The sequence below is a fragment of the Amphiura filiformis genome, chromosome 1, assembly GCF_039555335.1.
Source record: "Amphiura filiformis chromosome 1, Afil_fr2py, whole genome shotgun sequence".
In the NCBI taxonomy this organism is placed as follows: Eukaryota; Metazoa; Echinodermata; class Ophiuroidea; order Amphilepidida; family Amphiuridae; genus Amphiura; species Amphiura filiformis.
Genome location: NC_092628.1, coordinates 36,267,472 through 36,339,560, shown reverse-complemented (window position 1 = coordinate 36,339,560; position 72,089 = coordinate 36,267,472). Strand labels below are relative to the sequence as shown.

General features: G+C 36.9%; 4 protein-coding genes across 4 annotated transcripts in view; 2 read left to right on the top strand and 2 right to left on the bottom strand.

Moving 5' to 3' along the window:
- Positions 1-19,111, top strand: part of LOC140158781 (solute carrier family 49 member 4 homolog) — a 20,171-nt gene extending 1,060 nt beyond the window's left edge. Inside the window, exons 2-13 of the mRNA XM_072181998.1 lie at positions 1-107; positions 2,115-2,225; positions 3,485-3,575; positions 4,940-5,143; positions 7,197-7,276; positions 11,707-11,836; positions 11,982-12,093; positions 12,663-12,730; positions 12,908-13,032; positions 14,237-14,252; positions 14,284-14,417; positions 16,740-19,111. The exon at positions 1-107 is cut by the window's left edge and continues 260 nt beyond it. Of these exons, the coding sequence (XP_072038099.1) occupies positions 1-107; positions 2,115-2,225; positions 3,485-3,575; positions 4,940-5,143; positions 7,197-7,276; positions 11,707-11,836; positions 11,982-12,093; positions 12,663-12,730; positions 12,908-13,032; positions 14,237-14,252; positions 14,284-14,417; positions 16,740-16,858 (1,297 nt within the window). The 3' untranslated portion in view covers positions 16,859-19,111. The remainder of the gene's footprint in view (positions 108-2,114; positions 2,226-3,484; positions 3,576-4,939; positions 5,144-7,196; positions 7,277-11,706; positions 11,837-11,981; positions 12,094-12,662; positions 12,731-12,907; positions 13,033-14,236; positions 14,253-14,283; positions 14,418-16,739) is intronic.
- A 5,841-nt stretch (positions 19,112-24,952) lies between these two features.
- Positions 24,953-56,934, bottom strand: LOC140146318 (TRAF3-interacting protein 1-like). Its single transcript, XM_072168122.1, is given in 17 exon segments — positions 24,953-26,057; positions 26,465-26,688; positions 28,027-28,137; positions 30,971-31,085; positions 32,434-32,517; positions 32,991-33,054; positions 37,253-37,276; positions 39,374-39,455; positions 40,967-40,990; positions 43,624-43,707; positions 43,976-44,089; positions 44,091-44,315; positions 45,043-45,183; positions 50,237-50,349; positions 50,907-50,955; positions 54,184-54,252; positions 56,553-56,934. Coding segments are annotated over 17 exon segments (1,806 nt in total). The 5' UTR covers positions 56,676-56,934; the 3' UTR covers positions 24,953-25,897.
- A 7,303-nt stretch (positions 56,935-64,237) lies between these two features.
- Positions 64,238-65,077, bottom strand: LOC140158770 (craniofacial development protein 2-like). Its single transcript, XM_072181986.1, has one exon. It carries the CDS (start codon positions 65,075-65,077, stop codon positions 64,238-64,240), a length of 840 nt encoding a protein of 279 aa, XP_072038087.1.
- Positions 65,078-65,425: 348 nt separating this feature from the next.
- Positions 65,426-65,893, top strand: LOC140158761 (uncharacterized). The gene has a single exon (XM_072181975.1). It carries the CDS (start codon positions 65,426-65,428, stop codon positions 65,891-65,893), a length of 468 nt encoding a protein of 155 aa, XP_072038076.1.
- The last annotated feature ends 6,196 nt before the right edge of the window (positions 65,894-72,089 follow it).

The window sequence follows — 72,089 nt, the reverse complement described above, 5'->3', positions numbered from 1 at the left end:
AGAATACCGTCTATATACAAGTAGGTGGTATGTGTTGTTTGTATTCGTATTGTTAGCTGCTTCACAACTTTGTTTATGGAACACATTTGGACCAATTGCAGATACAGGTATGTATACTTGAACTTGTGTATTTAGGCCATTTTATAAATAATAATAGTTCGTCTCAAAGCCCCAGCACGCATTAAAATCTATCGCCCACTTTTTGCAAGTTATTCATTTTTTTCCACTGTTTTTTTTCCATATTATTCACAACACAAAAATCTTACAGATTCTGACATCGCGAGACATCAACTTTATAGCCTAAATTGTAAATCTCAATCAAATTCTGCATCTTGACCGGTATCTTCACCACAGTGAAACCGTTGAGAGATGAAAAGGTGGTATGTAATCAAAAAGCTCGTTCCACCACAACAGGCTTTGCGTTTTAAAGAGTGTGAGTGTGATCACACTCCTCCACACAAAATGATCATAAGGAGTGTGATTTATCACACTCCTTAAGCTTACACTCACACTCCGACAATCACACTGATCATTCACAAAATAGCATTCCTCACAAGTGCTTTTTATCACACACCTCAATTTTTTTAAACTCAAAGCCCACAGATAAGATTTAACCACATTCCACAATAGCATGATTACATGTAGGTTTTTAACCTGGGAATTGGGCTTTGAGATGAACTATTAAATTTAACACGGCCTATAATTAATTCAATACAGCAGCAGAATTCTGGGAACAAAAAGGATCAGTGAAGCCCTTGATTTTCAAGCCAGTGACGAATCCAGGCAGGGGTACACAGCCCGTGCCCCTTTCATGTTAAAAAAAAGTAAATCTTCAAGTCGGCCTTATCTTCTGTTTTGGACATCCATACACTTTATAACAACTATAGTGTCAAAATGGTCCATGAAATGGCGTCAATTAGGTCTTTATTTTGATTTGTCCCCTAATGCTGAAAGTGATGACAGTGCACAACCCCCTCAGACCTGCCTGCCCTGCATAAATAGATAAAATAAGTGCCCATTAATTATGCATAAATGATCTGAAGTCATTAGGAACACTTTGACCAAGTGTGAAACCAATATTCTATTAAACAAAAATGTTATAAACATTGCATTGTTTTTAGTAACATTTGCAGTTATTTTTGCACAAATCACAAAAACATTAATGAGCACTTTTAAGTTATATTAGCTTGTTACCTATATTGATTATTGATAAAAACAATACAATACAAAGAAATTTAAAATGTGTGTATTTAAAAACCGTATGTCTGAATAGCTCCAAACAAAAGGTGTTCTTTGCCTAACTCAGGTAGTTTGTTTAAAACATGCATAGAGCACTTCCAAAATGCCTCAAATACTGTTAAGGGGCTGGCATTTTCTTTGGAAAGGGGGCCCCAAAAATACAGGGGGGGTCATAGAATGTTCAGCGCTCCGTGCCTTAGTTCCAGCAGTGAATAATATTTTGTCTTGAGTCTGTGTAGGGGGGGGGGGGGGCCCTAGAAATTTTCGACCCCAGAGGGGGGGGGCATAAAAAAAATTTGCCCATGATGGGGGCAATAAAAATTTGACTACGGTCACCGACATATTTGGGACCCCCCTTCCGAGGAAAATGCCAGCCCCCTAAGCAATGATAACGCAACTATATCGCCAAAAATAATGGTCAATGAAATGGCTTCAGTTGGCCTTCAAGTTAGTTTGATTTATTTCCCAGTACTGTTGGAGGATGCACATCCCACTCAGACACCCCGCCTGTGTGTGGATAAAGAAGTGTCTGTTTTGGCTTCTTAACTTCTAAGTTTTGGACACTCATATACTTTTTGTTTAAGCAATGATAACAGCAATATTAGTGTAATAGTCGGTCCCTGAAATTAGGCCTTTATTTTGAACAAGTTTGCAATTCTGTGGCCTTTCAGCATACATATTCCTGCTGTAACATGTATGCGATTCTGTCCCAATCTCTTCAAAACAGAGATGGGCACTCTGGCCTGGGAACACAGGTTCATCCCTTGACCTTTTTACCACATGGTAACAAGAAGACATCCATGTGTGTATTTTTATTTCATATTCTTTATTGTGTCTTAATTCCCATTTCATTTACTGTATTCCATTGTTTACAGCCAAGATAGTACTAGGATGGACAGACTCAGATATTGCACTGATTACCAGCTGGGGGTGTACCACTTTTGTTCTCAGCGCATTCTTTTATTCATGGCTCATGGATGTAAAAGGTATGGCTCTATATGACAATGTCTAATATCTTCACACCCTAGAAATAAATGAACAAATACATACATGTATGTATTGAATTGTTGGACATACTTCAATGGTTAATGCCTTTTGTGTATTTCTCAATTGCCAAGTTTAATACAAATTGTTTAAACACAAATCATACAAATTGTGAAGGAGTTGATCAAAAACATGCAATAGTCTTGGGCAGCAAAGCCATAATGGCTCAGGAAGATAATTGGTCCCAAAGATTAATAACATAGAAATACTTTGCATATATGGTCACTGCTGCACCAAAATACTCTTGAAATTGCTCAATTGGCCAAGTACAGCATCCAATAACCCTCCCATGCAGGTGTCCACTGCAGATGTCAAGTTTCAAAATTTCTTTAAAAATTCAAAAATTTGAGAACACGCATTTTAAAAATGTCTCAAAACTTCAAGACATTTTTGTTTGAAGCCTATAGACGAATCCAAGGAGCCAAGTCATGGTCAGGATTTGGTCGGCCATCTTTGGTTTCCGCTAGCACCAACCTGGTGTTTTGAGCGCCGAATAAAAGCCGCCTAACCACCTAGAGAAGATGCAAAGACGATCGGGTTAATGAGAATAATATATACAATAGAGGTAATCCTGTCGCATACATAGTCCTTTTGTTCATCCTGTTTGTACATCTATGAATAGATGCGACGGGATTACCTGCGGAATTATCTCTATTGTATTATTCTATTAACCCTCCTCGACCTTCTCTAGGTGTAAGGCGGCTTTTATTTGCACAACTGTTGGAACTGTATTGTGTTGTAAACTTTAATTCATCATTCTTTTGTCTACCTGTGTTTTCGCGGAAGTTGTAAAACAGGTGATGGAATACAGTTTAAAATTTCCGCCAAGGCCGAAACATTTCACATTTTGGATGCATTGTAGCCGACGGGGACCCAACTAAAGGCTGCTAGTCAGGTGTAGGAATGCGTGTATTTGGATTCGTCTATATGCCTTACAAAAAACAAAAGCTAACAAACACTGCTTTAGAGGGTAACCTTTAATGAGAAAACTATATATAACTATTTCTGTTCAGAGGTGCTCTCTGATAACCTACATGGCTGTAGTTTTATACTGTAATTAATAAGCCTGAGAAATGGCCGCACAGAAATAGCCATGTGATGATGGTACCACATGTGCACACGGCATGGAGAAATGTTGCAAGCCTCGATGTATTAGTGCACATATTAATGTTTAGTTTGTATCGTATGCATCATTTTGCAGGTTTAAAGGTAGCTGTCACACTGGGAGCTGCATGCTTATTTGTGGGTACTGGCATTAGATGTTTACCTATTCCTTTAGCATATATAAAATGGTAAGCAACAATGATGCATAGCAACTATTGCAATCAAGATGCATATGATATAGCATGTAGTATGCGTACTCACTGGAAATTTGTGTCTAACGCTCTCATCCATGTTTTTTTTTCTATCACCCTATTCCGATTGTTTTTACTAAAATTATGAGAATTCCATTATTCTCCATTAAAGTTTCTCCTGTGAGACCCCTCAAGGTTCACAGTGTACACACCATGTATGACCAGAGATTTTCAAAACATACCCCTTTTTTGATACCATTAAAGTTTCTCCTGTGAGACCCCTCAAGGTTCACAGTGTACACACCATGTATGACCAGAGATTTTCAAAACATACCCCTTTTTTGATACCATTAAAGTTTCTCCTGTGAGACCCCTCAAGGTTCACAGTGTACACACCATGTATGACCAGAGATTTTCAAAACATACCCCTTTTTTGATACCATTAAAGTTTCTCCTGTGAGACCCCTCAAGGTTCACAGTGTACACACCATGTATGACCAGAGATTTTCAAAACATACCCCTTTTTTGATACCATTAAAGTTTCTCCTGTGAGACCCCTCAAGGTTCACAGTGTACACACCATGTATGACCAGAGATTTTCAAAACATACCCGCTTTTTGATGCCATTAAAGTTTCTCCTGTGAGACCCCTCAAGGTTCACAGTGTACACACCATGTATGACCAGAGATTTTCAAAACATACCCCTTTTTTGATACCATTAAAGTTTCTCATGTGAGACCCCACAAGGTTCACAGTGTACACACCATGTATGACCAGAGATTTTCAAAACATACCCTTTTTTTGATACCATTAAAGTTTCTCCTGTGAGACCCCTCAAGGTTCACAGTGTACACACCATGTATGACCAGAGATTTTCAAAACATACCCCTTTTTGATACCATTAAAGTTTCTCCTGTGAGACCCTCAAGGTTCACAGTGTACACACCATGTATGACCAGAGATTTTCAAAACATACCCCTTTTTGATACCATTAAAGTTTCTCCTGTGAGACCCCTCAAGGTTCACAGTGTACACACCATGTATGACCAGAGATTTTCAAAACATACCCGCTTTTTTGATACCATTAAAGTTTCTCCTGTGAGACCCCTCAAGGTTCACAGTGTACACACCATGTATGACCAGAGATTTTCAAAACATACCCCTTTTTTGATACCCTACATGTAAGTGAGGTACTCATGTATCGTGCCTGGCCATGAAAAAGAGACCCTTTTTACTTGTTTTTTTGTATGTGGGGGAAATACAAGTTGAGTTAGTTGACCCTCCCAGGCTGACAGTAAAAGTACACAGCATGCGTGAAAATATATTCCTTATAATATCACATACACTTTCATGTTATACAGGGTGATGCATTTAGGTCAGATTGTCATTGGTTTTGCTGGTCCAGTTATGATGGCAGCACCAGCTTTACTGTCAGCAACATGGTTTCCTCCTCACCAAAGAATTACATCAACAGCTATTGCAGCATCAGCATCATATCTAGGTCCTGCTGTAGCCTATCTCATATGTCCAGCATTTGTTGGTGAAGTGCATCCCAGTAACAACAGGTAACCAAACTAATGCGTGATACAATCTCCACTCAAACTAACCCTAACCCCCTCAGGGCTTTTTCGTGAAGGGAAGGGAAAGAAGGAAGGAATAAAGAGAGAAAACAAAGCACAAAGTTGTTTGCTCTGGGTGGGATTCGAACCCGAGACCCCTTGCATGCCAAGCACTGGGTCGGCGACACCTTGCCACAGGTCTTGGGCTTCGCTGGCCAGCGAAACCGTGCCTATATATCACTTAGGGTGATTGCGTCATCACACCACGTGGGATGCACGCACGAACAGCGCATATATCAAGTAGTATTTTGTAGTTGGAGGGTTAGGGTTAATTGAGCCTATACTGAGTTTCGATAGTGGTAACCTAACCCTAACCCCTCAGGGCTTTTTTCATGACGGGAAGGGAAGAAGGAGGAATAAAGAGAGAAATCAAAGAAAGAAGTTGTTTGCTCTGGGTGGGATTCGAACCCAAGACCCTCTCGCATGCCAAGCACTGGGTCGGCGACACCTTGCCACAGGTCTTGGGCTTCGCTGGCCAGCTAAACCGTGCACTCTATATATTATTACTTAGAGGCTTATTGCGTCATCACACCATGTGGGATGAACGCACGAACAGCGCATATATCAAGTAGTATTTTGTAGTACTTGGTCCTGTTAGGGTTAAAGTCAAACATTATTACGCTGTACTATAATAACTAATTGCTCAGTACTGATGTTATGTCGTTTGAGCTATAGTTCACAATTGCAATTTATAGAAAATGGAATTTTAAAGGAGCTTTAAAAATGTTATTTATAAAATTATAATCAAAATATTAATAATGGCATTAAAAGGGCATTTCTTGATCCAAAGCCTCATCCCCCACTTTTCTCAAAAAAAGTTGAGATTTTTATACCACTGGATACCTCCAGCTACATAATGAGTATGTACCAAAAATTTCTTGCAGATTAGTTCGTTTAACAAAAATATCGTCACATTTGAATTTCGTTCTGGTAAACATACCAGAACAAAATTACAACAGTGGCCTATGGAGCAGTGTAATACACATAATCATGCATAACTCACAAAGGCAAAATCGGAATCAACTGCAATTTTGGGAATAAGCTTTTTTTGTGGATATCTACTGAACAATGTCATAAAAAGAGGATGCTAGGATCACGAAATCCCCCTTTAATATATAGTGATACTATTCTTAGGTGCAGAGCATGACAAACACAATACATAAATACAAGAAGTTACATAAGCATATTGCATAATAAAAAGATATGAAGCATCAAAGAAAATACTGAAATATACACAAGAATTAAACAATGAATCTCTTAAATATATCTATGCCTTTAAAAGCATGAATTTTTTTATAGCATGATCATGATGTGCAGCATATAATTTCCAGAAGTAGATTATTTTAAATGTGTGCACTGTCATAATAATAAACTCAGTGGGGATTGAACCCTGGGCCTCACAATTACCGTTTCAGAGTTACTCAGCAAACTCAAAGTTGTGTTTAAAATGATAAAAACGTGTTATAAACGCATTTTGGTTTTGGTCAAAACGTTTCAATAACATTTTAGGTTTGGTTATATAAAGGTCATAAAAACATTTTTTCAACTTTAAACAGTTTATATTAAAATCACTACAACAAACATTTTAAAAATGATGTCAGAATGATATTACAAAAATAAGTTTAGGCAAACAATTTTGCAAAATATTTTTTCAACTCTTAATAACAGTATCTTAGAATATTTTGCAGAAAATTGTTTTCTAACTAAATGTTATTAAACATTTTATACCCTTTGTATAACCTGATATTTAAACGTTTTCTGTAAAATGGTTTGTGTTTGCTGGGTATACCGCTGCACTACCTGAGTTCAGTTGGAGAAATTAGATATGCAAGTGTGATTCAATCAAGCAAATCATCAAGCTTAAAATGTTCTTGATAAAATATGTGTATTTTGCATAAATGCACATTTCATGACATTTGAATGGTATCAAACAAAGCCTTCTCCTGACAATGACCTTACTACAATCTTACTTGATAATGTATTTTGATATTGTTTTCAGTACACTTTATGACGTTGATGACATAGATCCAGTTGTGAAACAACATCACGTTGATGAAATAAACACACTTATGTATGTTGGTGAGTATAATGTAAAAAAAAAAACATTTATAACTAAAACAAATCAATGAAAGAAAAACAGAAAGTACATTATACATACATACATACATACATACATATTGAGCATTTATAAAGCGCTGCTACATTAAGAGAATAGCGCTACATACAATATTTAAGGTGGCGAAAGGCCAAAATATATGTATACACAAGCAAAATATATACAGAGCAACAGAACAATTAGAATGAATTATACAAATGTGTCTTAAGAGCCTTCTTAAAAACACTGACAGTATATAAATTAGCTACATGTTCTGTAATGGGGCTTCAACTTCGTCAATACTGCTGTTTTCTTTGTTTTTTGCCAAATATTTCATTTCAAAAATACCAAATGACAATTTAAATGACAATTTGAATGACATATCCTTCACTTTTAAGTAATTTATAAACAATATTATTTTTGTACACTTGCGCTGGGATCACTGAATGGGTCTTTAACCTGACTTTTAAATGTATTCTGTAAAACGTTTTGCGTTTGCTGGGTTTCCCCAGAGAAGTTGGAAAGTTTTTGCATAATGAAGGTCCAATTAAAGTCATTTGGTGGATGAACTTGACCTGGTTATTGTGTGCAATTTTAGTTAGAAAAAGTTCAAAAATGTGTGAAAATGAAAACCCAATTAAAGCATTTGTGGACCATTTTTACTATTAATGTAATTATATTGCTAAACATGAAAAGGGATGTTACCCCTAAGAAGTTGCAGAAAATAAAGGCCCAATTGAAGTCATTTGGTGCACCTTTTTACATTCTTATATATGTTTTAGCTCAACAAAAAGTGTACGGGTGTCCTTCTAACATCCATACGCACTAACACAGCTAGGGTGTATATGAGGAGATGCCCCCACAGAAGTTGGAAATGATTTGAAAATGAAGCCATTTTGCACCATTAATATAATATAATTACTATTGTTTTAATTGCTTAAAACAAAAAAGTGAACTGGTGTCTAAAACAGAAGCCAAAATTGAGGGACAAGGGGTATGTGCCCATTCAAAAGAGGGTGTATATGGTCGAATCCAACCAAAAAGTGTCCACGGGCCAAAAAATAAAAATGTCTCCACAATTTTTTCCTTTTGCCCATTGATTGATGACATATTGGCCTTATAGGAACCAAAAGTGCCATTACTAATCTTGAGAAATAAATCCAGGACGTGTGATAGTAAATGTGATATCAAAACCCAATGTTACCTACTTAATACCACTAGGATGCTTTCACTATCGCAATACTAATCAACCTAAAACAAATGGAATATTCCCATTAACGCTTTTTTTCGTGTAATGTAGACCACAGGGCCCGGGGGCACTTCAATTTGAAATGGATATAGGTGTAGGGCTGGCGCCAAGCACTAAGGGGCATTCGTGAGAGCAACATGTAAAAAATATGGGGTCATTGGGTGAGAGCATGATTTTTGGCATTCGGTGAGAGCAAAATGTAAAAAATATGGGGTCATTGGGTGAGAACATGACCTTTTTTTAAATGGAATCTTTGGGTGAGAACCAAAACAGCGCCACAAAAACCTCGAAAATCGAATTTCTAGTTCTAAATGGCTTCAAATTTCTTTATTTTTTCAAAATAAGTAACAAAATCAGTGATAAATGAAAGTTGCTGTTCAAATTGAACTTGTAAGGGTCTTTGGGTGCCAGATCAAATGGAAAAATAGGGTGTCTTCGGGTGACAGAGCGGAGGGAGCATGTGTTCAGTAAAAAATATGGGGTCTTTGGGTGACAGCGATGCTGAAAAAGGGAGTCTTAACAGCCCTACATACGTGTCACCTCCAAAGTTGAGTGCCCCCGGCCACAGGGTGTCAGGAAAATGCTAGCTCAGCCAGAAAATATTTGTTTTTATTTTTATAACGCGATCAATATGATCTTAGTCAATTTATGCTAGTTTATTTTTGAAAATGAAGTTTAGGTCAGTTTCTGTATTTTATTTATCAAATGAGTATGAATCAATTTACACATTGTATAAGAACGAGTAGGATATATGTTTTCAAGAATATTAGGAATTATACGCATACACCTAACGCTTTATACAATGAAAAGGTGAAGAAACCCGGTATTCAGAGGTAACATGAGCGATTTAACAATATCTATATTGAGTTTAGAGGTTTAAATTTTGCTATTATGGTAATGAATTAATAAAATGGTAGTTTTTAGATCTCTTTCAGATGGTACGTCCAAATGAATAAATGCTATTTTTGATGCTTTTAGCAAGATTTTGACCACTTCATTTTGATATACAAGTAGTTAATCAGCAATTTTACATAATAAATAATTGTTGAATGAATCCGTATATGGGTAATAATAGTGTCCTGGGGTACCGCTTAAAGTTTTTGACAATTAATTTCCATAGGTAGGGACACTTCATTACACATGTCATGTATTATGCTGTATTCGTAAGTAACATTTCAGTATTTGTAGGTAAGAATTAGACTTTTGGTGGATATCGCAATCAAAACTTCATTTTATAAAGCACTTTGAATGTATTATTTTTTTCTTTATGTGCGCTTATTGATACTTTAGACCCTATCATGTATTAATAATGTCGGTTCACAGCGGTTGAAAGAGGATTGAAGTAAGAAACAAAGGCACTAAAGTGACTTTAATTTGCTTAATTGCACACAAATCGCTTAAAACCGTTATTGCAGACTTGTGAAGTCCATCTTGGAGTCAGTTACGCCTTGTGGCCTTTCGCTTGAGGGCAACTACAATTAGCTTTATACCAGGGTCCATCACTGTGTTGTCTAGATCATGAGACAATGAGAACAGTCGTTTTTCCATGGTATTCGTAGGTAACCTTAGCGAAAACGTCAAAAGTTACCTTCGAATAAATCAATTTGGACACAAATTACTCAGAAACCAGAAGGTTGGTAAACATTTAAAATGAAGCACACATGACAGTTGACAAATCCAAGTATTTATCCCCTTCTAATCTTCTTTGAATCTGATTTTTCTTTCAAATGAGCAGACCGTCGTCTATTTCAGTACATATTTTTCAATAATTAAGCCCTATTCAGTTTTGCATGGTGGGCATGTATGTGAATTCGTTTTTCATTGACACATGATTTGATAGCAAACATGCAGGCCTTCGTTATGTCCCAATATGGGCATTGGCATGAATGGCGGTGTTTCACAATACTGTCATGATGTCATATTGTATTCGTAGGTAACATTCGGTTACCGAAATTTACCTACGAATAGTTGCTTTTATTGTTGACATCTCAGAAATATTTAAACGCAGGTTATTGAAACTTGGTAGAAATAAAGAGTGTATTACCCTGCACCTATTGCTTAACTATTGTTTACTATTCTCTCACTTTGTGGAAATGACACAGCTTTTAACATGTATTCGGAGGTAATGCATATTTTTACCAAACCTACCTTTTGTGCCATTTAGAATTTCTGGCAGCTAAACACAATAATAAAGATGTCCGAATGCAATGCATTTCAGTATTGGACATATCAAAGCTTGTATCAATTGCGCATTTATTAGTGATTTCCATTTTTTAAAGATATATCTAGTGCTATGAAAAATTGTATTCGTAGGTAATGTAAAAAAATACCACTCAAAAAATTATCACAAAAAATTCATAATTATGTACAAATATGTGAAAAATTGAACAGGCAATCTTTGAATACACACCTTTCAGGAAATCAATTTAGATTCAATCCAATGACTTCTTTTCATAACTGATTTAGATGTTTTTAAAAATACTTAAAGAAATATGTTGAAAAGATGGGTAAAAATAGCATGTTTTGGGGTCTCTGTGTCTAAGTTTTTCACAGAAGGGGTCTTATTATATATGGCGCCAAGCGTATGATCAAGGCTTAATAAACACAATACAAAAACGAATGCAAATTGATTAATACTTTTAAGTTATGGCTCTGAACATGCCGTGTACACTTTTCGTTGGATTCGACCATATGTATACACCTAAAAGACAAAGCAACAAACAATGAATGAATCAAAAGGAAACTAATTGGGTTTCAAAAAAGGAAGAAAGGAAAAAAGAGAGGGGGAGTGGAGGAGGAAGAGGGGGTTAGAAAGAGAGGGTGAAAGATAGAAGGAAAGGAACAAGATAGAAACAAATTAAAGGGAATGAAACTGCCTTTCAGCAAAGGAAGAAAGAAGGAAAGGGAAAAAAGAAAAGAGGCAAAGAAAGATTGGAAGAAAAGAAAGAAAGAGTGAGTGAGCGAGCAAGCAAGGAAGAGAAGATAAGTGAAGAGAGGAGAGGAAGAGAGGAGAAGAAGAGGCAACAAAATAAACTATGGGCTTATATAACCTGGGCTCTAATCTATGGTGTTACAGTTAATATTTTATTGTATTAACTTCTTTGATGAAGTGTGTACATTTGTATAAGGGCAAATTTTCTGATATTACTGTGTTATTCATTGCAGAATTTGGTGTGATGGCCCTGTTGTTCCTTTGTGTATTAATATATTTTCCTGCTAAGCCACAAACACCACCCAGTCCTTCAGCACACGATGACAGACATGACTTTAAACCTGGTCTTCTTATTCTTGTCAAGTAAGAAGTTTTCTTTCTCTTACAATGTAGTTTCATATTCTATTACCTTTTCTATTATTTGTAATTAATTTTGTTCTTTTTCTTCCTTTGTTCCTTCTTTCATTTTCTTCTCTTTCTTCCTCCTTTTGCTTCGTTCTAAATACAGGAATATTCATTTTTGGCTGCCAGCTTTGTGTTACAGCATCAGCAATGGTGTGTTTTATGCTTGGCAGTCGCAGCTTGTACTCATCTTTAAAGATGCCCAGAGTGTTGGACAGGTACGTGTGCAAGTCAAGTATTCTTAGTATTATTTTAGTGTTATTCTACTAAACATGTATTATAAAGGAGAAAACAATGTTCAATATGAATTGCAATAACAGATCCAACTAAAATTCAGTCATTTAAGTTTTGTCTTAGTTTGAGGGAAACAGGGTTTTAAAAGGGTTGATATAACAATAAATGTCATTCTTTCCCTCATAGTTATACCCAAAGAGCAATCTGCTACATGTCCTGCTTATGGCCAAACTACACAATGTAATTTCAATTGCAAGGTGCATTAATTAGTGGGTGAGTTATGTGCCTAACAGACATAACAACACTTTCACCTGCACTCTTCATTCACATTACATTACTTCAAATAAGATCGCATGCTACATCCTTGAAAGTAGAACATGTCTCAACTTTTTTGCATGTTGCAAATCAGGGTATCAATTTCACCTTGCATATCCAAAATACACCGCACAATCCTGTTGCAAGGTGCTCAGAGATGGTCTGCAACAGGCAGTTGCTTGGGAAATTGCATTTGGCTTTTATAGTCACATATATCTTAATATTGTCTTTCCTATAGGACACATCTGGTTGGATTGGTTTTTATGCAAACATTGCTGGAGTCATTGGAGCTATTACATTTGGAAGGTAAGTGTCACATTCATAGTGTGGCAGCGGGTATGTAGGGTGCATAGTGAGTAGTCTCTGTGTAGGCATGTTCCTGCAAATATATGGAAATAAAGTGCATGATCTTTTGGGACAAATTTTAATTTTGATCATCTTTTTTCTTCAGTCATTCTAATTTTGTTGCTTTTTTGACAACAGATTAATTGACCACATCGGCCCCCATGGTAAGATCAAGTCCATCCTCATAATCTTAGTCATCTGCTGCATTGGCTTGGCTTTGTGGTTTGGCATACTCTGTCTTGGTGCAATCAATTTCAATATTGGTAAGTTGGAATTTGATAAAATAAGTATTAGTAAACTGATTATCACTGATTTCCTATACACCAAAACACTAAAGATTAATCCAAATTCACATAATTGGAACAAGCATAGATGTGCCAATGAGCAGTCAATGCTGTGGAATTAGCTACGCATAATTTAATGAAATAAACGTGAAATATTATTATCAAATTGGCCTACCATATTTCCTCAAATAAACGCCCCCAGGGGCGTTGCATTTTCCCAACGGGGGCGTTTATTAGCGCGACAATTCTCGTTAAAATCATTAGGTAAGCTTAAAAGTCATGCTATAATGACGAACTATGAACTAGAAACACTTGACTTTTGGTTCACTTCCGGTTTCGATGCAGATTTTCGCCAATTATTGCTGCTATTATCAACCATGTGAGCAACTTGGTGAGCTTACTACACAAGATAACATGGAAATATAGGCATTTTGTACATACAATTGTGAATATTTGCCACAAAATTTATGATAATCAGGAATATTAAAACATTCCTTTTTGGTCCATGACAATACTTTTGTAGTTTTAGCCTGAGATCATATATGTTAACAGACTTGCTTCAGCCATGTTCACTGACTTTTGTCAAAGATGCATTGGTGTACGTAACATTTCATGTAGCTATTACATTACAAGCCTCCATTGTCTATTTTCTTCAATATGTGATCACTTGCTTTACTGATCAACAAACATGTTGCTAGCATAACTTGTCAGGGATGTTGCACGATTCCTCACATTGTATGCCCATATTAGTTTAAGCCACCAAAGTCTGGTGTGAGTCCAGAGACCTCAGAGACAAGTTTTGATATCCAAGATGAGGAGAGACGGTTTCACACACATTCACTCACACACATTCACAGAGTACTCATCTTAATACAAGTATAGGTGACTGCGCTGGTGTTCTACTAATAACTTCTCTAAAGTTTGTTTAACAGTACACTGACTGATGTTATGTGAGTCTTATTTCCCCCCATTATAAACCGAACAAACTTTAGTTCTATTTGAATTACCCAAGGTGCATGGTATTGGTTGTCAAAGGTGTAAATAGGACTTGGAGTATGTCTAAAACAAAGCAAATTTACCCCCCAATTATTTTCTGTTTGGCACAATTTATCAAAGGTCCACGTATTACTCATTTTTTTTTGCGGGCTTTCTTTGCAATAAATGTTTTTTTTTTACCTTGCAGCTAGTTTGTATATATCGTATAGCATTTGGGTTTTGCATAAATGCAATGGTTCCTTTGTATTTTGAGATGACAATTGAAGGCATGTATCCTGTTGCTGAAGGGATCATCACAGGTTTCATGACATGGCTTATGAACTTGGTTTGCTTAACAGTTCTTCTAATACTCATGTTTCCAAGCATAGGTGAGTATTGCTAGAAAACAGTTGCCTCAGAGTTTGGGATATATAAAACATGCAAAAGACTTCAGCAGGTGTATGCATACCAGGGATGCCAACATTAACATCCAGAAAATAGGGAGGATTCAAACAAAATAGGGAGGTTTTCAAAATTACATGCAATTTCAATGGCACATAACTTGTCAGAAATAGGAGGTTGCCAAATTTGGGTGTCAAAATGGACAAAAATGTTTCCAAAAATAGGGAGCCTCCCTCTTAAATGGGGAGGGTGGCATCTCTGGTATACCATCATGTGGGGCCAAGCAAAGCAACCACTATAAAGTAAAGGCACTCAACAAATCCTTGAAGAATGCAAAAATGAATACAGCTTAACTTAAGGCAGCTGTGTACTCTCAGACATGCATGTAGTAAAAGTGCCATAACTTTGCAATTATTCACGCAAGACATAAAAGTATACATTTTTATAAAGGCAATACATCAATGAATCTTAATATAAATACAGATTTGGTGTAAAAACAACAATTATGAAGAAAATCACAAAAAGTGAGTTTTTGGCAATTTTGTTCGGTACATCATATTATAAACAAAGAAACACTCTTTCCAAAAATTTTCGCTTTTATTTTTTTCTTAATCTTGAGACACCATTCCAAAAACTTTTTTTAGTTTTTGATATTGGCCATATTTTTGAGATATTGACCATATAAGGCATCAAAATGAACTTTTAAAATTCACAAACGCCTATTTGCACAAAATGATGCCTAAAATCGGAAATAGACCAAAATATAAAAAAATGAGAAAACCGTTTCTTAAGTCGATCATGCTTTTTATGATGAGCATAATTGCTTACCTATAGATGCTGTATATATTGAGTGATCGTGTACCTAAATCGTCATTTTACCGAGAAAATGAACATTGAAATAAAGGCCGCTTTTTAAAGTGGTCACATTTTGCACTTTGATCGAAGCTCACAGGAGAATGCGGCAGTTCTCGCTTTTTCTACCTTACATACGTGAACATCGGGTAAATCCACTGCCCCTTGGAGAAGTTTGGGCGAATCTATTCATATCTTGATGTTTAAATTCGGGGAAAGATCTTGAAAAAATTCACATTTTATCAGCTAAAACGGAGCCATTTGACCGCTAGGTTTTTATGAAATCAGTGCTTCCATGGTGCTTCCATAAGATGCGCTGGCAAGATGCAGATAAGCTGCTATGTATGTGTAGCGTATTCTGTGCGTTAACAAATTGCGCGTCTACAAAACGCGACACGTTGTTGCGCTGCAGATACCCCGATGGTACAACAAAGATTTTCTTTCCTTTTAAATTGCGGAAACAGTGAAATAGTGATATAAAATCCATAAAATAGAGCAGTTGAGGTTAACAAATCTGGATTTTCTTTCCTTGTATTTATAAAAAACATAACAAAGTAAATGCATTTCAAAAAGCTCAATTTCGCGAAAGAAACAATGTCTAGAGTACACAGCGCGTTAAAACCAAATAAAGAGGCATAAACAAAGACAACCAATGGTTCAAGCATTGTTACAATGGGCTATTCCAGTTGAAATCCTTACATGACATTAATCTTCTACAAGGGAGTGTGAATTTCAAATGAGGTTTACCTGAATGGGTGACTCCATCTACACACCCTATGTGGGAGATAAAGGTCATGTCTTGGGGTGGATGGATTTCAACTGGAATAGTCGAATAGAAGCTAAATTTGGTTATGTCTCAAGTTTGATGTCAGTGTTGTATTTGGCTAGTCACAGTATTCAATTATATGCTGTATACATACAAGGGCTGTTTGTCAGTATGCATGCAGCGCAACCAGGAACCACATAAAAGCACTGATGTCCATACCGAACCCAAGGTGAAATGAAGTGTACGTACGAGCGTAGTAAGCACAATATGAAAATTACGAAGCCAAAGAAAGTTGCATCGTTACCTTGCTACTGTATAGGAGTAAATTAGATCTTTTTGTACAGTATCAAATGGTCATGTTGAGTTGTTAAGGAACAAGTTGTTTAACCAGTCGGTCTGGGTGGACATACACTTGAGTCCTAATGGGATCAGGCCCAAACAAAATGATCAAGCCAAGCTTAAAAGCTTATATATTAAGCATGCTTGGCCCTTGGATCTAGAAATAATTGGGAATTCTTATTCTGTGCCCTGATACAACACTCCAACTGTTCATATTCAGTTACAATTTGATTTATTGAAGACTGTTTCAGCATAGTGTAGTTACTTGCAAATTCTAGTGCTTTCATGATTGTGAATGGGCCGTGACAGTTTTCTTGATTACGCCAAATAATCTACTTTGTTATTGTTTCAGGTGTATCTTGGATGAACTGGGCTGCTCTTGGTGGGGTATCTGTTGGCCTACCTCTATTACTGTGCTACAAGGAAGAATATAATAGATTGTCTTTGGATGCATACAACAGATTGGAATGAACAATAACATACATGGAGCTCCTGATCTTCAAACCTAGCCAAGATTTCAACATTGAAATCAATTTTGTTGTTACATGTATACTTTTGTGTGTGCCAGTTGAAGCTTCCTTTTCCATGTCATTGTTCACACATCAAACATGAGAGTGTGATATTATATGCAACACAGTGATCTTTTGAGAGGGGTGCAGCATACATTTTTAAATCCCATTAAATCATGATAAATTTAAAGGAGTGTAGTCTGAATTTTTCATGTTCTATTTTCAATCTTTACATTTGAGGCCTATACCATAAAAATAATGTTTCTAAATTTTGAGTTGTATAATATTGCTCCAGTGGTTTTGATGTGAGAAACAAGAATGTGTATAACAATACTCCATAGGATAGTACATACTTCCGGTTGTGGATACCACAATTCATCACATTTTTTTTTCACACTATCTAAACGAAACATACCTCAGGCATTTTACTGGGTAATGAGAAAAATATGAGCTAGCTTCTGATACTGTTGATCAAATCATAACCTTTACTATCAAATTTGTTTTTGTGAATATACCAAACTATGTGTTAAGGCGGTCAGAAGGGTGGATGACCTAGTAAAGTTTGCACTCAAATATTGAGAAAATAAAGCTGAAACACAAGAAGAATGGTGTGGGTTCTATATAAATGGAGATCCCTGGGCTTAAGGGGTGTCATCTCCATCCCATGCGCATGGTTTTTCTTAGGGAGGGGAAAATGCCCAAAACTTTTATTTTAAAATAGTTTTAGCCTTACCTCAAGAACTGTAAGACCTATGGAAATCTAAATGAGTTTATTGGCATCCTTGACTATAATATTCTATAAGACCAATGTATTAATATTAATAAGAAGTACTGGCATAGTACACTGCATTTGTTTTAAAAATACCTAAAACTGGAAAAATAAGGCTCTTGCCATCCGGCCAACTTTATTGGAGACAGGAAAATCCACATAACTTGTCACCCAATGAGAAGTTGGTCAAAGGTTATTGTCTGCATTTCTTTTACATTTTTCAAACTAATTTGCTGTGACAGGAAGAAAAGTTATGGTAGGCAAAGTGGCGACAAAAAACCCTTGTTCTACTACAGCCCTGGCTGACCTTGAGTTTATTACTGTATCAATACAAAATCAACAATATTGTTGGCGAAAGTAGATTGATTTGGACTGAAAAAGCGCAGTTGCAGCAAGTGACCGTTAGCAAATTTTTACAGATTTTGAAGTCATTTCACACATTGCCAAAAAACCTTCAAAACCTGCACCGAATGGCTGCACTTTAAAGGCACATCCACCCATAGTGTTGTTTTTTTTCATCACCGCCAAACACCGCCAATGCCCATGACTTTGATAACCAATTGTGTTCTTTGTTAACACAGGCTCATTTGTGAAGGTTGTCATTTATCCAGGTATAGGCAAAATATTTAATTCTCGATCATGGGTATGGGTATGCACATATATTGTCTCTTTTGACCAATCAGTCTTTGATCATGCAATCGTGTTCCACGAAAATATGCTCACGCAACAGTACGCAGAAGGTACACCCTGTCATGATTGAGAATTAGGCTCTATATTTTGCCTATAGTAGAAACTATGAATTTTCAACTATAATCTTTGATCGTATTGGACTTACTTAAATGATTGATGAGTGGCAATATAATATTTTACATCCTATCCTGCGACCTGCATGCATCATCAGTTAACTGATTTTTTGGCAGCAAAGGTTTGTTGACCTGTAAAGTGGATGTTGTATCCCAGGTCACAGTTGGACCAAGCTAGCACTGGTTTGCAGAGACTTGGCAGTTTACACACTCTTGGATAGTTTTAATTTTCTTTTGACAACAAGGATGTCAAAATATTAAAGAAAGATCATGATAGTAGATGGTTTGAGAATGAGAGAGGCATCAAAGAAGCATGGGTGGAACCTTCACTCAGTGGGGGAGGTGGTCTTTGTCATAACTTCGCACCTACAGTCCAGTGATGAAGATACCTCCAAGGTTGAACTTGGGTAACCTGTGATACAACATCCTCTATAGAGGTCAACAAACTTTTGCCATCAGAAAAATACTTGATTTGATGATGCATCCAGGATAGGAATACGCAATATTGCTACTCATAAAAGGAAGTCCAGTAGATCATATTAAGTTCAAAATTCATATTTGTATTGAAAGTTGGTAATTTACTTCAAATCCATCACAACATCTTACTAATAGTAATATTCAGTGTATATCTACATTTATTTTTTCACACCAATATAATTCAATATATACAAACATATCAAACAACATAGAATATTTCAATGTAAATTCATACCTGCCATACAGGATCACTTGAGTAGCTATTGATACTAAACATAAAATATATGTGGTTTATAAAGCAAGTGATATTTGCCATGTAAAAGCAAAAACATATCATAATCTCATTTTGTATTCAATTTGGAGTCTCCAGATAGATTTCATTAGGTTTGAACAGTTTTGCCATCATAACAAATTGATAGAGGATGTCGAGTATCAAGACTCGGGTTTGCCACAACTTTACCTTTTAACAACTTAGCCACGGGAGCTTCATGATTAAGCACTTTGTAAATTCAGAAAGATCCACCCTACCTCCTTATAAGGAGGTAGGGTTGAATCACCACTTTTAAAAAAAGCGCAGTGATTTATAGTGCGCTATGCACAGGCACAACGCCTAGACGTTGATCCACAAACCTCAGCACACATGGGCATGTCCCTTTAACTGCAATCCTATTATAATTACAGATATCACAACTTATCATATCATTTTCCCCTGACAATAATTATTCTAAAAATTCAAAAACTTTATTGTACTTGTAGCATGACATGTTCGGCATTAACATGTTTTAAAAGTTGTAGTAAACAATCTTGTACAGGCCTAAAGTCATTCATCTGTGGTCCATCTTTTTGAAGAAATTATTAACTGTTCATGCATATTGCAATGTTGATTTGTACCCATCTCAATATTGCTTATTATGGTACAATGATATATACTGTAAAAGTGGTAATTTTTCGCACTTTGCCGATTTTTAACATTACAGTTACTTGTTTTTAATATCACGATTTTGCGTTTTCTTACATGGACCTATACATTAAAAGAACATATATATTTGTGTTTTTATTTTTGCAGTAGCTGTGTTACACACAAAAAGTGCAAAAATTAATGTGCCACAAAAATGTTCACTTTTACAGTATTCCAAGAATAAATACAATTTGTTGTAGAGACCAAATACACTGTAATCTGTCTGTATAGAACACATATCTGCAGCCAATTTGGTGAAAAGGTATTTCATACATTTTCTACCAATGAATTTTGATTATATTGAAAATAAAATATATGTTATATTACTGCTGTAGTGGTTAAGTTCCATTCATTTTGTGTGTGTGTGACTGTGACACAAGCTCGGGAATCCTTTGACATACCGTAAAAACTCGATAGTTAGCATATGTGCTTATAATATCGAGCGCTTTTGAAAACATGAAATTGTACCAAAGTATGGCGATTTATCAACTGAGCTATGAGGTTGAGACACCCATTTGCAGGTTTACTTGTTCGTATATATAACTATGTGTATCAATTATTTGCTCAAAACCCTTTACACTTTTGTGGATGGGGCTCTTCATGTTTGCATGTTTTAAAGGCTTGATAGTAAGCACATATGCTAACTGTAAGGTTTTTACAGTATTCAAACAATAATATTACTAGTTGGAATGACTGCAACCTGAACAGTGACATCATTCCTTTGTTGAAGTGCAAGTAGATTTAGCTTCATCATAAATGAAATGAAAATTCTTTATTTTTGGTTAAAATTATGGGAAATTTAAACTTCTAGCTCATTGTTAGGCCTTTGGATATGGTTGGATTAAGTATGTTCTTGAAATGGCTTGAATATATTTTCTTACCATTCACCCCCTTTAAGCTATCTTAGAACTGTCCTCCAACATGGCTGCCATTTATTGTTATACCATTCGGGTTGGTTTCTTGCATACATTGTTATTCAAGATATTGTGCATAAACAGTTAACTATCTGAACTTCAAAAACTTGGCCTACCTAAGTGACCCCATTCCAGATAATTGCATGCAAATATTGTGAATATGCCTTAAAATCCTACATCCATAACTGTAGGGTTCAAACTGTGCCTGAATCTATATCCAACGGATTTAAGAAAACTCTGGTGAAAACCTTCTGTTCACAAAAACATGTCAGTCAACTTGGAAAGCAAAATTCTGACTGGAATAAACCAATATATGATAAACTTACTAAGTCATTATGCATATAATAATGTAATCTGATGTACATTATAGTAGTTATCATTCACCATTGAACATGCCTCAATCAAACACCCTGATAATTCCTACAAGGCACATTACTGGACAAGCAAAATTGTATACAAATAGCAAATCTACTGTCATATAAAACTACAATACGACTCTTGATTGGCCATTAAAATCAGATGGATTCACAGTGGCTAATTAGCCTACTATACGAACTGCTTTCTATTTGTACACCTCATGGTGCAGGCACTGGCAGGTGCAATATGTTGGCAACAATGATGAGTAGTCAGCAAATAATGAAAGCATGACAAAGGATATGCTGATACAATGTATAGCTAATTATTACCTTTAAGACATACAATAATGAACCTGCAGTGTGTATGAGCTAATGTGTGGATCATAGTTGTGTCCTGAGAGTTTCATGCACCGTTTACACATGATGCAAACCGCACTGCATGCAGAGTACAGAAACAGACTGTGATCATGAATGAATGCCCCAAGCATGACATACATATTATACATGCACAACATACTGAGCTGTAAATCCCATTGTACATGCAAAAGGTCAACCAGTTGAAAGATGTACAGGGGCATACTGGGACTCCAATGTATACCTCTTTTTTGAGGCAAACTCTACACCCAAGGTACAAGTTTACACCAAATCTGCACATTTGCGGCATGGATTATACAATCTTTAGCTTGTTGTCGTCGTTGAAAGAGATTCAGTCATGTTTCACAGTTGTTCATCACCGTTTAACAACAATGCATCCGCGACATTTTGCGTGGTTTACTTCGCGCAGCTAAAGCTGCCCTCGCGAAGTATCCACGCAGACGCACCAGATGCAATGAAGCGTCCGCATCATCTACTTCGCAACAAAGCAGATGCAAGTTGTTAAATGGTGATGAACAACTGTGTAACATGATTTAATCCCTAAACCACACTGGTCGGCAGGCTGGATCTGACCCTCAGGCTTAGTCACATCATCCCAGCTTTGAAAACATATGGTAGCAAAAGTATAATATGTCACCTCTCTACCGAGCATCTTACTTTCACACCATATTCTGTTAAATCTTTTCATAAATTTATGTACATTTATATTTCTATAACTTGCATAGTCTACACATATTTGATCCTATCAGTATATGTTAAAGGTGATTGGGAACTTCAGACAAAAATTATGATTTTATGAAATCTTGCGCTTCTAAAACGGACCAAGCATATAACCAGAAATGGGAAAATTTATAGTAATAAACACAAGAAACACACTTTGTATTACAACTGGAGATTCTTAGTCCATTACAACACGTACCTTTACAACATAAATAACCACTTTCGGGATTCTATTTTGCCATCATTTTTATCAATATATGTACAGCAGTATTGTAAAGATGCAATTCCTTATATCAAGGGCATGTGACAAATGATCAGACCAGGTCATGATCCCTACAATAATGTGATGATGATATTGATGAAGAAATACCATTCTCCTCATGCTGCCAATCTGTACAGAAATATGACTTATAGAATTCGGCAAGGTTCTTCAGTACTGCCCGATTGCTTTTTCTGATTATCGCGTAAAGGGAACAACACGTCTGGGTCATGTGATGTTACTCGGTTTGTTCAGTGAATAAGGTGCTGATATGATGATGACATGATTCAATTAGCCAATCAGAACCCCACTTTTGTGGTTACGCTGTATCATCACCAAATCGGCAGACTGCTGAGGGACCTTGCCAAATACTCTAGCTATCCCTTATATATTTTGGCTGGCACCAACAAAAGGAGATATGTTGGTGTCTCTATAAATGCATCCTCTTAATAATTAATGGTAGGTGCCTTACATATCACCATACTTCATTCAATACTTATTTGAATGTCAGCTATGCAAGCCATGGTTGTTCCATAGGCTCAGCTTTATTATAGAGTATATCATTCACAATATGACAGTAACATACACAATTTTGAACTTAAAAACCATGTGAATGTTTCATAGTGTCCCAATGAATAATGTTGACTGTTCTAATTCTTCCACTGAGATATGAATAGGATTCCATATCAGTTCTATCCTAATGTACATAATAAGTTTATTAATGTGATTAATTCATTTGAGAAATGTGAAAATGACATCAAAAAGAACATGTGATCTACAAAATGTGATTGACAATGACTCTTCCAAGCTTGAGTGTACAATTATAGGCCTTAGGTCATGTAAAAGAAATCCAATTGCAAATTGAGAGATTGCGATGTTCCATACGCGGCACGTGGACCATGTGTTTAAACATGCGTTTATATGCACATTTATACATGTATTGGCTGTATATAGTCAACCAACGATTTTGGATACAGCATTCGGCCCTTTTGCAGCCAAATGTTTGTAATCAAAATCTGGTATACTCTGGATGGTGAAAACATGTTCTTTAAACAGTGATCTAATAATAATGAAAAGTTTGATTGGATTTTAGAACAGGCTTAACATGCCCCTTAAAATGGATTGTTTTTCAATGCTTCCTGAATATTATTATTGCAAAATCCTAATATTCCTGTAGATCATTTCGTGTACAAATCCTTAAAACTTTTGAATTCATGCTTTTTTTCAAGTTTTTTCAGCTTTGACAGCTAGTTGCCATGGCAATTGCCATTGGCATGAAAGTTAGTCTTTTATTTCTAAAATTTATTACCCTCGCTTTTCTCTAATCAAGGGTAATTTTGCTAAAGTTCTTTAAGGATCCGTCAACGAAATGTTAAGGACCACTACATGCATATATCATGACTTTATTTTCAAAATGACACTTTTCCGTGGTAAAAATTAGTCGCGTTCATGAACCGTCGTAACGCCATAAAAAAGTCACCGTGCATGCCACAATCATCACAATGTCAATTTTTTAAACGTCCGATCTTGACATGAATTTCAAAGGACAATCTGTACGAATGAACTGCGCGTATGAATGAAGTCAAATTTTCACACCTCCCTGTTGCTTTATTGTCATGATCTCTTTCAAACAAAATGGATCATAATAATAGTTAAGACTTTCCTTCGTATATTCATTATCCTTGACTGTCTTAAAAATATTGTGATATGGACAAATTTTGTGCATTTTCAACAATGTCTCCATGTTCATGTTCATTTCAATGCAAAATCGTCAAAACTGGCTAAATACGCTACCTCGCTTTGATACAGGAGAGTGATTTGAATAGATCGGCGAGAGTACAATCACAGCGTGCGGAAATTGCAATCTTTCTGATGACATGTCTATAACCTGTAATAAGCATGCATGTTTTCTTGTGCTTAAGGCATGAAATGATCATAATCAAGAAACTCAAATTTAAAAAGCAAAATATAAGAGTACTTACACTGTTGATGGCTAAAGCTGAATTTATACTCGATCGCTGAGCGATGGCAATGCACCTCTTTAGGAAAGCGATGCACAATCGCAAAATTTTGCGATGTATCGCTTGTCGCTTTTGCATTATACTAATCACGGTGATCATGATTGCAGACGACAATTAAAACATCCACTGTTGTCAATAATTATTGCTTTTAATTAATTCATCTCAAAAAGTTAGTTCTGCAAAAGCGATTCAGTATAAATTCAGCTTTAGATCTCAAACGACCATGTCCAAATTTAAATTTCTTTGTTTTGACATTTCCTAAAAAATCACAAGATCTTTCAATTCCACTTGAAATGTACGACATGGACACTTGTGGCACAGAAACTGTCAACTGTTGATTCATTAGTAGTCATTAGTAGCCTGAAGCTGTAAAATGGCAACCTGTTAGGTGGTAGTCATACCGGTGCCATTATTGTTGGCTGCCAAATAGAGTCATATATCCTAGTGGCAGTGGATTTAATGTAAAGTGCTTTGATATCCGTTTAATTACAGACTTAAGGCGCTATATAAATGCCTACATTTATTGAATTATTTTAACCAGACTCAGCTGTGCCTAATTTTCAGCCCTACATGTACAAATTATTTATGCAATTATTTATGCAAAAAAAAAAATAATAAATAAAAATTCTAACATGGTTGACATGTCTCAGTTTGCTTGATATAATAATGATACCACAGGTAGAAGGCTCATGGTTGACCACATCACTCCAATGGCAATCTATCTATATGTTGGCAATGCTTGTTGTGGAACTGATGAAGTTTGTCAACTTCTAAAACTTGAATTACATCCCTCCATACGATTAGCACACTGATTGCTTGCACTTCTTCAAAATAGAGCCCTATGCATTTATTGATACACTTGATTCAACATGATATTTGAATGATAAATAAATTCAAAATAATACTTGTTCTAATAATAATAAAATTGGGGATTTTTAGTGCACGATGCCCACCAACTGCACATTTTCAAGACTTTTGCTGACTACTGAAACTCAAGATACACCTTATAAAGCATTAAACAACGTTCAGGGACACGTCTCAATATAGGGGCAGTCTCATTGTCTACCCACATATAACTATCACAACATGGATCAGCTCCAGAAGTAACATATGGGTATAAACTGAGACATTTAGGCAGCTAGTTCCTTATCAGGGGAATTTCAAGTTAGCAAAATTATTTTCATGAGGACATTTTGTCAACCACACCGGGGCTCGAACTCGGGACCTCTTTCACCAAAGTCTGATGCTCTATCAACTGCGCTAACTTGACTGCCTAAAAAGCTAACATAAAACAAAATGTCCTACCTACATTATTGATCCTACTAAACAAATGACACATACTGTGTGGATCATCTTGAGAAGGCAACACTACTTAGCATCTTGTTAACCTTCTCATCATTTCGTATAATGTTGGATTTGACGGCTGCAATGGCATCCAGCTGGTCTGCTATGGACTGGTCTAATTCACTAAGCTGAGCTTGAAGGGGCTCTAGTTCTGTACTGGTAATTCTAATGAAATAAAAACAAAACAGACAATAATAATTAATCACAATCTGTCATAATTTAAGGTTACGCTGAAAGATGCTTTGTTTTTATCAATGTTCACACATTGGCAAGCATCTCAAGAGGAGGATTGAAATCATGTTACCTGACCAAAACCCCATAAATCAAAGGAATATTGTCGTCCAACAGTCTTGTTTATGTTTATAGCCAAAAGTTGGTTCTGTTTCAAAAACTGGGTGTTGCAAACTGATGATTGACCAGCAAAACCAAAAACAAAATCAATTGAAACAAAGTACATTGGCACATTTCCAAACAGATCTACATGTCATAGATTTTTCTTTTTTAATTAAATTTTTGCCAATGTTCTAAGAAAGTAGCTGATGCAGGCAGTGAGCAATGTCCAACCAACTTACCCTTCCTCCCTCTTGATAGCCAATGCATGTTCTTGGTTTTCTTTCTTCCACATCTCCAGTTCTTTTTGCATACTATCTACATCTTCTTGAAGATAATCCATAATCTTGCCTAAGGGATTAGCACTACGAGTAAGGGTTTGGATGCTTCCTCTAAGTTTCTCCACCTCACGTTGTATGAGCTCACGTTGTTTCCGCCTTGCTGCATCCATGATGACAGGCTTCTCCTGAAAGTGATGCAATAACAAACATTGCAGAAGGATAAATAATAGTTGCTAGATAAATATAGTTTGAAGAATAATCTTGTGGTAGACTCCCAGAATTGTCATCAACAGGCACTTTCTGTTGAGGACCAGGAGCTAGCTCCTCTGCTTCTCCTCTTTGAGGCACTATTGGTGATTTATGTACCAGAAAATGATTTAATTCAAGCAAATTTCTTCATTTTTGTACAAAGCATACTGTTCCAAATAAACAACCCTCGGTGTGCAGAAAGGGGGAGTTTAATAGCAGCAAATTTGTGATGAAAAAAGCATAAAAATCCGGGAAAAATTGTGAAGTACTAAACACTTTCTCTTTGTTTCCGGGTTCAAATCCAAGATAGCAGCACATTTATTAGGGCAGAGGCATTTATTAGGAACAACACGGTGGATGGGTTAACATATCCTGCAATAATAACACAGAATGATACATAATAAGGTTGCAATTTGAGTTTAGTCACAATTGGTAGTTTCTGTAGAAACAAACACATACTACAACATGCATTTCAATGGAGCTTCAAATTGTTTTCAGCAATACTGTTTTCTTCCTTTACATTATTTTAGATTTGAAAATAGTACCTAGATAGGAATACTTTAGACTTATTCTTCACTCAAATCTACTCAAATTTCCAAGATATTTACACTTTGTGGAGATCACTGATGGTGCCTTTAAAGGAGGAGGATTCATTTAAAGAACATAACTTAATCCAACTATATCTGAAGGCCTAACACTGAATATTTGTTCCCACAATTTCCACACAAAAATTAAGAAATGTGTCTGTATGTTGATTGTATTTTCACAAAGGAATGATGTCACTCCATTGGTAAAAATAGTCAAAATATCAGTCAAAATATCAGGGGGTCAGCCTTCTAATTAAAGCACTGTCATTTTTAGGGTGTCATCAAACTATTGAACTTGTACTGCCTACACCAATCCGAGAAGGGTTTACTGTATTTGGCCCTCTATTGATGGAACTACAGATGTAACAGTGCGGGAGATTTAATTTGTTCAATCAATTCATGATCCTGTATTGAAAATCACTGTTGTGTACAATTCTGTATAGCGCATTAACAAGTAATTGATGGAACCCCCAACCTTGGGACACCGCCACAGTTTTACATCTGGACACCGCAGTAATGGCCTAGTCGGATTGGTACATACCTATATATTTTCAACACCATGGAAAACAAAGTTAATGTGTGCATGGATGTATATATCTCATCATACTGATACAGAAATATCTGGTAATCAATGTGACATGAAATAGCTCTCATCCTGGTTGAAATGAGTTAGTGCAAAGGTCTTACCTCTTTGTTTTGTATTTTATTGCCACCTTCTAATTCCTTTTTAGTTTCTAGAATTTTCTTCACAAGTCCACCATGTTCACCATCATCTTCTATTGCCTCACTGCCTATGGGCTACATTGGAATAAATCAAGAAATTACAAGTTAGTGGATGTGGTTGTAGCTTGTAAATGCTAAATCTCATTGGTTCCTGGGTGTCGTTACCTCAGAGGATTGTGGCCACATCATAGCGAAACACGCTTGTCAAGGCTTGTGTCAGTTGTTACATTTTAGAACGTAATGTGTAAACTTGTAAACAATTTTTGCTCATTTTAGACTATGGGGAGTTTCATGGCAGTAATTTAATATTTGCTAAATAAATGTGAAATCCTTCACATGTCACATTATCCTATTATGTTTTATAATTATAATAAAAACTAAAAAACATTTCTTCTTTTTTTCAATCCTTCTTTGCTCATAACTTTTGATGTTGAAGTCACAGTTAGAAAATGAAAAGTTCTAAAAAGAGTTCTAAATTTCCATGTCACCATGTGAAGGGTTTTCACAGATCACATCAGAAATAGTGTTTATAGTATCAGCAAAGGCCTTCAGCAGTTTCGGACTCTTCTTTCTGATTATCAAAAAGAACTGCCAGAGATGTAAGTAGGCCTGAAGAAAAAACTTGAAAATCTGGAAAAAGTGTATGAATTTGGGCTAAAAAGTCCCAAAATGGGCTTAAAGTAAATAAAATAAAATAAATAAAAGTGTGGAAATTGGGACACAAAAAAATCTGGAATTCCAAATTAATCCTGAAAACTTATATCCCTGAACTTGATCAGCTTAATGAGGTGCCGATGTGATGATGACGTGTTCTAACTAGCCAATCAGAACCCCAGTTATGTTGATGCCATAAGCAGTGCCAAATTGGCAGACCGCTCAAGAACCTTGCTAAAAACTTTAGTTATTATAATCCACTGCTCAAAATATTGGACCTGTCTATCTTCTATCACATGATAAAGGATAATAGAAAAAATATTCCTATCACTAATTCTATGTAATTCTTTAAAATGCATAACTTGCAGTATAAAAGTTTTGTGGCTTAAAACACTCAATTAAGCCAACACACTAGAGTCTGCCTGTCTGTGTTTGAATTATCAATTAATTCCCCATTTGTATGGTCATTTTATTTCAATCACCCCAAAGAGAAATCCACACAGACAATGGGCATGATATTAGTGCTGGTATCGGCAAGCATTTTCATTGTCGACAATCGACAAAATTAAAAAGCCGACGTCGACAACTGGCGACAATCAGACCTAATTAATAACCCCCAAAATCGTCCCACAAACCTGGCGAATTTTGCGACGTTCTGGTGCACAATTCTGCAACCTATACGACGGCACCACACGCTGCGTGAATACCATGACAGCGATACGAACTGGCAATGAATGATTGACCCATTTTTAGAAAACTAGGCAAGAGTTAAATATGCTAGATTTTGAGCTGAAATATAAAAAAGATACCAAACATGATCCGCAAATCTGATGATTTCCGTCCCTTCGTTCCCATTTTTTCAGTTGCTAAATGTAAACATCAGAAGTGCCGAATCACAAATTACCGATATTAATCCGCCTCATCGCGCAACTTGCTCTGAACTCCGCCCCATTTCCCCAAATATGGAGAGCGTGTGCAATTATTCCGAGCACGTGACTGTTTTGTGAGTTGGAAAATACTTTTGTATGCTTGGAGGCTTAACAGTTCGTTACAATAAAGAAGTCATGTTTATTATTAACAATACTTGGTCTAGTTTATTATTAACAATACCTGGTGTCAGAGTCTCTTGGTCAAAAAATCCATCAAAGTATGTTTGATGCCATGGTTTAGCCATCAAACTATTTCCGCCTATGTATTCACGCAATGTCAATTATAGCCTGGCGCTTTCCCTTCAACACACACCGCGTGGCTAGCGCTTCCTCTTGTCTCGTGCGCTGAATATTCATAACTCAACTGTACATTCACAATTAAACCCTGTGCAAAGTACGTATGTGACCCATCGACGTCATCATGATTCGCCTTGACCTTTTAGTGTAATGAATATTAATTATAGCTTTACAATGTATATTCACAATTGAACGCTGTGGAACGCACATACGTGTCTGTGACCCATGATGTCATTGTCAGAGATGAGAAAAAAACATCGTGTGAAAGGACAAATCGCAAATAAACAGCGCCTGTGATTGGCTCATATTTTACCCATTTCACATAAATACCCAATCAGTGTACTTGTTTCAATAAATAAAGTTGATCATCAGGGACTTTCCCTGTTTGCCAATGTTGCGTGACAGCGAAAATGGCGACTGCTGAGTGAAAGAATTGGATGCTATACGAGCGTATGCGATAGATCAAAAAAGTCGGGATGAAAACGCTAAAGAAACATGGCGAGAACGTCAGGGAAATCGACAAAGATGTAAAGAATAAGAGATCCCGAAAATACCTTGGTAAATTTTTGTTAAGATGTTAATCTTTTCAAGCTTTCTTAGCCAAATTGTTTGTTTACTTTTTGTCGATACATACACAGCTCTTGTCGACAATCGGCAAAAGTGCTTTTGTCGACAATATTGTCGACAAAGCCTTGTCGATACCAACACTACATGATATACATGATATAGCTGACAGGCAGCTGGGAGTTGAACCAGTACACTGCAATGTAGCATATTTCCACTTTGTATACATTACTGCTGGAATTACATCAGTACAAGTACAAATGACACAGCCTCTTGACTTGAATACAGTAAATGGATCTTGACCAAACTTTGACAATACTCTTGTTTCAGACAACATTCTTGTTTCAGACTACAAAATATGCTTGCACACTTTTTATAGTAGAATCCCTTGCTTGCATGGTTTGGTCATAATAAGAATGTATGGGAAACTTCTGGTTTATTGTGGGCTTACGCATAGATTTTACCTGTTGTTCATCTTCTACGAGTGGCTGTGTTTCCTGTACAACAAAGGTGTCATCATCATCTGAGTTCTGGCCATTATCAACAATCACATTGGACACCTGTTTGCCACTACCAACTCTGCAATTACAAAAACAATATTTTGGCCCTTGCCGTTTTACTTGTAATTAGCTCAATAGAATCTCTGAAGTGGCAAGCTGACAGGGCTGTTATTTTCTTTGGAAGGGGTGCCAGGGTTCATGAATATGTCTGACATGACCAGAGTATTTGTTTATGTCCAACAGTTTAACTATCTCTGTTTTCTTTCTTTGTTTATATCTGTCTGTTTGCTTTCCTTTCCATTTTGCCCATTTAGTCCAGCATTTAAGTTATACCAACTTTTTCTTAAAGTAGACCAGAGCCGTGACATTTGTATTCATTCCCTGCGCAATTTAATTGACAGGTGAATGCATTTAGCCTAAAATTTATGTACTTGTGCCCGGCTATGATGTGCGTACTGCTTCAATAGTGAAACAGACTTGTCCTGTATTTGATTGACAGATGACTGCATTTATTAGTATTAATTCCAGATCTGCAAGTACAGTTGCGATTGTAACGGAATTTGAAAGTATGTTTATTGGTATTAAAAAAGAAATACTTGTTTTAGTAGACAGAATATTAGACCCATATTTTACTTGTTTTATTGAATTTCGAGCTACATTTTATGTACGAAATATGCATTTAGACCGCTACGATACAAACAACACTCAGTCTTGAGTAAGTCTAACATCATCAGGCTAAAATCTCCTCAATCTTGAACGACTGTTCAGGAAGTCTATTTCCAGTTATTTTTCTAACATAGCGCACATCGAGTGCTATTAATTTGGACCCTTTCCAGCAAGCAGGCGAATAATATTACAATCTTATTTGGAGCTGAATTTGTCCGCACAGTGCTTTTGAAACTAATTAACTTAATTGACTACATTAACGAAAACAAAAACAAAATTCAACCTTTTATTGGTACAACCCTATAGTTCGCACCCCAAAACCCTTTTACCAAAATAACGTAAACAGTAAAAGTTTTTTAGTGTTACAGATTGGCCAAACTGCTTAACACTAACACCCAAAAAATACCACAGAATACCATGATGAAAAATTAAGCGCATGCGTGAATCCCAGGGTCTCATGGCGACGCAATCACCAAGTGTTCTATGCTCACGGAATTGCTGCCCGGGCAGCCATAACCCATGTAGCTACCAGTCCGTGATCGTGTGGTTGGCATGCGGGGGGTCAAAGGTTCGAATCCCGGGGGTGCCAAGTGACTTTTTTCTTCATCTTCTCTCCTTTTTCGTATCTTCTGTAACTTCCGATATCAAAAAGCAGGGTTAAGTGTTAGGGTTAATTTATAATAGATGTGGTGAGAGGACATACTGCTTTGGTATGAATCTCATCACCTCATCTATAACTGTTCACTATAATGCCTACATACCTTGAACCTGGATCATCTACTGATTCTTGTTTCTTTACTCTAGGTGGTGCTGGGCGTGCGCTACTTGGACGAGCCATGCGACGACTGTTAATACAACAATACAAATAGCAATATACTAATGTGTACATTTTCTGTATAGTGTGAGCCCTGTTCTCACAAAATGTGTGGAAAGTTGCCATGGAAGGAACTGAGATATGGTTCATTGAACATTCCAGAAATCAGTAGAAAACAAGGTAATTCAACACCAAGTAAAGGAGCAACCCTGGCAAGTTATATATCATTTTAAAGCTTTTTAAAGCATTTTAAAGAAATTATGAATCTGACCATAACTCAAAAATAAAGATTTTCAACTTTCCAATCATTTTGTGGAACAGGTTTCATATTTTAAGCCATATAATTTTACTCATCTACTATTATACTGGCAACTTGGCAGAATGTCAGTTTTAATATATGTAATACAACTATGACAAATTTTCTCATGTGATATATAGTGTTATTCATGGAAATGAGATTTCTCCACAAGTTGTTGATTAAAACTTTTGTAGCATATATATTACCTGGCTCCTTGAGGAGGCAATCCATCATCTCCATTCACCATTGCATCTCCGTGTCCATCTAGTTCTGAAATACACAAATGGATAAAGGACATATCATACTAGCAGTCACAGTGTATAATTCAAAAATCCCTACTGATCAAACACTGGTAGCGTTTGCACAGGCCATCAGTGTTCAGTCGTGGCTAACAATATAGTTACAGTCAAAGTTGCTTTCAAGTCAACCGCTTGCAATTTGACACTATTGTGTTTGAAAAGTGCAATAAGCGATATGTCACAGCGTCACGCTCCTTGCAATTGCTTAATATGACAAGGGCATTACAGTGTACTCTGCACACCAAAGTTAACCAGATTGGATGCAGCTGCAAAGTGTGGTACAAAATTGAAAACAGCTGACATTATCTTGTATCTGATATTCCCCTACCATTACAAATGTGCTGTAACTTATCTTTATTTTTTTAAAGAGTTACTTTTTTCAGGGCTGTTTGACATGTACTAATTTGTAGGTCTATAAATAAAAAATTTAGGATTTATAAAGCGCCTTTCTCCAGATCTTAGAGGACTCAAAGCGCTGTAATTTCGCTGCAATGGTAAATCATCACAATCAGATCGCATCAACTAGGTTGCTGCCGGGGCGCACACCTATCCGCATTTAGATTGTAACATCCACCAATTATCTGTGCAGCTCCCCAAATTCCATTGGGTGAAGGAAGTTTTTGATAACCAAACAACTAATCACCGATTTTTGCGATACAGGAGGAAACCGGAGATCCCGGAGAAAACCTGCGAGAGCGAGCATGGAATCGGGATAAACCAAGTGCATGAGTCCTGGGCGCGCCGGGCTTGAACCCGGGACCTCAGTGGTGCAAAGCGAGGGAACCATCGCTGCGCTTAACTGGCCCTCTATGTCTAACAATTTACTATACAAGTCAAATTACGCCCTCTGAATAGCGCCACAAGCATTCATAGTTCATAGGTACCTTGAATGGTTGGAATACATGGATTGCCATCAGGCCATCATTTTTGAAAATTGCAGGAGCTCTGTTACTCTCCTACAATGGCATTTTATGTGTTTCTAGCATAATAGATGTTCATTAATTTTGTATTTCAAGTGTAAATTCCTGCTGTATAATATAGAACTACATTTACATGCATTCAGTGCATATTATACAAATATTGACTGCTATGAGGGGCATGGTTAAGATTATATATAGGCCCAAGGTGGTCTCAAAACCATGCTATGGCCCAAGGCGCAGCTGATGTGGATGTTGCGATTGCGCGGTTTGATCGGGGCGCACGTGACCGGTCCATAGTTCATTTCCATGACCGGTCCATAGTTCATTTTGAGGGCATAGTTAATTCAATGACTGCAATTTCAACCAATTAGATGATAGGAATCTATTACATGAGGTATATAATAGTAAATAGTAAAAAAATCATGACCAAATCAATTGCGTTATTTATTCTAAGCACATATTTTTAAACAAAACAAACGCAAAGTAAATCTAGCAAAACCAAAATTTGAAGCAAAACACAATTAAAAGACAATATTGGGCCAGCTCCGTAGAGGGCACCCCAAAAAAAAACATAGTTCATGAATCAGGTGTATAGTAATTTGTTCTAACTTTCATAACTAACCTATTCTGCAATGATTTGACAATAAATAAGTGATTTGAGGCATAATGAAACTATATTCTGACTCTGGAAAATAAATCTAACAAACACCTCAATTTGCATAATGTTTTTAAGCCACCTACAACAAACAAATTTGTTTTGTTTTTCCAAGCCTTTTAATGAACTATAATCATGGTGTGCAAAATAGCTTTCTAAACATGCTAAATAAAGATCATATTCAATTATACCATGCAGATAAGGCCTTGATAAGATGCTTACTCATACATGGACACCTATTTTAAATACTAAATAGGCCTATACTTTTACAAACCAGGGAGAAGAGACAAATCTCAAAATATGTCATTGTTAGGGCTCCAATTATTGACAGAAAATATAAGCATTACTGGGTAGATATATGTATTCAAATTCTATGAAGCATGGAGGTTACTGGTTTCTTGATACAAAAATCAGAATAGGGACTTGGTTTCATTTGGCAGTAAATCAGTTGTCTGAAAATATCCAGTGTATTGTGAGGTATTTTTCAATTTTCCATTATTATGCTCAGCCTTATATGACTTGGTAAACAATTGTACTGTGACCTTGCTCACCAATCAGTAAAGCCTAATAGCCTGTAATCATGTGATAGCTAGAAGCCAATTGTACACATATAGAAAAAAGGCTAAAAATTTCATACACTGTAAAGTCTCATTTCAAGATTAAATGGGCTAAATATTGTCATGTGTGGCACGATTAGGAAAAGGCATACAAACAAGGGTATCATTTCCTAGCCTCTTAAAGCCATATTATAACATTTTCAAACAAAATAGATTAGCATTTCTTTGCCATAAAATGTTAGCTTTTACTGTCAAGATATATCCCCTTTTATTTTTGAGCCGAACAACTACGGCAAAGCAAAGAAAATTGGAATTTACTATCAGCGCACATGTCGCCAATACGTATCACTCCTTCGGTCGTGTTGTGGTACGACCCTTTGTTGTGTATATCACCGTCCCGCACGCCATGTACGTACTGTGTGTTATGAACATCGTGTATGCGTTCGACTAATAATTCCATCGTAATAATAAAGCGCCGGTTCCGGCATTTTATTCAAAATCTTGGAGTCTTGATTTTTGCAGGGTATATTGGTTTAATAAAGCACAATTTAATCGTGTAAAAAAGGAATTTTAAAAATTCAGTGAGGGCGCCTTCCTCAGCAAATGTTACAATATGGCTTTAATCAGAGGGTTGGTGGGTTGCAAAAGCTTTGTAAGTAGGAATTACATTGTGACTATTTTCTTGAAAATTCAGTATTAACTCAGTAATTCAGTATTCAGTATAATAAAGCAAAACTAGGAACCAAGACCTGAAACCAAGGTTTTAATTCTCTGGCCCATAATCACAAATCTTTCCAGAATGTCCTTTCAATTCCATCTTGACACAAATAATCTGCACATTCCTGCAGCGAGTGCCGTAATTTTCCACAATGCTGACAATACTACATGACAAGTTTATTGGGTATGTGGTGTATAGAGCTAGTAATGTCAGCAATTTGTTTGAACATTGAACTAATATTCCACACAATAAATTCTTTTAAAAAAGACATCACAGTGCAGATTTTATTAACACATCTAAACAAAACACAGATTTTTAGATTCTATGAAGGAAATGAAACGTGGATTCCACGTTTTCGGTGATTGAAAAATGTGGAATTCTGCGTAAACATGGAAATGTTTCAGGTCTGTGTCTCACATCAGTTTTCAGAATGCCCAAAATGTTGTTTTTCTTATTACGAAAATAAGCCAGCGCAGCATCTAACTAAACACACAAATAAGTTACAATGGCACAGTTATATGGTACTAGTACTGCACTTGTAGTGACACTGGCAGGGATATTTTGCCTATTGATATGATTTACTCATAGCTATGAGCAAGAGAAACAAATAAGTGCTAGTGTGGCAGAGAAATACATCGATCTCAAAGCTGCAAAAATTCTAATGCAAACTGCAGGTTTTAAAGTTTGGCTTATATAAGACCGAAAAAGTAAGACTCATAACACTGTATATTGATATAGAATGGCGTGCACGGAGTTGGGCCAACTTGGGCGTAATGCTTACGCTAGGTCTGCGTCGCGTAATGCGTGACTAGCGCACGCTTATAAATGTGAATTTACGCGAGTATGAGTTGGGACTTTATTGACGCGCCCAGTAACAAAAGCCGAATAATTTCCGCTTTATATAAACCGAACAAACTTTAGTTTAAGGACTTAGAACTAGGTCTGATATGTCCAAATCTTGATGCTTGAGAAATTATGAGTTTACACTTTTTAATGTTCCAGAAAGTTGAGAAACTTCATCAGCTAAACAATGATCCTCAATTCCCTTTGGAATTTAGAATTATAGGGCAGACATCCAAACACAGAAGAAAATAACAGTACTAAACTTAACTAACAAAGAATGAGATCTTGATAAAATAGTGCAACATAATGCACACAACTCCTGCAGCCAATATAAGCATAGATTGTCACAGTGATTACAGCTATTTAACAAGATTTTGGTGTCCTTCTGAACACACTTTATAGCATCTTTATCAACTTCAGCCAATACACAGACCACTTACAATATACTACACAATACAATATACATACTAGCATACCTGCATCATCATCACTATCAGTATCTTTATAATAAGTCAAGTGAAAAAGAAAATGGGAGCACATAAAAGGAAACATATTGAATGTGTTAGTTGTGCGGACATGCAATGTGCACAGGATGTGTGAAGTATACAATAATAAGGGGATGGAGAATGGGTACCATAATGGACACTTATATCATGCAACATGACATCATGTTATAGATGGATCCAAATTCACGCATGCTTCCTACACCTCAATGGCAGACATTGATGGGGTCCATCATACCTGCAATGTGAAATAATGCAGACTGGGTGGCGATTTTAAACTGCACCCCATTGCCTGTCTTACACGTAGTAAAAAAGTGTGATAAAAGTTTACAACGCAATACAATATAAGACTGATGTGGCTTTTATCCACCCAATTGGGCAGTCACAACACCAGTTTGGTGCGAATGGACCCCAGCAATGGCAGAATGAATTCTGACCATCAATTAGCTCATTGGATTCATCTATAGGCTGGGTTCTAGCTAACATGTTATGTCTTACTAATTAAAATGCAAATTGATATATGGATTTTGCTTATTAATACAGTTAATTACTGGTCAACCTAGTAGTAAACTGTTTCTGGTCTTAATAATCAGCCAAGATATTATATATTTAGTATGTGAAATTCATACACTCTTAGATAGCACGAACCAATCAAAGCAATTGTTAGAAAAATCCAAACCATGCATTGATTGTGTATATTGTGCACTCTTCGTACTACGTGCAGTGCTTGCAATCACACAACGTTCAAGCGTCGCGTAGGTTTGATTCTTTTTTGGGTGGGTTGATGCATTTATATTTGGTTCTGTTTTCTAATATTTTTAGTGACATCAGCGCGCGTGCATTATTTTGTCAAATTTTTCTCCCAACAAGTAATACACGTTCATTAACCTATCAATGTGACATTGAGGATTGTTTCTAGCTATTTCCACCCTGATTATATCCAACACATTGGGTTATTTTCTCTGCCCTTTAGTACACATTATAAGTTATGTACATAGTTGCTTCTTGAAAATAGGGTAGTAGTATGAAGGGTGTGTGATTATGTACAGAAATTATGATATGAACAATACATCCAGTAGTTCACATTGCAACTTTTCAAATGAAGCAAGTGAATATGAAAACTTGACAATAACAATTATGACTTTGCAGTGTTACCTTTGCTGGCCGGGTTTAATCCCCCAAATGAGTTGTTTTGCTTACACCACCCACAAAAGAAAATCTCAAATCCCCTTAAAACCAATCCCCCCTCCCCAAAAAAGAACATTTCAACTCCCTTAATTCCGCCAAATAGTGTAAAATTGAAAATTGGCATAGTAAACACAAAATTTCACCTTAATTTGGGGGGAAAATAGTGTAAAATTGAAAATTGGCCTGGCAAACACAAAATTTCAAAATTAATATTACACACCCAAAATGATGCCCACCTCCAATATTTTGTCTTTACCCTCTCAAACAACTGACTCCTGAAAACAGAATTTTTACAAAGATCACACTGCTTTGCTACTATCAAACTGTCACCATAACTTGTGATTGATTACCTATTATATACCTCATCTTAAGATTCTCACTATCTGATTGTTTAAAAGCGTGGGCATAGTTTTGACTATGCCCGCACACTATGCCCGCAAATGTAACTATGCCCCGTGCATAGTTCTGCATATGCTTTGTTCCCAGCGGAAAATGATATTACGCACACGTTAATGTTTTTGTGCGCTATAATTACGCAGAAATCGCAGATTGTTATCTGTACCATTCGCATTGAAACTAGTCATTTCTCTTCCCAAAATCGATGCTTTTAACCAAACAGATGACAAGAATCTTAAGATTTAGTATATAACAAATATTGACTGCTTCTTATTCGGGCCATGGTTAAAATTATAGTCATGGTTTTGAGATCACCTTGGGCTTATAATTTTAACCATGCCCCTCATAGCAGTCAATATTTGTATACTATATCAGTCACTTGTTATTCATATGTACACTCAGAAATGAAATGAATTTAATGATTGTAGACCACCAATTACTTAAAATAAATATTGCAATACAAAAATATCTTAGAGAGTTTAGGAGTGACATGCACCAATGTAAGCTTACCTTCGTTATCTTTGGTGGGTCGTCTTCTCTGACCTTTAGCTGATGATGGTCTTTGAATACGATTGCTAGAAGAGCCATCATCCTACAGAGTGTACAACAAAATAGGAATAGTTTACAGTATTTATGTTTAATAAAAGTCTGCCGCAGCAAGGCTACAGTTTGGCTCACACATGAGGTGAATAGCAGTTAGCTAGTCCTGAAGTCCTTAATAGGAAATGCAAACCAATTTTACAACGTATGGACAGTGCACAGAATGTGTGTTAGTATGATCAGAAACATAAGTGATGATTTCAGTATACTAGGATTTTGGACATTAGTTTAAAAAAAAAAACCAAAATTAATCCTATGTTTATTTTATATTTAAAACATAATGTAGCTGCATGACTTTATTGTTGTATTTTAAATCTGTATTTGCTCTAATAAAACACCCAGGGCGTTGTATTTACAAATGGTATTTCCAAACAACCTGATTAAGGTCCTTGAAGGAATGTAAGGGTGGACTTTTTGCGCGAGCACACTATTTGCGGTGGAAATTGTCTTTTTTGATATCTATTGGATCTACTGAAGTCCATTGTACTTTTTTTTTTAATCTTAGGTAAGTTTAAAAGTCCTTGACTCAATCAACAGCTTTTGCCCTCATTTTTCTTCATCAAAACTGCAATTTGGTATCAGACGAAAGCTCTTCTTTTTCTCATTACCCCAGTGAAATTTAATGCCAAAGATATTTTTTGTTTAAATGGTGTGAACAAAAACATGTTATGTTATGTTATGTTATGTTATGTTATGTTATAAAGAACCAACACATATACAAATATGTTCCTGATATCAAAAATGGCTGTTGGATAAAAATCCTTACAATGAAGACATAACTTTCACAATCTGAAAGTGACACACCTGATCAAACAGCAGCAAACTGTGGACCGTTCTTGTTGCGCTCCCTCCACATGTGGAGGGAGCGCAACCAAACCGGCTGCGTAGGAGACTAACTCTGAGGCCACACTCGCCGTCCTAATCCAAATAGTGCGAGATATTTCGAGTGATAGAGGTAAAGTTTATGATGTTGTTTCTTTGCAAATTCCCAATGTTTTTCGCGTCCAAATGTATTGGGAACTTTCATAATGATTGCATAATCATTTTGGAAGCTAGAAAAATCTAAAAATTTAAAAAGATCGTACATTAAGGCTTTAAGAATTGGATGTGTGTCCAAGTTTGGCACTATATACAATGCACCCACCCATGTATGTACACACACATACCCCACCACAACCACCCACACACAGAGACATGTTACATGAAAAAGTAGGTGCATGCAAAAGTTTTAAGTTAATAATGAAAAGATTACACTTTGAAGTTTTGTGATGTTATGTTACCTGTAAGTTCTAGAAGAAATGAGTTTAAAAATTAAAGGTTGTGCTAGAGCAAATACACTCCTATATCCTTTTGCTTGATTCAAACATTTCGGAATCACACAAATCTGTATCAAATCTGTAATCTATATGAATAAAATGCCAATAATATTGCTGGAAAACGGAATGATGTTGGTTAGTAATGTCAGCAGTAAACTAATGTTATAAATCTTGGATTAATTAATACCTCTTGTGTTGGTGGTCTCATGTCCTGCAAGAATAAAAGGAATAAATATATATTTATTGGTAAATACTTCTGCATTGACTGAGATATTGGGAAAACCATGTCCTCAACCAAGGCTTGCACTGCACTTTTTGATCTAATTACCTAGCTGCGGTTAGACCAGTTGCTGTGGTTTACAACTTGCTTACGAGCATTTCAATTTGCCAAGATATCTTTAAAATACTTTCATGAACGTATGACATTGACAGGGGTGTAAAATACATGAAAAATCCTGCGAGATGATTAAAAATCCTGACAATCATCTTGTTCCTATACTTTTTTTTTACAATCAGACAAAATCCTGAGAAATTGGTATGACTATAAAGATTTGCTGAATGCCTTTGGGTGAGACTTCACGGACAATTCAGTCAAGTAATATGTTGCATGTACATGTAACTGTGCAAGTGTAACATCCATATTACAACTTGCTTGATGTGTTTCCAACTCCAACTCTCATTTGCCAACAGATAAGTGAGCAATTAGGGAAGGAAGGAAGAAAGAGAGAAAAGAAAAGGAAAGGGGAAGGGGAAGGGGAAGGGGAATGGGAATGGGAAGGAAAGGAAAGGAAAGGAAAGGAGAGGAGAGGAGAGGAGAGGAGAAGAGAAGAGAAAAAAAGAAAGAAAAGAAAAGAAAAGAAAAGAAAAGAAAAGAAAAGAAAAGAAAAGAAAAGAAAAGAAAAGAAAAGAAAAGAAAAGAAAAGAAAAGGAAAGAGGAAAGAAAGAAAGAAGTTTTTTATCATTCATTATGACTCGCCATGTAGTGCTCTACACTCTCTGTCAACCTAATTTCACTGTGCTCACTCATACATGCATGTATTTCACATCACTTCAAGCAGTGCATACTTCTAATTCCCTGCTTAAAACAGATTTAGTAGAAATGATATCAGGTTGCCTCATATACTTCAACTAGGCTATTCAGCATTAATAATAGCTACTGCATGTAAAATAAAGGGAACTTTTATTGACAGAATATTTGAAAAGGCACAGCAAAGATGACATTGACAAAACTGTTGTGCACATCATGTATCAATTAATTTATGGAACCTATACCAGGTTTAGAATTTGACACTTAACTTTTCAAATGCACACACAAAAGGAGCTCATTGAAGAACTATTAATTGTATGGCATAGGCAAAATATTCAAGTAATCGTAACTCTCAAAAGGTTCTACAAGTTGCAGCAATGTGAAATCTGAATGTTCAAATCATTTGTGCAAAGTGGAAAATCTATATATCCCAAACGGCAAACTCTGGTGCTGAAAAACAAATCAAGCATACCCAACCCACCCCACACATTATGTGTCCTACCTCTGTATCATCACACTTTTAAAGAAAACAAGCCATCCGGTTTGATTATAAATGTAACAGAAACAAAATCACGCATAAACATACTGAACCATCAGTGGCATAAATTGTTTTGTTGACATTGAAGGTTAGAGTACAATCTGTCAGGCAAAAAATTGGTAATTTTGAAGCTAAAATGGTCATATCTGAAACAGTGTTGAGCCACCTGTAACAAGACCATGTATTCACAGGTGCGACTGCAGTCTATTGGCATCAATCATCTGGATAACTTCTCCCACTGTAGACCACAAAGAAATGGGCAGGTAGTTTCTAAAATCATCCTTGGGACCCTTTTTGTAAATAGGCACAACATTCCCCTTTTCCAGTCCTTGGGATAAGTTCCTGAGTCCACAGAAAGGTTGAAAATTCTAGCAAGAAAGTTACCAATTACAGGAATAGAGAAAGTGATGCCATCATAAGGGCCTGGAAACTTGGAACTGTCTAGTTTGGAAAGAATTTCCAGCACGTCTGCATGCACCATCCATACTTGGTTGAAAGTAACAACATACCAGGATGGTCAGCAACATGTGTCAATCACATCATTTGGGTCAAAAACAGACTTATCAGCAGTGAAGTTGTCTTTAAAATGGGAGGCACAAATTTGTGCAATCTCAGCAGGATTGGTAATGGTGTTATTATTAATATTATGAGTAAAAAAAGACTGAGGTGAAGCAGACTTCTTTGACTTAAAGGAGTATTTTGTGATCCTAGCATCCTCTATTTATGTCATTTTCATTAGATATCCACGAAAAAACCTATTCCCAAAATTTCTGTTGATTCTAATTTTGCGTTCGCGAGTTATGCATGATTATGTGTATTACACTGCTCCATAGACAATGCGTTGTAATTTCGTTCTGGTGCACCAGAAAAAAATTCAAATTTCACGATATCTTTGCTAAACGAATTAATCTGCAAGAAATATTTTGTACATAAACATTATGTAGTCAGAGGTTTCCAGTGATATAAAAATCTCAACTTTTTTTGAGAAAAGTGGGGGGATGAGGTTGTGGATCACGAAATGCCCTTTTAACAGAAGACCATAATCTTTTGCAATGAATAATGGAAGAATAGACACCCCTGCACCCAAGTCATTGTTAAGATATTGAAATATTTTGATGTGTTTTTGATATTTTGTAGGGCAACATGAGTAAATAATAAAATTCAAAAATCGCGCCCTTGGCGCAACTCGCATACAATCGAAGGTCGTAAAAGATAATCTGATAACAATAGCTTCACAATAGCTATCAATAATACGTTTCCAGTCCCTGTTCATACACACCTCTTCGTCTCCTTCATGATTTTCATTTGGTTGTTGCTGCTCCTCCTGTTCTTTTCTTTTGGCCTCTTCTTCATCTTTTCTTTTCTGTGATACATGATAAATGATTTAACATTGCAATCTCATTTTAACACTGTTGTACGTGAGAACTTAATTATGCTTCAAATAATGAATAATCCCTTTTATTTAATAGTAGCATTTGTAATAAATATCTGTAACAAAAACTACTACATGTAGTACAGAGCAGAAGAAACAAGTAACACATACACTCACCTACCTAAAATATAACCCATGTTTCCCATCTAATATTTTATACTGATAACTATTAATCATAAACTTGTTTCTTTATACGTACCCGTCTTTCTCGCCTTTCTCTGTCCTTCTCTTTTTCCTTGTCTTTGTCTTGCTCTGGCTCATGACCATTTTCCTTTTCTTTATTTCTGTCTTTACTTCTATCCTTTTCTATGTGTATCTTTATCTCTATGTTTGTCTTTGTCTCTTGTCCTTTCTTTATCTTTACTTCGCTCCTTGTCCCTGCTCTTGTCTTTCTCCCGGTCTCTATCTTTACTTCTTTCACGATTTTTGTCCTTTTCTCTATTGCGCTCTTTGTCCCGATCCTTGCTGCGATCTTTTTGTCTGTCTTTCTCCTTGTCTCTACTTGAACTCCTTTCCCGGTTTGAGCTGCTTTTCTTTTCCTGTCAATACCAACATTTAGTTTTGTTACTTAAATGATAACCAGGTATAATGTAGATCACCAATGAACACAAATATGCAACACAATGAACACATGGTAATTATATGGGCACAATAGTCTTTATATAACCTTTTATAATTTATGTGTAATGAATTGGACCTCATGTGCACAACCTTTAACCACAATCAGCTATAACAATGTTGGCACACTTTGGCTGTCTTCTGATGAATCTCTGCCCCAATCCCCCAATTCAATGTTGGACAAAACCATGTTGTGGTCAGGCCCATGAAGCCTTCCAACATTAAAAGATTGGGGTGGTACAGGGCAGAGTTAGCCGGAGTGTCAAGTGTGCCAACTATTTTCAGTGATATTTTTCATATTACATGAGCAAACAGGGCATAGGGCCTACCTAAATGTGACCTGCAATCACTAAATGAGTGTGAAGTCCCAAGTTGGTAGTTTTGAGACATCCTGGCTGCTGATTTTTTGTTGCACATATATGCACAAGCCAGTAGAATATCCTTTGTGAATGGCACCCATTCACAAATGACATACAGTTGGCTCGAACAGGTGTATGTGAAACAAAGAACACTAATGCAGCATCCAGGACATTTACCATTACCATTTGCGACTTTACGCACATTTTGTGGTAGCAGGTCACACAAAAGTCTTTTAATGATATGATTATTTAGTAATGAGCTCTAGTGTTGGGCGACAACAACTCTTACCCTATTTTCCTTGTCTCGTTTATGTTTATCCTCACTGTGCCTATCTTTTCCTTTTTCTTCATCTTTGTGAGGTTTTGGAGGTTTCCCTGAGCCTGGTTTCTCTCCATTAAGTACTTTTCTTACTGCATCTGTACTATCCATCTGTATAAGTTACAAACCACAGAGAAACAAAACTCTTTTTTTACAGAGGAGTTTCTGATTGGCACCCCCACATTTACAACATACATATTTCATCACAACATAATAACATTAAACTTTGGTCAGTACCAAGACATTTTCATTTCTCTTTTAAACATGTCAACATGTCGAATTATGGTATTTGAGCTAAAGCGACTTAATAATGGTCAATAAAGGGTGTCTGATCATTTTGGTAGTTTGCTCCATCTGCAGTGTAGTGCAGTAAGTGGCTTTTAATGGATGATTGTGTTCAAGTTTCAATTTGATTATTTTCAGAATGGTGCATCATACATGGAATAAAGGGCAGCTCGTATAGGCAGCGTACATTATTGTACAAGCTAAACTTCATAACAATAATAATATTATCTGCTTTACATAAGCATGATACACTCTTTATGTCATTTACTCTTTTTTATCACCCTACCAAGTCCCCAAGTTAATTCATTATTGCACTTAGTTTGAGAGGCCGGTTAGTGTAGTGGTCTTCTCACCACTGTGGCCCGGGTTCAATTCCTCGCGGCACCACATGTGAGTTTGGTTGCCGATCCATGCTCGTCCTCGCAGGTTTTTCTCCGGGTGCTCCAGTTTTCCTCCTGCATCTAAAATCGGACCTCTTCCCATGTCCCTGTCCGGTCATATCCGGATGGCGTCCCTTAAATTTAGTAGCCTCTGAGCACTATTGGGATTAGCCTGGCTTTGGCCGAATGTTATAAATAAAATAAATAAATAGTTTCTATGGTCTCCCAGTTAGCTAGCCAGTCAGCATAGTTCCCCTTATGAACTCTGGGATAAAAACTCCACCAACAATAAATTGTATGGTACCACGCTCTAAACAGTCAAATCTGGCCCAGGTATAAGCACCACTAAAAATACATGGGGCCGATATGTGACTTGCCCTTCTAATATCAAAACATTAGCTAGTGATTGAGCGTGTAGTACAACAGCTCTCACACCTCCTCATTGTTTTTTGTTTCTGTGCTGTTTCTGAATGGAATTTTGAACTAATTTTGGAACCAGTTGCTCACTATAACATCTAGCATCTACTGGACATTTTATATGTGATATTTACAAGTGGATTTGTGAGTTTTTTAGCGTTTTTATGTACTCTTGTATAACTTTGAGACTATAATACAGTAATATACATGTATAGGCTATACACATGTATACAACAGAGCCTGGAATTGCTCATCATATTGGGTGACCATGCATGCCCAGAGTAATCCTCCTCAAGGACACTTCATCTCTATTATGGCAGTGATTCAACTTACCTTGCTATTGTGTTGTTTCATCAATGAATATCAAAGTGATCAGTTTACTACATTTATCATAAACAGTGCTGTTAAGAAATCTACTACTCAGTCATGGACTGAGAAACGGTTTGTTGGAAGAAACCTTGCATATAACTCAAACTCAAGCGCCACCTTCCGTTACCAGCTTCTACTTTCTGGTGATATCAATCCCAACCCCGGCCCTTTCAATGACAATAGTGAGTCAGTAAATACACATTCTGGCACTCCAACCTCTGCAGGTAGTGAGCAACATATAATTACTTATAGTCGTGAAGCCCTTTTCAACTTGAACGGAACTTATCGCTTGCCTATTAATGATTGGCAGAAGATCAAAGACCTTGAACTTAATGCTAGTCGTCAACTCGCAGAAAGAAGAACCATTTTGCGTAAGTTTAAACAAGAACAATTCTGACTCTAACATAAGGCCTACATGCGATGTAGAGACATCGGTCCTCAATTGTCACTAGCCTAAGCCAAACCTAAATTTAGATCCAACATCATGCTACGATGCCAACGAAGCTACGGACTGGCTAGATTGTGTTCAACAAGCCAAAGGTCTTCGAATTGCTCACCTCAACATTGTGACCGTTCTTGGAGAATTGAACTGTAAAATTGATATGCTTAGAATGGCACTTGCCAAAAAACCTATTGACATTTTATGTTTAAGTGAAACTAGACTCTCAGTAAAAATAGATTGTAATGAGATTGCTATTAATGGGTATACCATCTACCGTAATAATAGAACACGTAGAGGTGGTGGAGTGGCAATCTATGTTTCTAATGATCTCCAAAGTGTATATAAACCTGATTTTGAAAGTGACAGTATTGAAAGTGTGTGGACTGAAATTCAGTTGCCAAAAACAAAGTCTGTTATTATTGGGTCTGTATACAGACCACCATCATCTAAAGTGGGTTATATGGTGTCATTAAAAAGTCACTTATCTCATGTTGTTGATAATTCTGGCAATAGTGACCTGGTTGTAACAGGAGATTTTAATTTAGATCTTTTGAAACCTGAGAAAGCAAAAGTGGCCAATCAACTTTGTCAGCAGTTTGGATGGCATAATGTCATTAACACCCCTACCCGGATTACTGAAAAAGTGTTTCGTGCCTAGATTTAATAATGGTTTCTAACCAAAATAAGTTGTTTACATTTGGTAATATTGCAACTGGTCTCAGCGACCACAACTTGGTTTATATGTCATACAAAGCATGTCCCATTAAGAGTAAACCAAAGATAATTAAGACTAGGACATACCGTAAATTTGATATTGATTCTTTCCAACAAGATCTGGACAAAATTAACTGGAGGAATTTGTATTCAAGCAGAGATCCAGAAGTGGCTTGGTCAATCTTCAAGGATAATTTCATTCAGGTGGCAGATAGACATGCCCCAAAAGTGGAAATTGTATTAAAGGTAACCTTCCACCATGGTTTAACAAAGATATTTTGTCTTTATCCAATGATCGTGATTTTTCTAAACGAATTGCTCAAAGAAGTGGTAAATCTAGTGACTGGGATGTGTATCGTAATAAGAAAAATGAAACTAATAATGTTATCAAGAATGCTAAGAAATCGTATTACACAGATACAATTGAGCAGAGCAAACATGATGGTAAAAAGTTATGGAAAACAATTAAATCTATTCTTCCATCAAAGACCCGTGAAAGTGTTAATGAAGTTGTTGTAAATGGTAAAAATATTAATGATCCCAAAACAGTTGCTAATGCGTTTAATGTTTTCTTTACTGAAATTGGTAATAAGCTTGCTCAAAACTTTGAGAATGGAGATGGTGATGATGTTTGCAAACCTGTTGATTACTCCACCGTTCCTTTCAAATTTAAGGAAATTGATGAGGATTTCATTCTGAAACAACTTTCCTCACTCCAAACAGGCAAAGCCACCGGCATTGATGACATGAGCGCCCGGCTTCTAAAAGCAGGTGCCAACAAGATCTCTAAACCTCTTGCCTACATTTTAAATCTTACCATCCTCACCACCTCCATTCCCAAGGAGTGGAAAAAGGCAATTGTTTCACCCATATTTAAAGCGGGGAAGAAGTCAGATTGCAGCAATTACAGACCTATTTCGGTCCTTCCTGTCATCTCTAAAATTCTTGAGCGTGCAGTTCACACCCAAGTGTACGAATATCTTCAACATAATGGGCTCTTAACAACTGCGCAATCTGGCTTCAGACCCAAACATTCTACACTTACTGCAATAACTGATGTTACTGACTATATTTTTAACAACATGGATAAAGGTGAAGTTACTGGGGCTGTATTTTTAGATTTAAAAAAGCATTCGACACGGTGTCTCATACTGTTCTCCTTCGCAAACTCTCCTGGTATGGAATCAAAGACACTGAGTTGGGATGGTTTTCAAATTATTTGAAAGGTCGTGAGCAAACAACTCTAATTGATGGTGTGCAATCTGATCCGCAACCAGTAACAGTCGGTGTGCCTCAAGGCTCAATATTGGGGCCCCTTCTTTTTATTTTATTCATAAATGATCTTCCCAACGCAGTCAACAAAAGTAAGGTTGTCTTATATGCTGACGACACTGCAGTTCTGTTTAGTTCAAACAATAAGTCTGAAATTGAGCATGGTTTAAACCAAGATCTAGACCATATTTCTAAATGGATGAACACCAACAAATTAACACTTAATGCCTCTAAAACAAAGGTTATGACTTTTGGAACACACCAAAGAACTAGAAAAATGGGTGACTTGGAAATAAAAATCAATAATGAAACTCTTGAGAATGTGAATGAATTTAAATATCTTGGTATGTGGTTTGACCCGCAACTTAAATGGGATAAGCATATTGAAAAAATGGCTGGCAAAATATCACAAAAACTTGGTGTTTTAAAAAGGTTAAGTTGGTATATTGATCAATACACTCGTAATATTTTATGTAATGCTATCATCTTGCCTCACATCGACTACTGTTGTACAATTTGGTCAACTGCCGCAAGTAAATATATTAATCAGATTCAAGTCTTACAGAACAGAGCAGCCAGACTGACTCTTGGGTGTAAAGTTAGGGATTTACATGTGAAGGATTTGTACAAACAACTCAATTGATGAAGGTAAATCAGCGGGCTGATTATTTTAGAATTATTCTCATGTATAAGTGTATTAATAATGTGGCTCCTGAGTACCTGAGGGACAACATTCACTCACAAATAAACATTCACTCATACAACACTAGATTTGTTGCAAATAAAAATTTTTTCATTCTTCTGTTCATACTGAAACTGGTAAACGTTCCTTCAGGTACTCTGGAACAACAGCATGGAATAACCTCCCTGACAATTTAAAACAAATAAGCAATATTATTAACTTTAAAAAGTCGCTCAAGGAGCACATTTTACAAACCTAACTAGTCTATCCTGTTTATAGTCTCATGTGTTTTAATCTTTTAAATATTTTATGGTATTACTCTGTATATATTATGTAGTTTGTAATTTTATAATATTTATTTGTTTTATATCTTGTATTATTGGTGCAATGACTTTCTAAGTGTATTTTACATTTATTTCCTTGTAAATCATTTGTTTATGTTTTATTGTATCGAGGGCCCCTGTGGAAAGCAGTGCTTGCACTGATCAGGGTTTACCCTCGTTAAAGATGTCATTAAATAAAATAAAATAAAATAAAAATAAAATCTTGCAAATCACCCTCGTTGAAACAAATTGATTTTTGTTTCTCCCAGACAAATCTCACCTTTTTTAGGATAGCATTGGCAATAACTTGTAATAGTTCATTGGTCTTTTCTGGTTCATGACCAGCTACTATTTTCGATGGCCGTACAGATAATGACTTGCCAGTAACCATAACTATATCGCAAAAAAAAAAGAAAAAAAAGGAAATGATGTTAAATGATGAGGACACACACGTGAGAAATCTGTGTAATTTCGAACAGGAACTGTGGATGCCTGCAGTTCCTGAGTGATGTTTCCACATCCAACACACCATAATAGTTGTGCAGCTTGAGTTCAGGTTTGCACAGTTTAAATAGTATAAAACTAGAGGCGAATAAAACTTGACTGTGTGTCTGCATTTGGATAGCAAATTTCCTCCTCAGCTGACGACAATATTGAAGTCCCTGGCCTTGAGTCTAAATAAACAAAGCAACAATAATTTTATGTTATCAATGATTTCTATGTTATTATTACCAAGTGAACAGAGGTCAGAGGAGTTCACAATTTAATGCATAATGATTTCTTTAGATCTGTATGGCAATATTTGCTCCAAGTTGAGGATACATTTTTGCTTGATTTTTAGATGTGTTACAGTTTGTATGCGGGTAGATGTATATATTTTGTAGATCAGTTTTTAAGCTTCACAAAAACAAAAAAAGACAAATTGGTTACAAATTTTATAAAAAACTTACCTGCAACCTCTACTGCTTTTTGGAGGAATGCTATCTTACTTTCTTTATCCTGTAAGAATAAAATTAATTCATTGTGATACATCTCTGAACTAAAGCTAATTAAGGCAATATTGTCGCCCACATTACGCCTAAAATTTCAGGTTTTCACAACATTGTGATTTGCACAGATTCTGTTCTCAAAGCCTCCGGAATAACAAAGGCTTATGGTGTACTGTACACCTTGATAAATTTGTGACTATTTTTGCATTTTTCCCCAAAAATAATAACACACTAGTAACAAAAGTTACATATATACCGGGGCAAAGAATCCAGTCATGGTGGTAACTACACTGGAATTTCAGTGACTCAAGACTTAAGCAGTACATTATTTATGATAAGAAAAGGGGTACCGCTAGAATGTACCTCATTTAGTAACATTATAATGAACCACTTGTCTTGAATCACTGAAATTTCAGTGAAGTAATTGATTCCACGGTGGCCTCAGCGGAACGGGCACTGACTCATAATCGGAAGGTTGCGGGTTCAAGCCCTGGCGACGCCAAGGTAACAAGACTCGCTGTAGAGGAGGTGTAGCGATCTCCCTATAGTAGGGTGGCCACAATGCTAGCTATTGTGTGTACCCCTGCCTACATACACAAATGTATGGTGAAAATGTAACAGATTCTGCAGCAGTTGGAAAACTTTTGGGCATTTTGAATTCCATATAATTTGTCTCCTAGTAACTTCTGTGCAAACCCGACTACCTAATTAGATAGAAAATATTCTGCTCGTAATGAAGGTGAATATAGCATTTTTGTACTGTCACGCATAAAAAAGTTACGCACAAAATAATTTTTTGTCATCAAATAAAACTATTTTCCCAAAGATGTACAATTATGCTATATTCAGTTTTACAATCTAGACCTTCAGAACAAAATCCTGTGCAAAAATCAGACAATTTGGTTGTGTAGTTTAGGAAATACAGGCCTTTGAAGGTCAAAATTGGCACATAATAGCGCCTCAACGGTGAAAATCACATATATTTACCTTAAAAGTCTTGGCAAAAGAGTTATTTTTGTGATTTCAGCCATTTTAAAAATGTTGTAAAGAAGCAAATATAGCAATTATGACCCTGGATTTTTAATATTTGCATAAATGAACATTAAATAAACAAAAGCAATACATCTTGTGCCTTCTTTGGCTTTATTCCCACAATTATCGCTCCGTGAATATGCAAATTTATGACAAAATCAGGATTTTCCTAAAAATGGGGTAAAAATGGCCAATTTTGTGAATCTTTAAAAGGCTGTATCTTCGCAACGGATTGTACGATTGAGTTGATTCAAGAGCTTTTTTAAATCATTTTGCAGCAGGAACAATCCTGACAGAAAAAGTAATTCCAGGGGTGGGTTTGAAATTTTCATGTGACCACCCTACCCTACCTATAGCAGCATTACATGGAGGAGTCTGGCCCAATCGCCAATGAAAGAGAGATGGGCACTCCGATCAGGGCCGTTTGTGGCGGGATGGAATTTTGATAGACCTTTTAAATTGTAGCTCTGTGACTGTTTATTTTATGGATTCTTCATGTTCTTAATATAAACAAGTAAGTTATAGACTACATTCATACGCAAGAAAAAAAGTCCAAAGAATCAACTTGTTGCCACGGTAACACAAATTCATCGATGTGGCGGGACGGAATGATAAACTTCATGTATTTGTGAACACAGTACATTTGTTGAATTTTTATCAAAAGTACATGGGATAAAACATTTGTTTCTAACATTGGTATTAACTTCAACTACCGTATCCTTCTTTTGTTATGGAAGGAATTATAAAATTCACCCCCTCTTTATAGTACGCTCATTCATTTTAGAAATCATGTCATTGTATGGACGGAATGTGGCGTGGGAATTTTGTCCACCATGTCAAAATCAAGAAAAAAAGCAATTGATTCACTTTAAAACTGACAAAATTGTCTTTTCTTTCACTTCCAATGAAAAATTATTGCAAAATATTAACTGAGAAAGAAAATTTTCATCCCTTCCTGAACTTAAAAAAATCTTCTTAAAATGTGGCAGGGCCATGTTTTACACCACGGACCCTGAAAATAGCCTTATTGCTGGCATTCTACCACAAAAGCCCTGAAAAAGAAGAAGTTAAAATGGCTCTGAGTCTAGCAAAGTTGATGAATTCAATTTTTGTGTACTCAGGAATGTTTATTACCATAATAGTTGATATTTTGGAAAGTTTTGACTAAAATTTTCTTTTTCCGTCCCTTCCTGAACGTAAAAAAACCACCTCAAAATGTGGCGGGACGGAATTTTACACATATTTTAATTTATTTCTTTATTTTTGCAAAGTCCACTGACATTTTTTTTAGTACGGTACTGAAATTGACTATACAGAAGACCTTTATAATACCATAAACCAAAAAATGCTATCTTTTTTAAATATGTAGTAACATCAAATTTAGCAATTCCGTCCCGCCACACCAAGAGGGCGCTACATGTGCATTTCATTGCTTGCAGTCCAAATTGACGAGCAAATTTTACTTTTTTTTTGCCGATTCATAATCTTTGGTTAGTAGTCTATTATTCCAGACAAGAAATTCACTCCTGTGACAATTTCTAAATTTTAAGTTGAGTGATGACCATTTTTGGCTCTGGCCCATCACTGTTATGTACAGGATTGTCTCATTTACTTTACTTTACCTTAATTGGATTCCTTGCCCCTAAAATACAATGTATAATACATAACTTTTGTTACCAGTGTGTAATTATTTTTTGAAAAAAAAAGCAAAATCAGTCACAAGATTTATCAGGGGGTGTAGTACCACCTTTATAAGTTCTCTACTGCACAGAATCATTCAACTTTCAATGCTGAAGCCACTTTTGACAATGAATGACCCTTAATTGTTTGTTGAACTAAAAGTGTCCCATTTAACTGCTGAATTAACATTAGATTACAACTGACCGAGCTGCTTTAAATACTCCTATAATTGTCTTCGTTTCAAATTTAGAAAAACTGCCATTGGTCTGGAAATGTAACTTTTGCACCAATGCCAGGGTTGTCACTACACTGGTCGGTGCCGGTCGGTAGTAACCAGCACTCAGGCAGACCAACCGGCACTCAAGGGAATATGAGGACTTGCCAACCGGCACTAAAGTAGAGAAATATTGTACTTTTTACCCTAAAAAACAGCTGGAAAGTGACGCATGAGAGTATTTTGGACAAATATCATGGAAATTTAGCCGGCACTAAATTCAGTCTAGTGACAACCCTGACCAATGCTTACCTTAAAATTCTTTGAATCCATTTCAGAATCATTGTAGAGTCCTTTCATAAAACCAGATTTCTTTACTACCTGAAAAACAAAGCAACAAAGAGGTAATTACATGTATAGCGTTTTAACCACTTTTTGGCTTTTAGACAAAATTGCGCAATTTAGACATTTTCACTTGACCACACCACTCAAGTGATAATTGCGCTATTGCGCTATTTTCAAAAATGGCTTTAGACGTAATTGTGAATTTGACATTTTCACTTTACCTCACCACTCATGTGATAATTGTAGGAGGGAAAATAGTCGTCAGTCATTTTAAATTAAAAAGACCTAAAATTTATTGCCCTTTTCTTGGGCGTAAATAATTATGTTCATCAGACCTAGCAGTTCACACTTTCTTACTTGCCCTGAAGTTTGAGCACTTGAAAATTAAGTTTCGGACGTTACGGTACATTTTCCGTTAACAATCTTGCTCTATTTTTAACATGGACTCTAAGTGATTGTAAATACTTTTAATGTATGCCTCAGGGCAATTATAGATAATGCATGGACATTTTGTATCGGTTGAATGTTTTCAAATTAAGGTGCAGCATTACTTTGGGTCTCACTTTCCGTTAACAGTTTTGTAACATCTGAAAGAATTTGTCTTATAATTATGTGAAGAACAATAACAGCTTTGCATTTTCATTATTAAGTTGAAGTAGACATGACAACAACTAAGTATCTAAATGAAAAATGATTTTACTTCTTCTTGACTTCATGTAAAATGTTGGCCACACAACATTTCCGTTAACAATGGTAACATAACATCCAAATCAAATGTAACATCCGAGACAGAAAGAGTGACATTAATTAGAGGGGAAATGAAAGGGTCAAATGGATTGGAAATCATGGGAAGGCCATAGAAAAAAATTTTTTTGCAAACTGTTTAAAACATGTCAAGTTTGTTTCGGACGTTACAAGGAAAATGTTACAAAACGGAAAGTGAGTCCAATAACAGGGAATTGTAAGAAGATTTTAGAATCAACCATGTATAGGCCTACACTTAACCCGGACACTTAAAGGTAGCTGTGTACTCTCAGACATGCATGTAGTAAAAGTGCAATAACTTTGCAATTATTCGCGCAAGACATATAAAAGTATACATTTTTATAAAGGCAAGACATCAATGAATCTTAATATAAATTTATACATTTGGTGTAAAAACAACACTCAACAGTTATGAAGAAAATCACAAAAAAGTGAGTTTTTGGCAATATTTCTTTGGTGTGCGTAGACCATAGACTATAGCACTAATAGTAAGCAGTTGTACGCATATGATATAGCCTCGCTATACTAAAATGCAGTAAACCTTTGACGAGCGTATTGTAAGGATTCATCGCGTATTTAGTGCGTTGCACGCACTTGTCTCTGATTGGCATCTGAGGCGATCTGTTGTTGCCGAGTGGAAATTTAAGAATGAACTGTGCGCCGTACGCATTGTTAGCGCCGAATTGGCAACATCACGGTAGTCGCGCTCGTCAAAGGTTTGCTGCATTTGACTATAATATGTAGGTAACACAGGCAAACCTTAGTTAACACATTTGCTGGTCAGCCAAATTCGCCGACAATGTCAATGCATTTTTACATAGAAATTTAAAACTTGTGCCCGAAGAAACAAACCTACATAAATATGTTTTCTATACTTCACTTGACCCAAATATATGATTTTTTATGGTGATAAGTCACCCGCACATGGAATTTTAGAGGATTTTGATAGCAGTTCCATTAAAAAAGCTGCTATCGCCATGAGACTAAGATCTAGAAACACCCCGAAATGCCGCGTTTTGGGGAATTTTGCTAGCTGAATCTTTTTGATGAAAGTCAGTCTTTGACAAGATGTAACTTTGCTACGGAAAGTGCTATGAAAAAAAGGTTTTCAGTTTTGGTTTTGTTTACTCAAGGGCTTTAATTTGATATATAAAATGATGCAGTTTGATGGCAAATTTGAATTCACCTAGCATACCTATAATATGGACGCGGTGTAGAGTCAGTAGCGTTGTACGCGCGTGTATTAGCATGGTTAGTCGCGGAGTAACAAGCGTCGTTGAATGTTCCACGAAGGCACGATGTATAGCAAATGTGTTATTAAGGTTTACCTGGCATACCTACATATCATGCCTGGACCGGTCATGCAATTCTGAGTGAATCTCACGCATATGAATTCGGCAAGATTTGGACAGAAACTGACAGGCCATTGGCATTGCACATACATACAAACATCCAAATACCCATACAACTTTTCCCTATTCACAATGATACATGGATAGTCATGATAGTAGACAATGGTAGAGGTGAGATGACAATTAAAAATACATGAATTACATCTATTTACAACTTACTTCTGTAATGATATCGTGTAGATATCTGAATGGAGGCTTCTTTAGTAGTTTCTCAGTTAATGGTGGTTTGTCGATTATTTTTCCCAGTTTACTCTGGGTTTCTTTAACAAAGTCCTCACCCATTATGAACTCTTAACTGCAGTTCACATAAGAGTGGCTAAAAAACGATCAAAATATGAATTTTATCCTCATTTTCTCGGCACTAAAATCATCGTTTTGAATAACAGTGTATGTCATCTCGTTAGTAACGCAGACGCTAATTCGGGTTTCTAGATCAAGAATATTTTCCTGGAATTCACCAAATTCATATTTTAATCAAAACAATGACAAGAAAATCAAAATGATAATAATATCTTTTATTCGAAGGATTTTTGTAGTATTTATGTTGTACTCAACAGCACGGTCTTACAAAATGAAGACGACAAATTAGCAGTAAAAAAATTATTCTTATTTTAAACACTCTTGGCAAAATTGGCGAATCGCGAAATACAGGAATTCAATCCCAGAATGCTTTATGCTGTTTATGCACGACACCGTCAGACAGGTCCTGGCATGCAAAAAAAATTGTTTAAAGATAAATAAGAATGGTGAGAGCTTCATTTATTTAGATTCGGACATTTTCTTGACTATTTCTTGACTTTTCTTAACTATTTCTTTATTGTAAAGAAATAGTTAAGAAAAGTCAAGAAATCACGGTCAAGAAAATGTCGGAATTGCGAATCTGAACTAAATCTTGACAAATGAACTTCCGAGAAGCTGAGAGAGAGAGAGAGAACTTTAAATAAAAAGGAATGGGCGGGCGCCCAATGCATGCGGGTATTTGGGGGGGCTTTTGGGGCGCCAGCCCCCCGGGGTAAAAGCAGGGGGCGGCGAAAATGAAGGGGCGGCGGAAGAAGAAGGGGCGGCCAAAAGAGGGGCGGCAAAAACGAAGGGGCGGCAAAAAGAATTAGTAAATAAAAAGGGCGGAAAAATTTGATAAAGCAAGAAATTTTTTGAAAAAACGGTACTATACATCATTATGTGCTGGTTTTAGGGCGCTGAGGGGGTTCTTGAAATGACAAATGGTTCTTGTTGGAACATCACATCTCCAAAGAACCTTTTAAGGCATAGGCCTATTCTTGAAAAGGGTTCTAAATAGCAAAATGTTGGTTCTATATGGCTATAGGGTTCTTCCCGCGAGAACCATAATTTTAAAGACAACGGGTTCCAGACTGTCAACACACACCTATGTTGCAATAATATACCTACACATGATAAATGAGTTTTAAATCAAATGTTTTTGTATTTTATCCTTTTGAACAATACTGTCTATAAAAAGTGAGCTTACTAGTTATTTTCTTTTCCTTAATTTATTTGATATACCCCGGTAGGCCTACCTATATAGTTCAATGATACACTGGTGAGAATTTCAATTAATTATTCCTGCTGCGTACTATGACGATATGTAGTGTGCAGTAGGCTAAAGCGGCCATCTAGCAAGTTCACATGTTGACACCATAGAATATAATTATATTCTGCTTTTTAAACTTTTACCCCATAATTTCCCCCATTCTTCAAGCCATGCCTTTATCGGGGGCTAATTTATCGTTTAAGCTTCTTGGATGTATACATATTTCGCGGTTAGTGGTTCTTTGTTGCCCTCCCATGCTGCAGTTACTGTCCGTTTTCCTATACACAATACACAGTGCTCTCACCATTGACGCGTGACCTCTAAAATGATGTATGTTGGAAGAATGGGCACTTGACTAGTTAACATCACTGTGTGAAAAATAACCAGCCAATATTTAAAGTATTCTCCAAAGTATTCTCCAAAATTCTAGCAAATATATTTCTCTAACATGACCTAAAATTACAGCTAGGTTAGATGTTCAGAAGGGGTCGCACTTTCGTAGAATATGAGTGAGCAAAGCATAGCTAGCTCATAGCTAGCCAACTCCCCGTGTTAATTGAATGGAGATTTGACCGAAAATATTGAGCTATATTGGTAACGGACCGCTCCGTTCTGAAGGATGCCACAAAAACGGTACAAGCTACATTTAAAGTATTCTATGAAATTCTAGAAAATATAGTTTTGTAACATGTCCTAAATTTTTAGCTAATTTAGGTGTTTGGAGAGGGTCGCACTTTTGTGTTTTAGGAAGGATATGTAAACGACAAATAACACCAAAAATATGAAGAAATTATTTCCAAACCGTGTTAAGTCAACAATCATTATGTTGCTCATTTTCAAGAATGCTGGTTAACAAAAAGCAGGCCACTGTCTCATTTCGTGAACAAAGGTCCACATACCATTGTTTCCTTCCGTTTCCTTTATAATCGGTTACCCAACTGAAGCTATAATACCAGCTTTATTGCGATATCGCACATGTAAAACAGACACATGTGCACAACCAGAGAAGATCCGATTTAATCAGTTGAGCTGTTTCAATGAGTGTTATCTTGGTTTAATAGCTTTTAATGGGGTTTAAGTCCTGCAAAGGTCGAGATGAATTCTACTGTAGACATGACTGCATCATGCAAAGAAGCTTCTTTCTAGAACCCATTAAAAAAGGTTCCATCAAGAACCTGTAGGGTGCTCCCAGTGGGACAAACTGCAAGAACCATTAATGGTTCTTGAAAGAACCATTAAGGTGCTTAATAGAACCTGAATGGGTTCTAGATAGAACCCTGTTTCATGGTTCTTTATAGAACCTCCACAAAAGGGTTCTTAAGTAGAACCTTACATGGTGCTCCCCACGGGACAAGCTTTAGCACCTTTTATTTTATGGTTCTAAATGGAACCTTTTTTTCTAAGAGTGTATGATATGATGTGCTGAAATCCGGGGGGGGGGGGCACTCCCACTTTGGACGTGACGCGTAGGCCTAGGGAAGACCCCCAAAGACCCCATTACCATCACATGCTCTGTCACTATTTTAAAGACCTACCCTAAATATTTCCATCTGAACAGGAACGAGTCGTCGTCTATCACTGAATTTCGAGGTTTCTTTTGGAGCTTTTTGGCTCTCACTCAAAGACCTCATTAAAAAAAAGTCATATTCTCACTCAATGCCCCCTAATTTAGATCCAAACGGCCCCTCTCTCACCCAATGACCCCATCATTACTATCACAATGCCAAAAATCATGCTCTCATGAGCTCTCAGGCTTGCAATGACACTAAATCTTTTTCCGCCATGGGTTAATTCTGAATTGACACTTAAAGGAGTATTTCGTGATCCTAGCATCCTCTTTTTATGACATTTTTCAGTACATATCCACGAAAAAAGCATATTCCCAAAATTTCAGTTGATTCCGATATTGCGTTTGCGAGTTATGCATGATTATGTGTATTACACTGCTCCATGGACAATACGTTGTAATTTCGTTCTGGTGCACCAGAACGAAATTCAAATTTCACGATATCTTTGCTAAACGAATTAATCTGCAAGAAATAATTTGTACATAAACATTATGTAGCCAGAAGTTTCCAGTGATATAAAAATCTCAACTTTTTTTGAGAAAAGTGGGGGGATGAGGCTGTGGATCACGAAGTGCCCTTTTAATTTACAGGGTGTACTTGGGTCCCGGGCTTGGGTCCAATCTCTATCATCAAAGTATATCTTTCTAAATATAATGATTATTTTTCTAGATTTGTGTTTTAGTGTTTCATATTTGAAAGAACTAATGTTTAATTGCAACATTTCGAAACCACAAACCCAAACTGGGTGCTATGATGTACGGTACAAGATTGGGCTACGAGTATGCATTTTACCAAGTTGGCAATAGGTATTTCCTTCATGTTGCCAATGCATGACTTTCTTTATTATACTCAAAAACGGATTTTATTACACTAGAAAGTTGTTTACGTGCATAAATATAGACTCCTTCACAGCCGGTTTCTGTCGTGTATGTTTGCGACTGAGCCACATGCAGACTGGGTTGCCAGGACTACCAGGACAAAGTATCTGTTTTGACTATAACAGTGTAAATATGAGCACGGTCTGGATTTGGCCTCCTATCAGCTTTACTGATAACATGGCTAATTGGAAATCTGAAAATAATTATTGTAAACAGATAATGCTCTGTGGTTATATATGGATGGAAACTTAGGAAATTGCTATTAATGAAATAATTAATATAATAAACATGCATTTTGTCAACGATGAAAATCCGTTCACAAATAAGGTTTTTTAGGAACCATTTGACAATAAACATTTCGCACCCCTGCTGATCCAGGCTACTGATAAGCTGTCAACAAGCATGGACAAGTAAAGTGTGGCCAATAATTCAACAATAGGCCTAATAATGAGCATTAATCTGACCATTCCCTGATCTGACCAGACAGGAACCAATCTGGGTATAAATAGTGCAGGTGCCCAGGCTAGGCTACTACCAACACTAATTGATGTTGGGAGTGACACTAGTCGTCGGGGAGGGGGGGGTGTAAATACCAGTAATTGGGGTAGATAGTGGCTTTGGTTTTATAGAGTTTGGTAGAGCAATTGGGCAGGTTAGTAGTAACAATTATAATCAACACATTCAGAAAATAAAGATTGAATTGAGCCAGGGAACCCCTGGGATTGAGTAATCAGTCTTTTGATTTATGTGATTGTAACTACCAGTAAACTATACATTGCGAATAAATATATCTTAAATAAAATACCATGCTTTTAATGGATTTTAACTGTAATTTACTAAATATTGGTAAATTGTAAAACACAGAAAAGGTAAAAGGACATAAATTTGGAGTTATGAATAAAAGAGTTGAGAGAAATTTGAAGGAGTTAGATTGTTATGGACATGATGGGTTAGTAAGCGGAAAAGGTCAGGTCAAGGTCATCCGAGGTGAATTGAGTATATATTATATTGTCAGATTGTGGATAACAATTCTGCCCAAAATTGTTAAAGGTCATTTGAGGTCGACTTGTGTTGGATTGTCAGAATGTTCAAAGTGGTGTTAAGCGCATTTGATGTCAACTGAGCATCTGAATTTCTGAATCAGTCTAAATTTCATAAAACGTGGTGCAAGTAATCACAATTAGGCCTTAAGCGTCAAAACATCAAGGTCATATCAAGGTTAACAGTTACTGATAATAGATAGTTGGATTGTCATGAAACTTGGTTGATATGAAATACCTTAAGCAGCAAACATTCTTAAGGTTGTCTGAATATAGATTGTTGGATTGTTGTAAAACTCAGAGGATGTAATTTCAATTGAGCCGTTTGTTACAAGTATGAATTAAATGTAGACCAATTTAGCATACATTTTTCAATTCAGCTTTCGACATGAAAATTTTGAGTATTTCCTAGTATGTCATTGGTGGTATTTACCAATAAATGCCAATATTTCGCACCCGGTTAGTTGTGCCAAACATTCAAATTTACTAGCATTCCAAGTACTTGCAATGCAAAATTATGAAACATGATCTTCATCCATGGCATTGTCTTTTTAAAGACATTTCTTGTTATATTTTGCTCTCACCGGATGCCCCTTACTGGCCAGCCCTACACCTATATCCATTGCATATTGAAGTGCCACCCCCGGGGCCGAAATGTAACCGTTTGGGTACACTTTTTTTCTTTAAAACAATAATGTAACATTAGCATAGTAAACAAAGAAAGATTAGGAAAAGCAAAGCATATTTATTGCAGTGAGAGAGGTGTAAAATCGTTCCGGTACTGCATGGGATGGAAGAGGGTTGGTTTCAAATAAAAAGGAATAAAGATCTTACCATTTCGGTTACTATTGTGTGAAGTGCCCTGAGTAATTTAATTTGGTGATTTATCTTTGTTTACAAAGTTATATGAGTGATGACATTTTGGGGGAATTCCCCTCTCAAATTGAGCAAAACAAGTTGAATCATATCTAATTTGGAATATTTGTAAACCCCCTGAGGTTGTAAAGTGAAAGTGATGTAATGGAATTCCCTAAGGAAGTGATATAATGAGAGAGGTTAATGTTATAATTAAGGCTTGGGAATTCCCAAGATCACATTTGGCTATTAATACTTGGAATTTCTCATTGCTTGATATATAAGTAAATGTAAACACAATTATTGTCACAGTTTATAGTGTTGATCTGGGCTAGCTAGCTAATATGCTTACAGTCCAATTCCTTCAAAGAAAGGAAATTGCAAACCAGAAATATTTTATGTAGTCAAAGTACTACTATTTACCAGTGTTGTCGGAGAAGATCTAGAATACGTCAAAGAACGTACTTCTTCCAAGAAAGGAATATATATTCTTCTGTCGACTTGCTGAAGTCTGGTGTTTTGATTCAACGCAACTGTCAATATAAGTGGGGACAACGGCATCGCAGTCCTGCTTCCTGAAGATATTGTGTGAAAGGTGGAAATAGCACCAAGTTATTTAGGCGTTTGGAGAACGGCGCAAGGAGATAAGAGTTTTGTGTGAGGATTTTATTCGAAAGGATATTTATCAATGCAAGTGTACAAAGGACTTCGCTGATTTTCGCAGGACAAGTGAATAAGGATATATTACATCAGTCGTCCAGAACATTGCAAGAACTTTATGATCACCAAGAAGAAGAATGCTGGCTAAGTACTAAATAGTTAAAGAGTGATTATATTAATTTGATTATTGTGTATGTGCATTTGTTGTCATATATTGTACCAATCATAACGTGCTTTCAATTAAAGACTCAGATTTTTGTTAGCTTAAACAAACAGTGTATTTGTGTTGTGCATTCGTGTGAGTTCGGGTAAAAGGTGATTTTGGCCTTGAGTCAAGTACGACTCGTAACAATTGTTAGGAATCATGTTTGTAAAGGTAAATGACCTGCTTAAATACTCCAGAAGTAAAGTTTGATCCTTGATCTGACTGTATGGACTTGGGGAGCCCCACAAATGTGAAGAACTTGGTTAAACCCCCATTTTTTTGATGCAAACTGACTTGGCAATACCATCTTCTCCATAACTCTTGTCTTCCTTAATAGCCATCTTTGCTTTCTGGTATTCCTCCATATCAAAAGCATCTGTTCTGATGGGTAGTTCATGACATATAGTTGGTATATCCTCATTTTCCATTGTCACTTGTGGTGGATTCCCTAGTAGGTTCTTGAAATGGTCATGCCATTTCTTCAGTCTTTCTTCTTTGTTGTAATCCTTTAGTCTTCCACTCCTTGCCTTTTTCCTACCACTAAAACAATTGATGATACCCCATGCTAGCTTATGTCTGTGGTTCAGATTGGCCTCTTTATATTCCTTCAACTTGTTCTCTATGAACTCCCTATTTGCTCTTTCATATACCTGGTCTAGTGCATCCTTGCTCTGCTCAAATTCTAAATTAGTATCTTTGGTATTCTCTTTGACATGTCTCTTGTTGACTTCTGTTAGGTGTTGTCTAGCTTGTTCTACTCTTGAGTCAAAGCAAAGTGCTTTTCTTTGCTTCTTTGGCAGTTTAGGCATTACTTTTTCAGCAGCCTCCTTGTTGGCCTGAATCAGGTAATTATATTTTTGTGTTTGGTCTGCACAAGTATCATCAGATAAAACAGAATATCTGTTTTTAATCTCCAGAGTAATACCTGTCCTGAAGTTCAGGGTCTGTTGCTAGTTTGGCCCAATCATATTTCACTCTCTTTGAAGGTGATTTGTTGTTGGCTCTTAGACTGAGTCGGATGTTTGCAGTCAATATCCTATGATCTGAACCTGTGCTTGCGAAAGAGTTGTAGGCATGTGTATTAATTACTCAATTCTTCCACTTCTTCCTGATTAAAACATAATCCCGTTGTGCTCTGAATCCATTCGGCAGCACACATGTCCAACGTTTTGACTTCTTCTTCTGAAATGTGGTATTGGTGATGATAAGGTTGTTCTCCTGTGCAAACTCAAGTAGGAAGTCTCCGTTTCTGTTTCTGTTTTGGTGGTATGCAAATTTTGCATCATCCAGTCCAATTCTTGCATTAAAATCTCTTGCAATTATCAACACGTTATGAGCAGGTACAGATTTTGTAGCTGCATTCAGCTGTTTGTAGTGTTCTTCAACATCTTCTTCATCCGAGACGTTCGTTGGTGAGTAGGTAGTAATTATGGTAGTCTTTGGATTTCCACCCAGTGTAACTTGTAAAATTCTTGATGTTATGAATCTGACAGATAACATTGCTCTCTTAGCTGATGAACTAAGAAGAATGCCCACTCCACCTATTGATGCTCCTATCTTGTTTCTGTAGGCAGAGGCTGTTATCAGTTGGAAACCTTCTTGGAGATCTTCAAATTGGAGTTCACTGTTGTCGCTGTGAACTATCCTGTGCTCCTGGATAGCAAGTACTTCAATTCTGTATTTCTTGGCTAATACACATAGTTCAAGTTGTTTGTGCGGGTTTTTCAATGTCCTTGTATTCATTGTAGCAATATTAATTGGTTTCTTACATTTCAGAAATTGGGCTCCCCTGCTGATTCCGCCATCAGTTGCCACGTTTCCAGTTGGATTTGAGGTACCAACGTCATGACTTCCACAATTGATGTGAAGGGCTTCACCAGCAGGAAGATTTGCAGGGGCTTTAACCCTGGTGCTTTTAGTTTTCGCCATCATAATGTCTTTCATTTGCTAAATACTGTTGATGATCGCAACTCCTATCAACAGGTGTCCAGTGGCCGTTGAGAATGAAAAAAAGATTCCTTCTTCATCCGCCCTCAGCACTTGCTGCTTCTGTCAAGTTATGGAGAAGATGGTATTCCACCAGATGTGATCAAGAGATGCAATATTGACATAATCATACTTGATTTTTGCAATCAAGTACTACTAAACCGACAGAAACCTAACTAGTGGTCCATCTTGAACCTCATCCCAGTACCTAAGAGCGGCGATCTCAGCCTAACAGCCAGCTACAGGGGAATGATAAGCCTAAGCTCAATAGTTGCTAAAACATTCAACAGGATGCTCTTGAACAGGATCAGACCACACCTTGATGATAAGCTCAGACAGAATCAATGTGGCTTTAGAGAAAAGAGATCGACCACTGAGCAGATTCTGGCCTTGAAAAGGATTATTGAGGGCATTGAAGAAAAGAACCTCTCTGCAGTGGTAACATTTATTGATTTCAAAAAAGCTTTCGATACCGTCCACAGAGGGAAAATGATCAAGATCTTGAAAGCTTATGGCATCCCAGATATCATTGTGAATGCAATTGAGAACACCTACCAGGGTACAGAGGCTAAAGTGACGACCCCAGATGGTGACACAGATGAATTTGAAATTTTAGCAGGTGTGTTACAAGGTGATACGCTGGCACCATATCTGTTCATCATCATCCTAGACACAGTGGCAGAAATTGAGACCAGCATGCAGGACAGGCGGTTATGGCGAGCCATCATTGATGCCCGACAGCAAGAGTCGACGGAGTAAGAGTAAGACTTGGCAAGATATAAAAACGTGTCCTATATAGATGGATTCTATGGACTATAGGCTACATCCCTAAGGTGGACACGTTTTGAAATCAGCTGCACAGGGGGTGTTATGGGGGGTCAAAGTTTGCCCCCTGAAAACCCATTTTTGCAGCGTAATACATAATATAGTGCAATATAATGTGACAAAATCACCTTTAATTTGCACAAAGATTAGTAAATTAATGATTAAAATTATGCCATACATTTTGATTGGAATGGGCCACCATGTTGGGGTGTATGTGTGGTGGGGGGCCCCTCTGGATAATGGGTGGGAGTTATCAGATGAAGTAGAGATGCGCATATGGCATGTGTGGTATCATATTTCGTTAAATTTTGCAATCAATACACTGATCTGATGTGCTGTTTCACATTCTTTCCATGTTTTTGGATAGATAACAAGCAGCTAGATCCCCTTCACCATTCACGTTCTTATAGACCCACTCCTACTGTATAATTGACACCTTTTTCTATCCTGAGTACCCTCTGCCTAGTAACAGAGACCCGAGGCCATTGACCTTACCCAACCCAGTCCTTGACCCAGCTAGCCATCATCAGTGGCGTGTCGGGGGGGTGCTTTGCGGGTTGAAGCCCCCCGCACTTTGTTAAAACCCAGGGGTCACTCCCATTGTGGCCTGTACACCATCTGCGATAATGAAAACGCGTAAAAAGGGTCGTTTTTCGTGTTTAGGGTGTCTAAAACATGACAAAAGGGTAGCAAAATTGCAATTATTATTGATTATTGATTGATTGGATTAGTCGTCCGTAGTGGGCAATTCGGTCGCTCATTGGATCAATATTATCAGGTGGTAATAAATTTGCATTGGACAATAGATTACTATATAATGGTTTAGTACTGCATATATCGGTTTAGGCTCGGTTTAATCTTCAATAAGCGGGTTTATGGCTGGAAAGGTCACGGTGAATTCGCCGTGGACGTACGTGCACTATGGTTCCACTGTATCATCTTGCTAGTTTTGCTGAGGCTGACCAAAACCTCACAGATGACGTCATTGACCAGGCGCGGCAGTTGTTCATTTCAGTCTACTCTTCCAGCAAAGACATCGCCCGGTGTACTAGTCTTATAGAGCTCAGGGCTCACAAATTTCGGAAGAATGATACTACTAACTAAGAGATTACCACCAACCGAGGATGCATTTTGCCTTCACCCGGAGAGAGCAGCATATGCATGCATCATAGACAAAACAGCATACATCGCAAAGGAATGCGGATGGACTTTAGAGGGGGAGACCGTAGTTCCACAAGCAATGTGAAATCCACCATGGCCACCAAATGTGTCAAAAGGAACCAACTGCTCCTGCAGGAAAGGGTGCCAGAGAAACTGCAAGTGTTCAAAAGCATCCAGACGCTGCAATATCGGCTGAATCTGCAGAGGACATCCTGACGGTAGTCGAGCAAAGCTGAAAGAAGACTTGGAAATGGAACTGGTGGGTGAACTGGAGTCAAGTGATGAAGAATGAAGTGGATCTGATGAAGACATCCAATAGGATATTATTGTACAATGTATGACTTCAACATTTGTCATGATAACACAATGTAGCTAAGCTTAGTGCGTTTAATGGACTCTAAGACAAGAGGTACAAAGTTTGCTTTGATGTGCATGTGAATGTACATGTAGTATCATCCATATATTATAGATGATGGTCATATTGACAAAGGATTTACAGAAAATAGTTCCTATAAGAATGAAACATTCCACTGAAATAGCTGGAAGTCTTAAGGCACCTTTAGCATTTTCTAGTATTCTAGATAGGGACAGTAATATACACGATGTATAGCCTCATTAACCATGTTAGCGTTTCAATCATCCGTTACTATAGTGTAGGCCTACATGTACACCTTAAATCAAGTGTAACTCTTTGTAGGATGATAAATTGACAAAACAAACACCACCTGCTTCATTTGAAATTAAAGTTCCTTTCATTTGACACCAAACACGATATACTTTGAGCAAAAATTACTAAAATGGACCCCGCATATGACCCCCCTGTTGTAGGCCCCGTGCAGAAGATTTTTTTACGTGTCCACCCTAGGGGTGTTTATTTGACCCCACTGAACTGTTTGACACCCATGAGGTTTTTATATCTTCCCGATGCAGGTGGACCATCCCTGCTCCCTGGGTATAGAGCTTTCACTATAGACACTGCTTTAATATTTCTCAAGGGTATGGCTTCAGGAAAGCGTGTTGACACGCACATAATTGTTAGAAGGTATTGATTACCGGACTTAGTCTTTGGTAGGGGGCCTACACAATCAGTAATAACCCTACTAAACGGTTCATCAAAGGCTGGAATTGGCTTTAATGGAGCAGGAGGTATTTTCTGATTTGGCTTCCCTAGCCCTACTACTTGGCATATGTGACATGTTCTGCAATATTCAGAAACATCTTTTCTGAGAGTGGGCTACCAGAAATGTCTCAGAATTCTTTCATGAGTTTTCTTAACACCCAAATGCCCTGCCATGGGACTATCATGTGCTTAATAACTTCAGTGTGGTAGACTTTTGGTACCACAATTTGGTGCACTACCTTCCACTCGTCATCGGCAGGTACATCAGGCGGGCGCCATTTTCTCATTAGCACATCGTCTTGTTTGTAAAAACAGACGGAATTTTGTTCTGCTTCTTCTAGGGTCAATGCCCTTTGCTTGATTTCTTTGAGTTCTGGGTCATTTTGTTGCTCCAGAATTAGCTTGTCATGACTTAATGGGTCTTTCATGGTTTCCCCAAGTTGTTCATGCTCAGAAGCTCTCAGAGGCTGTGTCATTTTAAGGGTATTTTTTATCCCCAGGAGAAGGAAGTTTATCTACTTTCTCATTCAACTTTGACACAAATGTGTCTTCCAAATTGTAGCCTAAGTCATCAATTTGGTTGTCCTCAAGTGTTTCTACAGAACCTTACAGAGGCCCTCTTACTCATTGCCCGTGTAACTGCACATACAGGAAATATCTCCTTTTCCTCACTACTATCATCCTGTAAACAGGACTTATCTGTGACTATTGGAAAACCTTCCCCCCTGCCAAATCATTTTCTAGCAACATGGACACTCCTTTGACTGGCAATTCGTGTCTAACTCATATGGTTACCAGACCAGAAACCAAGTCAGATGTCAAGTTAATTTTGTGGAGAGGTACATTAAGTATTTCCATCCCCATACCCAAATTCTGAATCAAAGCAGAATCATAGACCGTGCACTGCACAACACGTATCTTGCACAATCTTAATGGGCTTTGGACTACCATTATCACCAAGTGATATTACCCCCTCTAACACAAATGGTTCAAATTCTTCACACACTTTGTCTGTCTCATCTCCCTTTTGTGGGAATTCTTGTTTCTTGATTTGACTGACTTGTTTCTTTGATTCAAGTGACACTGCACATCCTACAGTATTACTAGCAGTTTGCTGCTGTTTTTGTGTGTCTTGTTTGGCTTTTAAGGTCCGACACGTGGTCACTGTATGTCCTGTTTTCTTACAGAAATTGCAAATTAACTGGGATTTAAATCCAGTCCCACCTGTTGATTTGGTGCCTGAACTCCCTGGGGTCCCTCTACTACCAGCACTATGCCGTGAATTAGACTGAGATTTCCCTTCTTGTGTACTTATGTTCTTAGCTAGTTTTTCCTTTTCTTCCATTTCCAATTTTTGGTGTTCCAGCGCCATCTTTTCATGGCGCGCTTTGTCTTCCATAGGCATTTTTTTTTTTCTCCTTATCTAATCTTTCCTTATATAATTTTTCTTGCTTTTCTTGTTTTTCATTTTCTAACTTGATCATTTCCAGTTTTTCTTTTTGGTCCAATTCTATTTTCTTTTGGTCCATTTCCATTTTCCTCAATTCATATTGAATGTCCAACTCTTTCCAACTTAAATGCTGAGTCAACACCAATTTCAGTTTCTACTTCAAGTTTCTCTTCCAAATAGGATTCATCGAAAATGTCCTCCCCGACCAAAACATCAACCAAGGCGTTTTTGATTATTTGCTTTCTTGTAGCTTGCTGTACTTTCAAGTCATAATGTTTGGCAAATGCTAGATCAGGCTTCTTCAACGCATCAAACTTCTCCCAATTTATAGTTTCAAGAAACTCTTCTGCTTTGAACTCTGCCAAACTCTGTACTTTCACTTTCAAGACTCAGTATATTATTAATGTTAATTTTTTTGTACAGTGTATTTCCCGGACGAGCCCCCAATTTTGTTACGAGTCGTACTGACTCAAGGCCAAAATCACCTTTTACCCAAATTCACACGAATGCACAACACAAATACACTGTTTGATTAAGCTAACAAAATCTAAGTCTTTAATTAAAAGTAGTATATGATTGGTACAACATATGACAACAAATGCACGTATAAAATAATCACACAATCACAATGATTAATTTAACTTATTAGTACTTAGCCAGCGTTCCTGCAATGTTCTGGACGGCTGCTGTAAATATCCTTAATCACTTGTCCTGTGAAAATCAGCGAAGTCCTTTGTGCACTTGCATTGATGAAATTAATATCCTTGCGAATAAAATCCACACACAAAAACGGCGTTGCTTTCTCCAAACTCTTATCTCCTTGCGATGTTCTCCAAACGCTTAAATCCTTGCGCTGCTTTCTCCAAACTTAACTCCTTGCGCTGCTTTCTCCAAAATTAACTCCTTGCGCTGATTTCTCCAAACTTGGCGCTATTTCCACCTTTCACACAATATCTTCAGGAAGCAGGACTGTCACTGCGATGCAGGTTTCCCCACTTATATTGAAAGTTGTGTTGGATCAAAAACCATAGATCATCATATTTAGATAATCTATGCATAAACCAGACTTCAGCAATTCGACAGAAGAATATATATCCCTTTCATGGAAGAAGTACGCTCTTTGACGTATGTAGATCTTCTCCGACAACACTGGCAGGTAGTAGTACATTAACTACAAAATACATTTCTGGTTTGCAATTTCCTTTCTTTGAAGGAATTGGACTGTTCACAGCATATTAGCTAGCTAGCCCAGATCAACACTATAAACTGTGAAGAATTACGTTTAGTCGTTTACATTCTCTTATATATCAAGCACCGGGAAATCCCATTACATTGTATTGTAATACACATGATGTGATCTTGGAAATTCCCAAGCCTTAATTATAACATTAACCTTTCACATGACATCATTTCCTGAGGGGAACCCCATATATGATGTCATCTTCACTTTACAATCTCAGGGCAATTCCCATATGATCCAAAATTAGAAATGATTCAATTTGTTTTGATCGAGTTGATGCAAGAAAGGGGAATCCCTAAAATGTCTCATGAAATAGATTTTACTTGTAAAAGATAAATCATCAAATCAAATTACTCAGGGCACATCACATGTTAAAGCATTCACTTTAGGGGAAGCACTGTGGGGGAAGAAGTAGAGATCCTTCCAGCGGTCTTCCTCGTCAGCGGAGCTAATCAACTCGATATCATCGCCAAGAAGTACATCCATAGCAAGTATTCGACTGAGTCAAGGGAGCACACACAATTTCCGACTCGTCTTTCTCCACCTGGAGTGTTGAGTCGCGCCGAATTAGACGAGGAAGGAGAAGAAGCGCATGAGCAGTAGTTCTTTATGACAGCAGAGATCCCCTACCATCTACTCCAGCAAACACCAGTCCGATCACCAGTCATGGACATGTCCTGATTTGTCGTTGGTCTCATAAGAACATCTGTTACACTTGCTCAAGAATGGTTCTTTCATAGTTCCCAAGGTCTGGCCATTGTGTCCAGTAATACCAAGCTGGAAATCAAGTATCTCCTTCGGCGGCTATTTTTTCCCCGACGCCAACTTCCGAACCCCCCTTGAAGTCTAATGGTGCGTCCCTAAGCTAACATACTTTCTTGTCGATGCTACAACAGTCGACGAAGCATTCGATCCCCAAGGGACAGGAGAAACCATTACACTGGGATAAAGGCTGTGATATCCTGTACCAGACCTACATTGCGTCTATGACCAATGAAGAGAGAGAGAGAGAGAGAGAAGTAGCTGGCAACGACCTGTTGGGACTACTAGGTGATAAAAGATGTGTCAGATGGGAAGAAGAAGTCTCAGAGATTAACTTCATCTTCACCCACTCCAGTCGCAAGTCATGGCCACTGGCCGTATAATTATACACCAAAAC

Excerpts from the sequence above, each read along its gene's own strand:
- LOC140158770 (XM_072181986.1), bottom strand. The coding sequence starts at position 65,077 with ATGGCGAAAACTAAAAGCACCAGGGTTAAAGCCCCTGCAAATCTTCCT.
- LOC140158761 (XM_072181975.1), top strand. The coding sequence starts at position 65,426 with ATGCTCTTGAACAGGATCAGACCACACCTTGATGATAAGCTCAGACAG.